The following is a 72,089-nucleotide window of genomic DNA, read 5'->3' on the forward strand; positions in this document are numbered from 1 at the left end:
CTTCCAACATCTGATTGCCTAGAGGTCATTTTCACTCACCACAGGTGAGCAGTGAAGTGGTGGCTTACAAAGGAGTCTAATTAGGACCTTCCGCAGTACTATAATGTCTGTGCCACTAAGGTCCCTTTAGCTGGCATTTAGACTTCCTTGAAAGCTATTAACATCCCACTAGCATTCGCTTTCTCTCCTCAACCTTAAATGGAAGGGCTGGAATATAAAAGCTTCACACGCGCACCCTGTAGTTTCCTTAAAAATGTTATTTGGTGTACTTCCTTCCCTGAAAATTCAGGGCAGCTGTTAAAGACTAATAGTGCAAATCGAACCACTAGATCGGCTGGCTGGAAGGGGCTGGGATGCTGCAGAGCAATCCCTTCCCCGTTGCTGGAGAGGAGATTGGGTGGCACCTATGGGTCCATCCACCCCAAGCCCTCAGTTATGTGCATAGACAGCTCTGGGAGCCTAGGATGGAAACAGGTCCAGTTTGGGATCTGCTAGATTGAACCCCGCTCTGTTCCTCAGTGGGACACCAGCAAATTGTACCTTCCCCACTTCCACACTAATGAGTATCGGAAATCTTTCATCTTTTTATCTTTTTGTCAAATATAATTGATGAATCACTGGGGATAAAAGCACAGTAAAAAATTATTTTACATGCTGTCGGCAGCAAGAATAATCTTTGCAAGACTACAGAAATCGGAAATAATAACCTCAATGGAAAATTGGCTAGTCGAGTTACTAGATGTAATCAAAATGGATAAAGTGACGAGACGTTTATAAAATCAACACATTAATAAATTTGCAGAGGATTGGGACAAAGTATTGTAATATTTCAAACAGGACTGGGGCAATATAATAGTAACAGACTTAAATATTTAACCTTAAAAACCAATTCATTTGCTTACAAGTTAACTCAAAGGCTAGAATTGTTTGCAAATACTTCACAATATAGTATATTAATAGAAAAAACATAGAAGAACAGTGTATGGAGCTTATCGCTTGGCTATTAAACCAGATAAAGGTAAGCCAGTTTTAATAGCCAAGCAATAAGTGCCTATGGTTTCTAAAGAGATAGGAAGAAAATGCAAAAAACCTGAGACAACATCCAAAAGACGGCAGATGAGGAAGCAAGGAATGATGTTTTGGGTGTTAGGATTAATTTATTTAAGTTTTAATGGTTTTTGTGGATTTAATGTATATCTAGGATTCTGAATGTAATGCAACGCTAATGTACATATTCTGTATGATGGGCATGTTCATTATGATGATGTTGAATGCATGTATCTTTTTTATATGACACAGTTTGAGATTGACCAGGAAAATACAAGGCCAAATCAAGCCTCCTCCCCCCGACCCATCTTCTCGTTGGTAAGACTGGACTCAAACCCCAATTTAGGGAAGGGTGAGCAGATGTCATAACCACAAAGGAGGACAAGGCACCACAAAATGTAGGACATTCCAGAAAAATGTCGGGCATTATCAAAGAAAAGCTACGAGAGAAGTGTAAATCCATGCTTCGTAACCATGCTCAAAATGGAAGACATTTTGAAAATCCTCCTGGGCGGACGGTTGAAATGTAGAACACGTCTTGGAAAAGGAGATGACATTCTTGAACCAGGTATATATTCGTGAAATTGCTCTCTCACTTGAAATAACATCAGTTCTCATGGGACCAGAGCAAACTTGTGATATATCTTGTCAAATTAAGCACCATTGCTCTAGCATTTAATGAAGAACAAGGTTGGTTTATTGCCCTGCATATACCTTGGCTACAGATATTATTTCTTAAATAAGCAACGCTGGAGTGGGAAACAACATCCACATGGATCAAATCTAAACATCATACAGGAGGACTAAAAAATGATATTGATTTTTCTCCCCATAAGGGCCTCTTAGAGGAAAGCCAATGCACTCTCTGTACAAAGTTAGGTTAAGATCGCTTTGGTGAAAAGTGTGTAAGATTTTTTCAAGCTGTGAAGAACTTATCCCTTTGAGGGCTCTATTAATTTCGGCCAGAGGTTTTAAAAGAATGAGAAAAAGTAGAAAAAGAAAGATAAGGAAAGAAATAGAAGATGGCTGTGAAGCCTTTATATTGTCCGCTCAAGCTTGCTTAGTGAGAATATCCAGAAAGTAACCTTTAGCTTTTTTGTGACCCATTATCACCTAGAAAAAATAAATTAATGAAAAACAAGCTTTCCGTGTTAAATACTCCATCTGGTGCAAAATGGAAGAGAATCTCCTATACTTTTCGTACAAGATCCCATTCTGCCGTTCTATAGGTTTGGTGATGTTCTTTATTTCTGTTGGAAATGTTCACCTGGCATGTAGGGCTCTGTTGTTGTTGTGTGTCTTCGTTTCCAACTTATGGTGAACCTTTCATGGGTTTGCTTGGCAAGATTTGTTCAGAGGATGTTTGCCCTTGCCTTCCCCTGCGGAGGTTGGCAGCATGTGACTTGCCCAAAGCGGGTTTCCTGGCCCAACAAAGAATCGAACCCAGGTCTCCAGTGTTATGGGAGATGATCACACCAAGGACAATTCAGCAATAATTGTGGGAAAGTGAATGCAGCAGCGGCCCTATAGCGCTCAATATTTTCACATGGTCATGCAATCGGGCGATTATTGAACATTACCATATAATATCGCGATCGTGTTTTTCATACATCCATGAATGAATCATTAAAACATTGGAATTGATTGTTTTGTGCATGCTCCGTTTTGGCACCACGACGCATGTCTTGAAATCATGTTTCCGTCCTGCACAGAATAAAAGACAACAAAATAAAATAAAAATACAATTTATTACGTCACCACATTGTTTTAATCCAGTGTAAACAGTGTAAATGCAGTACCTCAGAAGAAGACAGAACTCCGCTGCAAAACCGATCCTGGCAAGGAGAATGGATTGCCTCCATGGCAATGCATTCTGGGTATTCTGTGTTGCTTCCACAAGAGCGCAAATGAAGCGTGGTTAACTTTCACACTTTTGCAATCATGCTTCATTCACACTATTGAGAAGCCATTCACTCCCAGGATTTTCCTGTGAATGATTTGTTGCTGGAGCATTCCTGGCTCTTCCCAGGATAACTCCTGGATGAGCGCTATCTCACCTGAAAACCTTCCACGCAATTGCGCAATTTAGCTGGAATTAGGCCCTTGTCCTTCCCGCTTTCCCCCTTGTTTCCCCCCATTTTGTCTTGGTACCCCCCCCCCCGAAAATGGAAAAAAACCTGAGAAAATGGGGGGGAAACCAGGAAAAAAAGCAAGAATTTTTTTAAAAGGAAGAAAATCAATGATAGACTATTTTATTTTAGCAAGATTCAGTAGCAGCAGGGACCGTTTCCCGAGGGCCTTCTTCCCATCTCCAGCCAGGAGGGCGAACCCCTCCCAAGAAGCCTCCCAAGAAAACCCATGTTGCCAGAAGTCTGACACGACTCTGAGGCACAAAAGAACAGCAACAAGGAGCCGTTATGACAGGCCCAAAGCCCCGGCAGAAATAATCCCGTTTGAGAGCGCTTCAGCTGCCCTGAGGAGGAGCCAATGCCAGGGCATTCTGGGGGCTGTAGTCCACAATCAGACTACAATTCCCAGGATTCCCTAGCGCTGAGCCAGGGCAGTTTAAAGTGCTCTCAAAATGGGTGATTTCCGCAGTGTGTTTTGAAGCCAAACAAAAAAGAGTGTGATTTGGAAGGAAGAGGAAGGAAGGGCCTGCCGCTGCTAGCGAGGCCGGCTGGGAGGGAGCAGGAGCCGGAGGAGGAGCCGGGGCCTGGAAGTAGCGCGAGAGGCCCGGCCTCCTCCTCTTCCGTTCTTCCTCCGCCTTCGCTTCTCTGGCTCGAGGCCTAGCGCGGCCTTCTGGCTCCGACGCCTCCTCAGCCCCTGCCGTCATGGCCGCCACGGCCGCGTCTTCCTCGGCCTCCTCCTCGGCCTCCTCCTCCTCCTCCTCAGGGGCCGCCAACGCTCCCTCTGGAGGCGGCGGCGGGGGCGCTGGAGGGTCCGGGTCCGGGTCCGGCTCAGGCCTGACCGCCTCCCTGACGGGAACCATGAACAGGAAAAAGAAGCCCTTCCTGGGCATGCCGGCCCCGCTGGGCTACGTGCCGGGACTGGGACGAGGGTGAGCCAGGGAGGCAGCCCCGGGCAGGAGAGGCTTCGGGGGCTTTAACCGCCACGGCAGCCCCGCTGTGGGATTCTGGGAATGGTGGTTGGCTCTGAAGGAGGGCCTCTGGAGCCTCGGGATTTGTAGGCTCTTAGTGGACTGGGCTTCTAGTGTAGTCTATTCTTCCCATACATTATCTTATTCTAATAAACTCATTGCTAGGGAATCCTGGGAGCTGCAGTTTATTGGGGCTCCTGCCAGAGAAGGCTAAATGTCTCACAGAACTACGCTTCCCAGAATTCCCCAGCATTGAGCCAGGGCAGTTAAAGTGGTCTCAAACTGGATTGCTTCTGCACTGCGTTTTGGATCTTCGACACCGCTTTCACTGCCCTGGCTCCATCCTTTGCAGTCCTGGGATTTGTAGTTTCACAAGGTCTTATTTTACTGTACATTATGTTATTTATTCAATGTGTTTATGGTCTCAAGCATCTCTGTCTTAAGTTCCAGCCCACACTGCAGAAATAACCTGGTTTGGCAGTGCCTTAACTGTCATGGCTCGATGCTGTGGATTCTGGGAATGGTAGTTAAGGACATTTAAAGCCGTCTCAAACTGGATTGTTTTGGCAGTGTGTTTCGGACCTTGGCCCACTTTCCAAGATGCATGGCAGAGGAGGAAGTATGCCAAATCGATGAAAGCTTATGCTACAACTTCTTTCACACAGTTAGTCTCAGAGATGATACAAGGTCCCTTTACATACCAGTAAAAAAGCATTAGAGGTGCCTCTTCACAGGCTTCGCAAAAGGTGATTTGGTTCGGCAGGAATCTCTTCCGTCAATATCTAGAGTAGAGAGAGAGAGCCTCGCGCTCTCTGTAGATTTTGGACTTGTGTTGTTGTGTGCCTTCCAGTCATTTCTGTCTTATGACAACCCTAAGGCAAACCTGTTGCGAGGTTTTCTTGGCAGATTTTGTTCAGAGGGGCTTTGCCATTGCTTTTGCTGAGGCTGAGAGAGTCACCCAGCGGGCTTCCATGGCTGAGGTAGCCTGGCACTCTCCACCATGTTTTAAGACTGCTACTGACATGAGCTCCAGCCAGGATGGATGATGGCCAGGGATTGCTGGGAGTTGTAGTGAGAGACAGCATGGTTTAGTGGTTTGATAGAGGGAGGAGGTCTCTTGACTAGTCTGACCTTTTCTTCTTCTTCTTCCTCTTCTTCTTCACAGAAAATACTCAGGCAGAGAAAAGTTTAAAACTCAGATATGCTATCACAAATAACAGGCATATAAGGATGTTTCAGTACAGTTTTGTACCAATTCCCAGCATCTCTTAAGCAGCTGTTAATACTTAAGGGCCCTTTCACAATCATAGTGTCATGATTCCACTTTAATAGCCATGACAGCATCCTATAGAATCCTGGGCTTTGTAGTTCAGGCAACAGTATTTAGAGCTTTCAGCCAGAGTGCATTACCGCCTTACCAAACTATAAACTCCAGGCTTCGATCAGATATAGCCATGGCAGTTAAAGTGTGATCATGGCATCATGTTGTGTGGGAAAGCCCTAATTCTCCATATAAATTGAGTATCTCTATTTCCTCACTGTTTCCCAGGGAGTTGTTACTTGAAAGAAAAAACTTATAGCAAGGAAGTAGTCCTGAGATAAGTAGACAAGAAACACATGTATTAGAGCCCCTCAAATATTCTGAGGCCATTCCTTCTAGTTTTACCTTAAAAATCATATAGTGACAAACTCTAGATTCTGAGGATGTGTGCAAAATAATAACAAGTTGTGTTCAGTATTGACAGAGCATAACATTTTTGTTTGTGGTTGGAAGGCTTAGACAAGTACAAAGGGGTTTGAATCCTTGCTAATCATTGAGTTGGTATAGGAGAGAATGAATGATGCGGAAAAAATAACTCCTTGAGCATCTCATAAAACTTCCTCTGCTCTTAAAACTCCTTAATTTATTAACACATTTTAAAAATCTGCTTATTAAATAAACTGTTCAGGGCAACTTTAGTAGAGCTACAATGTGATCTTCACTGTGAAGAAGTTCTTCCTCATCTTTAGGTGGAAACTCTTTTCTTGTAATTGGAATCCATTAGTTTGTGTTCCAGTCTCTGGTGCAGCAGAAGACAATCTCTTTCCATCTTCTACATGGCATCTCTTCAGATATTTAAAGATGGCTCTCTCAGAACGTATGTGGCTGAACTCTGTATGTCTGAATAAGGCAGCCTTGGAAACAAGTCCACAAAAGTCATTATCCTGCACACATAGATATTAGCCTGCTTGCCTAGGCATCTCTGTCACACATATGTGTCCTACTGGGAAAGAAAGGATCCATGTGCTTAAATTTACAAGTGTGTACTGTATGTAGTTATTGGCGGCTCTGGATATAGGATGGACTTGGACCTGTAACTAGCCATATATCAGAATTTTCTCGTACTAAGTTGGGTCCCCCTCCCCCTTACTCTCTAGTGCCACAGGTTTTACTACCCGCTCAGATATTGGTCCTGCTCGAGATGCAAATGACCCCGTGGATGATCGTCATGCTCCTCCAGGGAAGAGAACTGTTGGGGATCAGATGAAGAAAAACCAGGCAGCAGATGATGATGATGAAGATCTCAATGATACCAATTATGATGAGGTGATATCTGTGTGATCTTGTTGCATGGATTTGTGTTATGGACTGAATGTATGAACCTGCATTGTGCTTGGAATATAGACCCATTTAGCTTAGAACTGTTGACCCAATTAGTCAGGTTTTTCTCATGGTTGTTTGTTGATAGAAATCTTTCCTAGCCCTGTTACCTGATCTCCCTTTGTTAACTGGAGATGCAAGGGACTGAATCCTGGGCCTTTTGCTTATTAGTACATCCTGTACACAGAGATCTTTTTAAAAAGTGACTGTTGTTAAGTAATAATTGCATTTTTCCCTGCCCTGGAATTCATGACAACCTACGACAAACCAGATAGAGATTAAAAGTTCACATAATTAAGAACATACAAAAATTGAAATGTTACAAAATTATCAATAAAATTAAAACAAATTTAAAAGCAAAGGGTTTGATCATTCTTGACTTTGGGGAGGAGGTATGCTTAGTGAATAAGGGGTTCTTTCAGTTAATGCTACGATTTTATCATTCTCAGTTCAATGGATATGCTGGAAGTCTGTTTTCAAGTGGGCCTTATGAAAAAGATGATGAGGAAGCTGATGCGATTTATGCTGCTTTGGATAAAAGAATGGATGAAAGGAGAAAAGAGAGAAGGTAGGGGTTGTTTTTTAATCTCTTAAGAGACAGTATAAAATGGTTAGTTGCATATGAGGAATGTGATTTATTCATATACTTTATTTTAGAATGCACATCCCACCCTTCTGGTGTTTACATATCTCTCAGTGAAGTATTCACAATTTAACTGCTGATTCTCTGGCTTAGATGCTTGGTCTGATCTTGGGTGCTTACAGTAATAAAATTGCTGTTTTTTCCTTTTTCTAGAATATAGGTCTAGATCATAAAATGGCTAATGCCTGAACCTTCTGTTTTCTAGAGAACAACGTGAGAAGGAGGAGATAGAAAAGTACAGAATGGAACGACCAAAAATTCAGCAGCAGTTCTCAGATTTGAAAGTAAGAAGTGAATAATCCCTCTTCTCCAGGGGTGAAATCAGAAAATTATTATGGGTGGGGGCAGAAATTTTGGGGGGAATCTTAAACTTGTGTGAACCAGTGAATAGTGTGGCACTTCATCTTGAGAGACCTTGGTGCAAATACTGCCTCTGATATGGGCTCTGTAGGAAGGTTTTGGAAAGCCACTTGGAATATTTCTTCCCTTTTGGCTAGTGGCTATGGCTGAAAGTGAGTGCATTGCCATTGTTACACTGCAGCTTTTTAATGCTAGTAATGCTTTATTTGGCTGCAATTAAGAGTATAAAGAACTCATATCTCTAGGTTAATGTACATTTCATGTTTTTGCATTTGGCACCATGATTATTGCCCTGCTGTTGGCTGAGCTGATGTGATGGGCAATGTCTGTGAACTTGCTGAAATAGAGAAAGGTTCATCTCTGTTTTGTCAGGTGACAGAAATTACATGCATTGAAAAGCAGGCACTGGAGGATTCAGAGGTGTGAGGAAACAAAGAATCGGAAGGTCATGGAACTGGAGAGGAGGAGGTGTTGTAGAAAACCTCATTTGTATTAAAAAGATAGGAGGTCCTTGCACTGTTAACAGGAAGCAAACAGGCAGTCAAAAGAGGTTCTGTTGGCAAGGTTGTGGTTGTGCAGAGAACCAAAATGCAAAGAGACCAAAGGTAGTGAAAGATTATATGACTGAGCTGAATACTATTGTAATGTCTGTTCTTCACAGAGAAAATTGGCCGAAGTTACTGAGGAGGAGTGGCTAAGTATACCTGAAGTTGGTGATGCTAGGAACAAACGTCAAAGGAATCCACGTTATGAGAAACTGACTCCTGTTCCAGACAGCTTCTTTGCAAAGCACTTGCAGTCAGGGGAGAACCACACATCGGTGGATCCTCGGCAAACAGTGAGTCAAGAAGTGTACCAGGAGATTGATCAAAGTGGGTTCAGTTGAGAGAGTAGCTTGTCGAGTTAGCTGAAATAAATATTCTTCTGTCCAAAAGGGAAGTGGTTACCACAAGCCACAGACTTGCTGGTGCTTCCCTGTATGGTGGGAGAACAACATACCAATTTGGGCACAGTATGACGCTTGAGTGACCTGTGTGGGTAGGTGGGATCATTCCATCAAGTTTTTAGAGTGATCACAAGGCTTGTGTGGAGATTTTGTTGGACTGTTTCAGATTTCAGGAAGGGAATTGCATTTCTGAATTCTCCTCTGAATGAAAAATTCCTCACACATGCCCTGTAGAATGACTAATATGTTGTATTTGTTCAACTTAATAAAAGTCACATTGAATGACTGTGGAGTGATTGGACCAAAAGTTTGAGATCAAGCTGTCCAGAACTGTTATCTGCATCTTCTTATGAGGCAACTAACAAGCACCACCTAGGTCTTGTAAGACTATTGGTGCTGGCTTCTGGTTGCCACCATCTAGCATATGTGGGAGCTTGCTCTGATTTGGAAGGGATGCAAGAATTCTTTACTAACCTTGCAGCTCTCTTCCTTCCTTCTATCTTACACATTCAACTTAGGGCTGGAACAGACAGCTTTTTAAAACTGCTGTCCGGGTGTCTTGAGAGCGTGGCGTTTATACACTGCATGTTCCCAAGCCTCCCTGAAGCCACAAGGAAGTTTGCATGCCACCACAGTGTCTTTAGGCTGCAGCGGGGCAGAGAAAGGCACCACTTTCCCACCCCAAAAAGGAGCAGATCTTTTTTTCTCCTTTTTGGGCTGGGTTCAAGATTGGGGCCATGGCATGTGTTTGTCACAGCCCCAATCCATTTTTGGTGGTGGTGGAGGGGGGGGCTTCAAGCTGCCCCTTCTTGCTGATCTGTTCCGGCCCTTAGTCAAGCAGATAAATCAGAAGCTGAAGTGAGTTAAAAGATTTGTCTTCATAGATGGATCTGGAAGACATTCTTAACTTTTTGTAGTAGCACAGTCTATGGAAACAGTCCAGTGGCATTGATCTTAGTGGTTAAGTGAGTTTCTCATAATGTGATTTCCCTGTCTGATAGGGCATTTTATAAGATCAGAAAGGTCACTGTGTAATCAATCAAATTGTCTTTAACATTTCATTATGTGGCTGGTTTCTTTTGGTTGCTACTGCACTATTCATCTGCAGTGCAGCAAACTCATTTCTGTAAAAGCCATTTCCCAGCATTCTGTTACTCTTTAGCATGACCAAGAAACTGAATTCAAGATGGGACTGTAAGTACAAAGCAGTGAGACTAGGTAGATGGTAATGGAAGCATGGGTGGCATGAAGCAAAATTATCAGTAATCCCAGTCATGTTCCTAGGTGTATGCATGTTATTCACTACGGCAGAGAAAAGGACATTATAGAGGGAGAAAAACTTCCCGTTCAGGTCACAACCAGCAGTCTTACATTGGAGTTCTTGCAGTGTGCAAATTTTTCTGTGTCCTACCTTTTATGGTAATGGATTTATAAAAGTAACTGGTGAAATGTGGCTGAGCACTAGATAGCTGGTCTATATCACAATGGAACATGAATTATTCCCTCTCCTGCCTTTCTTCTCCCACAGCAATTTGGAGGTTTGAATACACCCTATCCTGGGGGCTTAAACACTCCCTATCCAGGTGGAATGACCCCTGGGCTGATGACACCTGGAACAGGTGAACTGGACATGAGGAAGATTGGACAGGCTAGGAATACCTTGATGGACATGCGACTTAGCCAGGTAAGGGAAAAACACATATAGAAATTGCTGATTTTTCCTTCTTCTCCTAGCAAGCATTATTATGTTATGAAGTCTTGTCTTAGAACTTACACATTGGACATCCAGAAAACTCAGGTGTTCATTGGCAGAATACTTGTGATAAATTTTCTTAATCCCCCACCTGGAGACAGGATATCTGACTGAAGAACATGATGTATTTTAAGGAGTGAGAGATCAGTTTCATGCTACCATTGTGCCCCCCCCCCCTTAGATCCCTTGTGGGAAAAATATTAGTGGTGATCAGCTTTTTAAATCTGTTTCCTTTTCGCATATGTTTGTGAGGCTTCAGTGTGGCAAGTTAATGAATGTAATCAATGTTGGGTCAACTCCCCAGGTGTCTGACTCTGTGAGTGGCCAAACAGTGGTGGATCCCAAGGGCTACCTCACCGACTTGAATTCAATGATTCCTACACATGGTGGAGATATCAAGTAAGGTTGTGGGTGCAGCGTGTTGGCACTGATTTGTTTATTAAATTTTGTCCTTATAGAGTCTTCAATTAGGTCCTTTATGGAACAGGACATGGTGCAGGAACCATGCTTGGCTTGCGAAGTAGAAAGTAGAAGTTATTGCAATGAAAGGGCCTGAGAAGGCTATCAAGCCTTTTTCTCCTTTCCAGGTTTAGAAATCCACTCATGCTATCTTTGTCAATGAGCTCTGCAAGTTCTGTTTGGGGAAGAATGTAATGTGGCAGTATAATCAAAGGTGGGATATACAAGTTTCAGAAAGCCAGTGCCAGCACTTAGGCTGACTATAGAGTGTGCCATTAAGTTGCTACTGTCCAGTTTATTTGCCTAAACGATCATTGCCAAAGCTATAATGTGTATCTACAAATATGAACAGATGCCAGCTTCCATGCTCATTCTGCTTCTTCACTAATCCATTCTTTACCTTTTATACATTATTTCTCTCTCATTGTTTTCACCCCACCACTCTAGAACATTAACTCCTTTCTTTCTTTCTTTCTTTCTTTCTTTCTTTCTTTCTTTCTTCCCTCCCTCTGTTTCTGTCCTGGTTGCCTTACTTTCAGGCACCTGTTGTGGTCTAAAATTTATTTTGACCTTGACCATACAGAAAGATTACTGTAATTTCCCAGTAGAAGTCTATGGTGTTAGATATATCCCTGTAAGATAGTAAATGAGTGTGATAGTAGGAGATAATAAGTTATCATCTGTACATTTTATGCTTTGCTAGTGACATAAAAAAAGCACGTTTACTTCTGAAGTCTGTGCGAGAGACTAATCCTCACCATCCACCAGCTTGGATTGCTTCTGCACGCTTGGAGGAGGTGACTGGCAAGCTGCAGGTGGCTCGAAATCTCATCATGAAAGGGACAGAGATGTGCCCCAAGGTAAGAGTTATTTGCTCTGTTTCCATCTTAGGGAGGGGTGAGGAACCTTTGCCCTGCCAGATGCTGAACTGCTATTCCCATCATGCTTCACCATTGGATATACTGGCTAGGCCTAATGGAAACTGGCATTTAGTAACTTCTGAAGTGCTAGATGTCCCCAGCTCTGCTCTTATACAGTTGGCCCTTTGTATCTACTAATTCAATCATCCACAGCTTGAAAATATTTGAGGAAAAAAATCCAAAAAGCAAACCTTTATTTAGCCCTTTTACATGGGGGTACCATTTTACTAAACTGCTGTATATAATGGGACTTGACCATCTGTGGATTTTGGGATCCACCCAGGGAATGAGGTCCTGGAACCAAAAATTAGTGGATATCAAGGGCCCACTGTATCTGCATTAATTTTCTGTCTAATTCTCTTGAGCCTTAGAGGGACCTTTCTCTTTTTCTTTTACCCTTAGCCCTCTTTCTTTGGGAAGAATTTGTTTCTGCTCCTGAATTCTTAAGGGAAAAAATAGCTAGAAAATAACCACTGTGAAACTTTCTATTATCACTCTTTTCCCTTCTCTGCAGAAATTTCATAGGTGATGGGATAAGCAATTTAATAGGCTGTGATCTGAGGACCTCCTTCAGCTTTCTAGGCAACTCTTGTCATCTCTTAGTCATTTTCTTTTCTGTTTAGTGCAAACTTGTTTCCTCCTTGTTTGATTTCATCTGTACTGTCTATTACCTATGATGATTTTTCCAACAAAGAAATACTAAAAGGTTGTGATGCGTCTTTTACTCAGATATAGAAAAGATGTGGAGAAACATCAGAAATTTTTTTAAATATTGCAAGATGTGGAAAAAGTAAAATGCAGTTCCTTTAAAAAATAAAACCAGAACTTGAGGGCATTCAGTCAAATTCGTCAATAGTACATTCAGGGCAGACAGGTGGAAATACATTGTTGCATAATGTGTGACTTAATTTTTAATATTCTCAGCCACAGGATTAAAAGGTTATTATACCCCAAAGGATCTTGCCTGACCTTATAAACTAAGCAAGGTCAGCCCTAGTTAGTACTTGGATAGGAGATGGCCATTGAATACCAGCTGCTGTAGGCTAAATTTCAGAAGAAACTGACAAAACTACCTCTGAGAATTCTTTGCCTGTGGAATTTGTGGGGAAAATCCTATGAAATTTATGATACTCATCATAAGTTGACAGGTGATTTGAAGGCATACACACACTCACATACAGGCCATTTTATGGAGGAGAACAATTCTGTTATATGTACTTTGATAACACAGGCCAAAAGTGGTGTGGTGCCGCCAATACTAGGATTCATGAGCGTGCAGCAACTGCATGCTCCCAAACCCTAGTACATATGGGCGGCACCATTTTGATGCAGCACTGTCCATACAGCGCATGCATCCATGACATGTCTTGTGCGACGCATCCAAATGGCACAGCGCACGAGACATGTCACTGCAACGCCCCAGGATGCGAATGGTGTCTTGGTGGCATTGCAGGAAAGGAGCTCCATTTCGGAGCTCCTTCTTCCAGCAGATCATTGTGTTGGCAACGATCCAGAGGAGAAAGGGACGGCCTCTGACCGCCCCTTTCTTCTAATCCACTGGTTCTCAACCTTCCTAATGCCGCGACCCTTTATTATAGTTCCTCATGTTGTGGTGATCCCCACCCATAAAATTATTTTCATTGCTATATGCAATGTTTTCTGATGGTCTTAGGCGACCCCTATGAAAGGGTTGTTCGACCCCCAAAGGGGTCCCGACCCACAGGTTGGGAACCACTGTTCTAATCTGTACTGGACCTATATCTAGTTTACAGATTCAGATGTAGTGTGCTTCTGTTGTTACTGGATGGCAAGATATAGGGGAAGCTGCTGCCTTGGTGCTCTGCTTTTTGGAAGCAGCTACCATGAGCACTTTTGGAAAATGGATGCTAGACTAGATGAATCTTTTGATCCAGATGACATTTTCTTAACTAGGTCCTTAAGATGTCCTTTGGGCTTTCTGCTGAAGCAACCTTCCTATACTATCCTACTTCAAAACCTTTCCCTTTCCCCTCCAGTGTCTTTTGATCTCTACTTCTGCTTTACTATCCTCAGCATTCCTTTATGTGATCCTTATTCTTTTGCTTATACCTATTCTGTGCAGCAGACACTGACACTTCTGGTGTCACTCTTGAGTTCTCCCAAGTGCACTCGTCATATTAAGAGGAAACTATTGATTTCTGCTGATCCTTGTTTCCCCAGAGTGAAGACGTGTGGCTTGAAGCTGCCCGCTTACAACCTGGGGATACTGCTAAGGCTGTGGTGGCCCAGGCTGTTCGTCACCTTCCACAGTCAGTGCGGATTTATATCAGAGCAGCAGAATTGGAGACAGATATTCGAGCGAAGAAGCGTGTCCTTCGAAAAGGTTAGAAAGTTCCTCTGGAAAGTTCCTCCTTTAACAACAGTGTAGAAACTTTGATTAATTCAGAATACAGCTGCCAGGCTGTTAACTGGAACCAGAATATCTCATTGTGGTGGAATGGTGCTCCAAGTCCAAGATTGCTATAGTTAAGTCAGCTAAGTGTTAGCCAGATAAGCTGATGTTTGTTACTTACTTCCTGACCAATAATCATGATTCAGTGGGGAACTTCAGTCACTTTAACAGTTTGCAACACCAGTGTCAGTATCAAGTTTGACCTTGTTCAGTATGAAAGGGCCACTCCTAAAACTCACTGGCAATCTTTTGCTTCTGCAGCATTGGCTCTTTGTCCCAGAGGGAGGGAGTACTTGATCTCATAGCCTGCTTTTAACCTTTTTACCATGGCCTTAAGAGGTTGTCTGAGGCCCTTTAGGAACTCTTTCTTTTCTTTAGATTTTTGATAGTTATCATTTTGAGTCCCTATTTGGTGGAGAGGCAAATGCCAAACAGTGCTGTGAGATGACATTTGCTCTGGTGATTGTATTTTTTGTTTTGTTTTTTTGTACATGGCCCAAAAAAGTACCACAGCATGTGAGGGATTCATCATGGCATTTGGAAATTGAAAGCTCTCATTGTAAGGATGTTCTGATTCCAGCTGAGCAACATTTCAAACATTTTAAACCATCAGGGCGTGCCATTATGCATTTAGGAAGCACTTGGAGCCCCCCCCCCCCCCAGCTGTAAATATGATGGAGATGGTTAGCATTCAACTAGTCTGAATGTTGTCACAGTAAATTCTCAAAGAATATCGTCTGCTGCCTCAAAGCCTGAGGATAATACAACCATTATCTTTCATGGGCTGTTGTGGGGTATAATTAAAGACACAGCACCAACGACATTTTAAGAACAGAGTTGAAAGCTATTGCAGACATTTTACTTGCAGCATTAAGGCATCAGTTTCTAGCAGCTATTGTGTCATTCTTTCCCCCCTTTCCTTTGCAAATTATTTACTCTTTATTGCTACTTCTATGGATAGGAAAAACACACAACAAGTTTTTTCTTAAAAGACAAACACAGGGTTGATGGAGCTTTCCTTTAGATTTAGCAGCTAGAGTTTAGCTTTGAAACCTGTCCCTATGATTAGTCATCTTCTCCTCTCCCCCACCCCATCTTCCTTGAGTATCTGCAACTGCTTAACTCAGTTTGGCAGGCTGTGGAATAGAGAGGTGGAAGAAGGCTGTGATTTTATGAAGTTAAAATTTATCTCAAAATATGTGCTTCCACTGCAAGGCATCTGCCGTGCATGGAAAGTTTTCCAGACTTTGGAAAAAGATCTAGAAACCATGCCATATGAGGAGAGACTTAGGGAGCTGGGTAAATTTAGCCTGGAGAAGAGAAAGGTAAGAGGTGATATGATAGCCATGTTTAAATATTTGAAAGGATGTCATTTTGAAAAAGGAGCAAGCTTTCTGTTCCCCCAGAGGCTAGGGAACGGAGCAATGGATCCAAACTACAGGGAAAAAAATTCTACATAAACATTAGGAAGAACTTCCTGATGGTAAGAGCTGTCCAGCAGTGGAATATGCTCCCTCAGAGAGTGGTGGAGTCTTCTTCTTTGGAGGTTTTTAAACAGAGGCTGAATGGCTGGGAATGCTTTGATTATGTATTCCTGCATGGCAGAATGGGGTTGAACTGGATGACCCTTGAGGTCTCTTCCAACTCTATGATTCTACATACTTTGCTTAATGTGGTGCTGTTGGCCTGGCTGGTGCTGCTGGTGAATGAGGCTGGTGAAGAAAGGTTCTGGTGTATTCTGATCATTTTTTGTCTGCTGATTTGTCAGACAAGAAGGGATAAGTGGGATGGTATTAAAGGTTTGAACCTACAGCAGTACTTGAACTGCTGACTTGAATAATCCTCAATTCTGATGAAAACTGATCAGATGAGCAGGCATGCTTAATCTGCAAGTTAAAATACAGTACCTGCTCTTTCTGAATTATTCTCCCCTGCAATCTAATAGAATCAAAAACTGCCAAGTTAATCCAGGGTTCTCTTACTCTGTCTTTCTTTTCCTTTTCTTTGTTTGCATTGACAAATTGTAATGGGAGTTGAGCAAAGGCACTTTAGAATCTGAGGAAACGTATCTTAGATTTAAAGCTCTAGCATCTAATTTGTTAAAGGGAGTAGTGCAGGGAGGCTTGGAACAAAGAGATGTGGATCCAAATCACTTCTCACCATTAAGGTTATTATTGGTGTGTGGCTTTGGCTTAGTTGCAGCCTCTTAGCCTAACATACTTCACAGTTGTGACACCTTGCATGTGCCACCTGGAGCTATTGTAAGGAAGGGTAAGATATAAATAAATTAGTAGGCAGTCATTCCATCACCCCACCATTGGTACAATTAACCATTTACTGTATCTCTGTTTTTATGCAATGTTTCATTTTATGTCTCTTGAGGTTGTAGCTATTTGTTTTGACAACTGCAGTAGACAGCAGCACCAGACCTTTGTTAAAAATATTTTGTTGTTGTTGTTAACTGCCCTCAAGTCGGCAACCCTGTGGATGAGACATTTCCAAGATGCCATGTCCTTCACTGCTCTGCTTATGGTAGTTCCGGTAGTTGCTATACATTCTTAATAGAGTCTATCCATCGTCCTTCCTCTCTTTCTACTTCCCTCCACCTTTCCTAGCATTATTGTCTTTTCCATTGAGTCGTGCCTTCTCATGATGTGTCCAAAGTACGACAGCTTAATTGTTGTCATCTTGGCTTCCAAGGAGATTTCCGGCTTGATCTGCTGTAGGACCCATTTGTTTGTCTTTTTGGCCATCCACGGGATCCTCAGCAGTCTTCCCCAGTACCACATCTCAAATGAATTGATTTTCTTTCTATCTTGTTTCTTAACTGTCCAGCTCTCACATCCATACATGATAATAGGGAAAACAATGGCTTGTATGGTTCTAACTTTTGGTGTGTGTGTGTGTGGGTGGGGAGATATTCTAGAAATATTTAGTAACTGAAAAGGCGTGATATGGTGTGATCTTGTTCAGGTGTCCCCCACATCCACTTCATGTGTCTTCTGCTTTTTTAAGGTGGGAAAACTGCAAGATGCTGTCATCACGGCATTCATTTAGTATCCCTCAGAGTTATTGGGAGAATAACGCACATCATTTGCGGTGTTGTTGTGAAATGAATCTTATAAGTTAACTAAAGTGTGGAACCTAAAGAATAACTAGATTTCCGGAGGTTAAAAATTTGGGTCAGAGGGGCCCACCATTTTTGTCCTGTTTTGATAACCAAATAAAAAATGGATTGATTTACATGCCCAGTTCAGAATCCTTGGGCACCTTGACTGTAGTGCATCCAGAATAATCTTCTGCCACCCATGTGGCAGGGTAGCAGAGAGCATACTTGTTTCATGAGTAGCCCTGGGCACCTTGGAAATGTGACAGCCATCCACACCCAACCTTTTTCATAGCTTTGCTACAGGGATGTGCATGTGTGCATGAATGAGAGAAAGAGAAAATGAATGAGAATGTGGGCACTATCATTCAGCTATTACTGATTTTAGTGGCATAACTGCTCAGACAATCCCTACTGCTGCAGGAAGGCTGGTTATGCCCTCTGTAAAGGGACAGGGTGAATAAAACCAAGTGTGCAATATTTATTTAAAAAAAACCCAAGTGTGCAAGTCTGATCAGAGATGTACCTTGTCCATAGAAGGAGTAAGGGTTCTGAAGGTTATTCAAAGACAACAAGGGGGATCTTTTGCTACTGTGTTGGATGAAAGTTCCGGTAGGTGTGCTGAGAATGTAGTTTTTCTGTTTGGGCACTCAAAATTTCCTTTATTAGATGGATACTGAGTTAGTTCTTTGTGGTTTTTTTGGGCTATGTGGCCGTGTTCTGAAAGAAATTATTCCTGACATTTCACCTGCATCTGTGGCTGACATCTTTAGAGAGATGATACTGAGTTATTTGAAGAAGAAAATACTTGAGCTGAGCAGATTTTGTCTGTTACAGCCATGTCCACAGCATTTTAAGAAACCTTTGTCACAAGCTACTTCTTTTGGGGGTACTGTATGGGTTGTGTCTTGGAGAAGTCTTTTAAAGCCTGAGGGCAGGGAATTGTCTAATTAAAAAGATTGTATGTACAGCACTGTGTACATTTACAGCGCTTTATAAATAAAGGTTAGTAATAATAATAATAATAATAATAATAATCTGCCCTCAAATATTTTCAAAAGCAAAGGTTGTATGTGTTGGTTTCATAGAGCAATGTCCCAAACAGGAATGGGAAAATAATACCTTTATGAGAGCCAGCCAGGGTTTATAATACTATATTTTCTTGAGCTTTTTGAATTCTGCAGAATTTTTCCTCAGACAGGATATTAAAAAGAATCAAAAATGAAGGAAAGATGTTATCTGTCTGCAGTTCTGAATCTTCAGACAAAAGTGGCAGAAGCTTCTGCAGATTAATTGGATTAAAATTTCAGTTTTTGCAACAACAAAAAATCCCCTTAGACTACTTAGAGTATAGATGAGAAATATATGAGCAATATATTGACACTTTTGAAAATGCCAGGATCAGTTGCTGTTCAAATTAAGCCCTTGCACCAATGGACCATTTTTGAGGCAGCATAAGTATAGTAAGAGAGTTGGAAAGTGCACAAAAGTGCTGGATTGAAAGTAGCAAAAACACACATAATGTTACTTGGTGATTGGAGCTGCCTCTCCCATCAAATGCCATTTCTTTAGACTGTAGAAAGGTGGCAGGTTCTTGACTGTGCTCTTCTCCCACTTCTCAAATCTAATGTACTTTGAACAGTTCTGTCCTAATCATTTGTAGGTCATCTGTAGCCTTCAAAGTTTTGTTGCTTTCCAGAATATTTACCATATGTAGTAATTAGAGCCAGGACATTGTTCTGTTTTATGTGCAGTGCCATCTGCCATAACTATGTATTTTTCTTTTCCTCTTTTCTAGCACTAGAGCATGTTCCAAACTCTGTTCGGTTGTGGAAAGCAGCTGTGGAGTTGGAAGAGCCTGAGGATGCCAGGATAATGCTCAGCCGAGCTGTGGAATGCTGTCCCACTAGTGTAGAAGTAAGTTGGAAAATCCATTTTCTGTTACAGGTTGCACATGGATTACTCTAAAAAAGGTGTGAGGTTGAACTGAAGTTGTTATTAAAACTTTGATCTTGCAATTGGGAACCAAAGTTATAAGGAGACCGGACACACACCCTTACACAGAGCAAAACTGTTTTGTTTGCTGCTGCTAATATCAGTGGCAGCATCCCAGTGTTCTCCTTCCAGTTTTTCCTCAGAATCTATTTGATGGTGACTCTCTTCAGTGTCTCAGTGCTAAAGCCCTCCTTATTTTGCTACCCACCATTATGGGGATACATTTGGGATGTTTGGCTTTGCCCCAAAAGGTTTTGCATGCTAGTAGTTGTCAGCCTCTCGTATTGTACATTTTACCAGTCTCACCCCGTTGGAGAATGCACATTCTGCTGTGATAAAAACAGCCTACATTTTATTGCTAAAGAATCTATATGTTTACAAGTATTCTATAACTACAGTGCGCCCGCGCCATACCCGGGCGCACCATACGCGGACTTGAGCGTATGTGCTCAAGCCGCAGGGCGGAAGGGGCGGCGCGTCCCATTCAATTGAATGGGCGCGCGTGCCCGTTGCGCCCTGCGCCGCCGTGCCACCGCGCACGAGCCCCATTGTTTCCAATGGGGCTCGAGCATAGGCGGAATTCGCCTTACGCGGAGGGATCCGGAACGGATCCCCCGCGTAAGGCGAGGATGCACTGTATATAGAAATATATTGTTTCCACCCACAGCTCAGAGCTTGTTCTGTTCTCTCCCTCTCCCCAGCTCTTTTCCTTTTATGCTAGTCTTTTTGTTCAATCTGATGTTCATTCAAGCTTTCCATCTTCTAACTCCCACCCCCACCCTTAGCAACGAAAATGAATGTTTGTTTTTTTTCTTTCTGGGTTGCCCAATTCTGTTTCCTCATATCCAGCCAGTCACATTTTGATATTATGCAATTCATTCACTTATTATTCAGCTCATACCCTAGGTCATGATAGGATTGACCAGCACATAATCACATAATCAATGCTGATTTCCGTCTCAGAAGAAAAAAATTAAATTTTTTAAAATTTTCTTTATAAATGAAGAAAATAGATTTCTTATTTGGAAAACAGAGCACAGTGAAGTCCTCTACATGTCTACTGAGAAGTAAATGCAGTGCATTCATAGGGCAGTTTCATTTTCTATCTCCCCTCTCTCTACACACAATGCAAGCAGAATACAAAAAGCTGCCATCTGACTGAGGAAGAAAGACAAGAAGCACATACCAACAAGCAGAATTTTTAATTATCCTATGAATGTCTATCTCTCACACACATACTACAGATACACACAAATGCAGAAATACAGTCTAGGAGTCAGGAGTAGGCAAGACTCATTGGCTATAATGCTAGCTGTGGTACGATGAGAAATAAGGTTTTTTTGTAGTTTGGTCCTCCATATCTTCATCCAAAATTAGCTGCCAGCATTTGAACCAAACATCAAGGTTTTCTGTTTCTACCACCTTCCTCCTGAGAAGATTTTATTACTTCCCAGGCAATCTCTCATTCCTGAGGAGACTCGTGTCTGCCATCTGCTGGCTCAATTCAGTACTAGATGTTATAAAAAGGTTTTTAATTAATTTCAACCAATTAATATGTTTTAAAAGCCATAATCAAGTTTCAGTTGTCTAGGTTCCATGATCTCAAAGCTATGGCAGAGACCCACACAAATATGCACTCTCCTCTCTCTTGTGTGCCTCTGAATCATTTTTGATTTATACCTAAGGTGGTGAATGTACCATGGGGTTTTTTGGGCAGGTTTTTTCAGAGGGTATTTTTCATTGCCATCTACTGAGGCTGAGAGGGTGTAACTCATCCACAGTCACCCAACAGGTTTCTGTAGCTGAGCTGGGATTCAAACGTTGATCTTCAGTGTTGTAGTCCAGTGCTCAAACAACTACACTGCACTGGCTCTCATGAGAATAGATTTATAGTAAGTTAAAAGAAATAAAAATTGTACAGTCGCCCCTCCAAGTCCACGGACTTGAGACCTGCAGACCACCATTAATGTCAATGGGCCACGCACCCACAGCGTTCCCCCCCCCTTCATGCATGCACCCCATGCAAGCCTATGGGGCTTGAATATGCACAATATTTGGAACTTACGGGGGGGGGGGGAGGGGGAGGTCTGGAACAGATGCCCCACAAGTTCCAAGGGCCAACTGTAGTAGTATTAGTGAAAGCAAACACAAATTAAAAAAATCAACTATTAGTTGAAAATTGTATTAACACAGCTGAATATAAGATACAAACACAAAGATAAAGAGATGTCATACAGTGCGCCCTTGCTTTACGTGGGGGATCCATTCTGGACTCCCCCGCGTAAAACAAATTCCGTGCATGCTCGAGCCCCATTTAAATGAATGGGGCTCATGCATGTGGCGGCGCGGCAGCATACACGTGCTATGGACACGCGCCCCATTACTTCCAATGGGATGTGCCACCCCTTCTTCCCCACGTGGCTTTCAGCATATGCTGAAAGCCGTGTAAAGCGTGCCCACGTATGACACGGGCGCACTGTACTTGCAGGAAAATAGAGGGATTGAGAGAGAGCAAATTCTTAATAATGAAAATTGTCCCTCTTAAACATACTGTTTTGTCATTGATACACGAAGCCCTTCTTGAGGACCATTGTGATTATGGCATACTAAAAATGCAGACTTTGAACTCAGTAACCTTAATACCATATTGGTAATGAATAATCTTCATGAATTTTGTTTTGAGATGTAAAAAGCTCTAGTTCGGGTGGGGACAGCAGGTTTTCCAGAATATACTCAAATCATGGTATTATGGAAAACACTTACATGCATGATAAACTGTAAATATGAGCTGCTGAAAGAGCTTAATTGCAAATGCTCATTGGGCTAAGATAGATGTAATACTGCAGGAGGAGCAGAGCAGGCTGTTGGGGTTTACTGCTCATTTGCTCCCAGTGTTTTTCATTTTTGGTGTGGTATGGATGCAATTTCTCCACTTTGTTTTATGTTCCAGCCTCAGTATCACGGTAACCCATAATGGGCTCCAACCAAAGCATTAAAACTGGTTAGCAAGCCTTAGTTGAGTGAGAATGTAGCATACATCAAATGATTTGAATGTGTCCTCATCACTGAGTTTTAATGGATTTTGTATCTCTCCTTTTTGAGAGACTGAGGGCCGAAACAGACAGCCCCAAAACGCCAGGTTGGGGGCGCTGTGGAGCTGCATGCCGCAGTGCTGCAGCAACACCACACCATGCCCCCAACCCAACATTTTCCTGGTGCAAAAAGAAGTGACAGAAAGCCACTCCTTTTTGTGCTGGGAAAAAGGCACCATTGCCTCTGTGGTGGCATTTTTTCGGAGCTCCAGTGGTGTGTGGCATCTAAACACTGCACCACCGGAGCACTAAAAAACTGCTGCCATGTGGGCAGCGGAGTAACTTCATGGCATATTCATGGCAACTTGAGGGGGGGTGTCGTGCCTACACCATGCCCCCAAGCCACTGGGAAGATGCCGCATTTTGCCGGTCTGTTTTCCCCTGAGTTCTCCAGGGTGATTCTGTGTGTTGGGTGGATGGGTGGGGGGAATGGCTGTTGATTAGCTGAAGTACACATTGCTTTTGGTCTTTGGGTAGGAACCATTGGGTCCTCCCCCTTTGCTTTGGGCTGTTCAGTTCTATGATTTTTGTTTTAAGATAGCAATTTAGAGAATTCATCCAAGGAACTCTTTGCATGGTTTTAAGGTCTGTTGCCTGAATGACAAACTTTTCTGCTCTTTGCAGCTGTGGCTTGCCTTGGCAAGGTTGGAAACCTATGAAAATGCCCGTAAAGTCTTAAACAAGGCCCGGGAGAACATCCCAACTGACAGGCACATCTGGATCACAGCTGCCAAACTTGAGGAGGCCAATGGGAACACACAGATGGTGGAGAAGATCATAGACCGAGCCATCACTTCGTTAAGGGCAAATGGAGTGGAAATAAACCGGGAGCAGTGGATCCAGGTGCTTGTTTGGAATTTCTGTTTGGGAACCCTACTTAAGAAGTAACCTTGTTTTTGACCGCAGTGTGTGCTTAAGGTGACTGTGACACTATGGTCTGAAGTAGTATGCATGGATACAGAAAGCACTGGACAAAATGGGTCCCAGTGTGGGTCCCAGTTCCAGACACAATTGCCTACAAAAGCTCAGGTTACAATTAATGTGTTAGCTTTTCCTGCACACTAAAACAGCTACTCTTCTGAAATCTGCTACAGATGGCTAGAGTAGGAGAGGGCAGGAGATATGCCAGATATTTACAGTGAATAACACGGATGGGATTAAGGGAGAACAGTGCAAGAGGGAGAGGTAAACTTTAGTGATATGTAACACTTTTTAAAAGGGTGCAGTCCTTTAAAACTGCACATTAAGTCTCACTATGACACATTTATCTCAGTAATCATTATAGGATTAAACTGCTTATCTTATTTCACCGAGATATTAATGAGTGTGGAATTTTGTTGCTACCAGAGATGATGATGGTTTAGATGGCTGCAAAATGGGATTAGACAAAGTCTTTAACAAGTCTGCTACTGAACACGATTGCTGGGAGCCAAAACAAAGTGGGAGGGCTGTTCCCTGAATACGCTGGTAACTATAAAAGTTGCCTTGTTACATTGTTGTGTGTTCATTTTCATTCTGTTTTTCTCATGGTGGTGCACATGGTTCTTCTTCCCCTCCATTTTATCCTTATGACAACTTTGTGAGGTAGGTTAGTCAGAGAATATATGACTGACTAGAGGTTACCTAGTGAATCATGACTGATTGGGGATTTGAACCAGACTGTCCCCAGTTCTATTTCCAGCATTAATCACTATACAACCCTCGCTTTAAAATATATGAAAAATGTCTGTAAATATTAATCTTATATTTTATCATATATTTGACATTTTTGAATGTATTATGTGAGTTTTAGGAAATAGAGTAAAAATGTGTTATGATTATTGTTGTTAACTAGAAATGTCAGTTAGCCTGCGCTCCTCAGCAAGTGCTCTTCAAAAAGGTTTAGGTTCCAGTGTGAAGCTATATGTTACAGCTTCTCTCAACCTTGTTTGACAGTCCAGTCCTGAAGGACTGCTAGTCCCCACATGAATTGTTGTGATATTTCTTCTAGGATGCTGAAGAGTGTGATAAAGCTGGCAGTGTGGCAACATGCCAAGCTATCATGAGAGCTGTGATTGGAATTGGGATTGAGGAAGAGGACCGCAAGCACACTTGGATGGAAGATGCAGATAGTGTAAGTTCACATACTGAGTATGACACTCAAAGAAGGGGTCACAGGTGAGACTCAGCTGCCAAATGAATGGTATTGGTAGGCAAGTGTGACAAATTTACAGGTGGGTGGTATGATATCTCTGGGATCAGTAGCTAGTGCCATTTTTATATGCATTTCCCAGTCTTCTTTATTTCTGAGTCTGCTTTAAGGTTGTGTTTCTACCTTCAAGAGCTGATTCACTTGGTGGAAAAGTTCTGAGGAATTCAAATGCTTAATTCGATGCAAATGTGTCTTGTGGCAAATATATTCCAGCTCTCAACCCCCAGAAGGGACTGTAAAAAGACATGTTGGGTGCAGCTTCATCACTTTCTGGGTTTCAAAAACAGCTTTTGATAACTTATAGGCTACACTGTGAAATCCTGAAGGAGGAGGTTTTCTATATTTCCACTTCTCTATGAATAAGGCGACTCTTGAAATGTAATTTTAGGGCACATAACAGAATAATACTGCTTACTTGATAAAACTTGGAATAATGATCAACCCCTGGTTCCACACTGAATTGTTAGACCAAGATTAGAATTGTGACTTGACATGTGGAGAATCACTACCATGGTGGAAGTGGCCCTTATACCACTCCAGAATTCTGGTTGTGTATTTAAAGCAGGGATAGGAATTGTGGGGCCCAGTGTTCCAGTGAACATCCCTGCCCCCCCAGGCCTTTTTGTGACACACAGGTGTTTTCCAGTTTTCACAAACCCCTAGATTCCTTGTGGTGGTAGTGGTGATGGTGTATCATCGTGAAAATTGTTGTGTACCTTCAAGTCATTTCTGACTTATGGCAGCCCTAAGGTGAACTTTAGTCAAAATTTTAATTAATACTTCTAAAATCAGAAGTGGTTATTAATTATAGAGCACTGCCTTGAATTTTAGGGGGTCAATGGAATGTTTCTGACTCTGAACAGTTGTGGAGAAAATCTGTCCATTTCTCTTCTTTATGCATGAAGTAAAGACTGGCCTAAATACCTTAAAGGCACCATATCCCTTCTGAGCTTGGAAGCTAAGCAGGGTCTACCATGGTCAATACTTGGTTGGGAGACTACCAACAAATACCGAGTAATGTAGCCTATATTTCAGAGGAGGAAACTGGCAAAGCCACCTCTGAGTATTACTTCCCAGAAAATCCAATGAAATTCATGAGATCACCATAAATTGAGAGGTGATGTGAAGGTGCCACACACATGCAACACACAAACACGCACAAGGAGGAGAGTGTGTCTTGTCCGAGGTCATCCAGTGGGTTTCCATGGCTGAGCAAGAATTTCAACCCTGGAGTCTTGGTTCAGCACTCAGACTATTGTACCACTCAGACTTTAAGAATTTAATCTGTAGAAATTGTTCTTGAAAGCCACAAAATGACAGAGGAACAAACATTGCCCTCTTTCATTCAACGCCCCAATAATGTTATGTTTTTGTATTCTTTTAACTCTCCCACAGTGTGTTGCTCACAATGCTCTGGAATGTGCCCGTGCAATCTATGCTTATGCTTTACAAGTTTTCCCTAGCAAGAAAAGCGTCTGGTTGCGAGCAGCCTATTTTGAGAAGAATCACGGAACCAGGTACAACATACTGTGTAGCATTTTCCCAGCGATTCTGCTTGAATTGCTGATTGTTACCAGGGTTGGGGCGAGTGTGTTTTATTTCACCTGTAGTAGCTTCAGGAGAACATTCTCCAGCAGATTTGAATTGCTTTTCAGTATTTTGATTTGGTTATGTGGAGAGGCTTGCCTTTTGGATTATCCCCCGTGACATGCTACCTGAAGTGGTAGCAGTAGTGAGATTTGTGGTGTGGGGTCAGTTGCATTAAATTTAAGGCATTTGTGCAGGTTTTAGTAATCCCTTACAATTCCATTTCTAAAAGTGTAGTTACTGCCTGTTAAATGAAGAATGAGAATAATCTTCAAAATATTCTCCTGTCATTCTTGTTGTAGGATTTATAAGTTCTTTAACAGTGTGATTCATTGTCAAGAAACTAGAAATGAGGGACTTAAAATATTTAAGTAAAAATGTAAAAGTTGCTAATTGGCACATCAATAATAATAATAGCCTATATGAACAATATCATCCAGAACATCTAGATAAATGTTTGCTTCTGCACTATTCATCCATCCATCCATAATCTGCCATATATGCACAGATCTTAGGGTAGGATACATTTTAAACTATTATCACAAACTTATATGAACCAATTTGGTTCAGAATCTGATTTGGAAGTCTGAGAAATAAGAGGGAGAATAGGTCATGACAGTAAACTAACCGTATATCCTTGATCAAATAAATGTGATCAAAGGTTATATCTCTGAAAGCTATGACAATAATAAATGACAATATTATCCCAAGGTGTCCAGAAGCTCAGCAGTCACAAGTAATTGGTAACTTTGTTCTGTATTTACAGAGAATCGTTGGAGGCTCTCTTGCAGAGGGCTGTAGCTCACTGCCCCAAAGCCGAAGTCCTCTGGCTTATGGGGGCCAAATCGAAATGGCTTGCTGGAGATGTACCTGCTGCTCGGAGTATCCTGGCTTTGGCTTTCCAGGTAAGCTTCTCTTTCTTTGTACAATTTTCACTGAATCCATTATCATTCAGACTACAGACCACAAAAAGAAACTTGAGAGAAATAGTGTGACATCACTCAGACTTACTGTACTTATCATCATCCACAGTGTGCCATTTGTATATAAATTATCATGACTCTTATTTTTTCAGTCTATCTCTTGGTTTTTCACCAAGCTTCCTAGAAAACCCTTAAAAAGTAAGTAAGTAAGCATATTGTCTGCATAAAGAAGCATAGGAAAGGCTTCCAACAAATGTTTTAGCACTGAACATACTTTCACAGTGTTCATTGTGCAACAAGCCTTAAAAGTATTTTAATTAAAATACTCTATTTTAAACTATTTATAGACCAACCTTTAAGTGGGTCTTTAAACAAAGGGAAAAAGGCATCCCATCTATAGTGCCATGTTGAATGTAGCCAGTGTGCTGGTCCCTGCCCTTATAACAAAATCTAACACTCAGTCTTGCCTTAAAGAGAAGTATAGTGAGCTGGCTTTCAAAAACTTGTCTCAATCTATGCATAGTTTTTATTTTGTTTCCTCTCTTGTATTCTGTAATTATTATAATGAATGTTGGTGTTGTGTTTTGTCTAAATCTTTGGAACTTCCTGACAGTAAGGGCTGTTCGACAGTGGAACAAACTCCCTCGGAGTGTAGTGGAGTTTCCTTCCTTGGAGGTCTTCAAACTGAGGCTGGATGGCCATCCTTTGGGGATGCTTTGATTGGGAATTCCTGCATGGCAGGGGGTTGGACTGGATGGCCCTTGTGGTCTCTTCCAACTCTATGATTCTATGATTCTCTTGTGTTCATTAGATGAAGGAAGGTATAGAAATACTTTTAATATTAAAAAAATAGGCTGTTAAAATGTAAATTCTGAGAAGTCAGAATGGACAGATTAATATTTCAGATTTGTTACTACAGTACTTTAAAAAAACAGCTCAGGTCCTCAAGGAAGTGCTTACTTCCATTAAGAGTGCTGGTACATTAGTAACTTGCGTGAAGATTCCCAAGCAAGGCACTTGAAGGAAATGTGTATATGTGTCTATCTTGTCGCTAGCACTGTCCACTAAAAGAAATGGATGCAGTACAGAGTTTGCAGAGTTGTTTGAATTCCTCCTGTTGGGACATAGCAATTTGGCATTGCTCTCTTGGAACAAATGAGCTAAATCAACTAAATTGTATACTGTTTCCGCACAACTTCTGCTTAACAGTGCCTCCTTATTTCTTGCAAAATATTACTTGAGAGTATGGATGCCCTTTTAATGTTAGCAGAATATTAGACCCCATCCCCCAGTGCCTCCTGGTCATGATTGGTATTGGCTTGGGTATGCCCTTGGTTGTCCTATCGGCACAGCAGCTAATCCATCATCAGGTTTCCATTCTCAACCTCCAATGCCTAAATTAAAAGTTAATTACTAATTCCTAGCTTGGCAAAAGTACTGTGGAGCAAGGCTTTTCATGGGGAATGTGTAGCAAACATGAAATTCCAGCTGGAGAAGAGAAAGTTCAGGATCTCCATGCTACACCTTGCTGGAAGATTGATGAAGCAGTTAAAAATGAACCAGGACTTAAAGCTGATGCCATATTTATCTGTCCTTCAGGCCAACCCCAACAGTGAAGAGATTTGGCTGGCTGCTGTGAAGTTGGAATCTGAAAACAATGAATATGAAAGAGCAAGGAGGTTGCTGGCAAAAGCTCGTAGCAGTGCCCCAACGGCTAGGGTAAGCTGTGGGTCACTTTGAGGATGTTTTCTCATTGGAAATGGTGCCACCCAAGTAACAGTAAACATCTGAAGCTGCTCCTACTGGATCAGACCCATTTGTTTGTGTAGCTTGGTACCAATAACTCATGATGATCTCAGGCAAAAAGTTTTCTGTTAAAATACCTAATAGAGCAGATGCTGAAGACCACACATGGGATCTTCTTCATGGGAATCATCTAGATTGAGTGCATGTGATCAGAGTCTTATCCCTCCCCACCCAACCCCAGATTGCTGGAAAGGAGAAAATAGATTCTGTAAAGAGACTGATGCCAAAGGGTGAGATAATGACTCATAATGATGTACGTTGTGCTCTGGGTCAGCTACAGGCATGGGGTTGGAGTAAAAAGACACAGGTCTTCCGTTGCAGTGACTGGTATGAGAGAGAGAGAGTAAGCAGAAGCAATCATTGGCTTTGGCACAGCACTTTTGTTGAATTTTATTTTATTGCATCTGAATTTCAAGGCATTTATGACTTGCTTACAACTTGTATTTTAAACATTTGTGCCCTGCCTTTCTCCAGTTCCCCTTCTTGGTGGAATTTTTGAAAGCTGAGGATGTGGCAGAATTCAAATTTGACCACATTTTACCTTGTCTTGCCAGTAGCTGAAAATGCCTTGTAGCATACTTGAAGCAAACTATTTTGTCATTAAAACAAATGTAATCATGCAAAACGTACTACAAGTTCAATTGCATCTATTGTAGTCAGCACTCCATAGCACTCCATAGAGGAGTTCTACAGCAAACAGGAGTTGGGGATTAGATGGCACATTTAAACATTCTTCCTTTGCACATCATCTCAGGTCTTCATGAAGTCTGTCAAACTTGAGTGGGTGCTTGGGAACATTGCTGCAGCTCAGGAGCTATGTGAGGAAGCGTTGAATCACTATGAAGATTTTCCCAAGCTCTGGATGATGAAAGGTCAGATTGAAGAGCAGGAGGAACTAGTTGAAAATGCCAGAGAGGCATATAACCAAGGGGTAAGGGCAAAATCTTTTTCACCTCTCCTACTCACCCAGTTTCTTGAAAAGAAGCTCTGTCTAAATACTTCTGAAGGAGCGCATTAGACTCTCTGAAGATCAGCTTTCCCTGCATGAAACAAAAACTGAGCCATGAAGGTCAGGCTCTAGGCTCTGACCATTCTCATTTACTCCATCAAGCTTTTGGATAAGGACCAGACGTTTACCAGATATATCACAATTTTTTACTAATATTGCACGCTTGCTGTTGTGGTCCAAATTTAGCTGTTCTCTTACAAGGATTAATGACTTGTTCTGGGAAAGTCACTAACTTGCACAGCTATTTTTAAGTACTTGATTGATTAAACCAAAATTTGTGAAGATGTGCCCAAACTTGTAGACTAGTGGGGAAATCTATCAAAGGGCAAGTGTGTTTTTCTGTGATTTTTTCTGCCAAAGTTGTGAAGAGACAATTACCCTACCAGTGGAAGAGTATTTGCCTATATGTGCACCTGTTCTCTTTCTCATAAGATTTTCTCTTTTCCTCCAACAGCTGAAGAAATGCCCCGGATCCATACCCCTTTGGCTCTTGTTATCCAGGCTGGAAGAGAAGGTGGGTCAGCTCACCCGTGCCAGAGCCATCTTGGAGAAGTCTCGTTTAAAAAATCCGAAGAACCAAGATTTGTGGTAAGAAATCACAAGGGGATTCTGAATCTTTCAGTGTCCTTTCTGGGGGATCTCTAGCATCCTTTAGAGCTATGTCAGTTATCACTGTAAAGAGATCTTGTAGCACCTTAGAGACTAAGGGGCTCAACAGACCGCCCCAAAGTGGCAGCGTGACACTGCCCCTTTCCTAGTCATATTGGGGCTGCAGCCCGGATCTGTCCTTTCCAGGGCGCAAAAAGGAACTGCAAAAAGTGGCTCCTTTTTGTGCTCTGGAAAGAGAGCCATAGCCGCACTGCCGTGACTTGTCAGCACTCTTTCAGCGCTGGATCATATGAACGCAGCACCGGAGTAGTTATGGCACCCTGGGGACGGAGTCAGGGCATGTGTCATCTGGATGCAGTGCCCCGACTCCACCCCCAGGCCGGTCTGAAGAGGGCCTCACTGAAAGAAAGAAGTTGGCAACATCAGCTTTCATAGACTTAAGAAGCATTCTGTCTACATACTGATTCTACAGACTAACATGGCTATGTCTTTGAATTCTATCTCTATGAATGTAAAACATATCCAGAAATTATCAGAAATGTGTTTTTTAGCAATAGCAATAGCAAGTACATTTCTATACTGCTTATCAGTGCACTTAAGCACTCCCTAAGCAGTTTATAACTGTAAGCTAATTGTCCCCAACAATCTGAGTACTCATTTTAGCAACCTTGGAAGGATGCAAACCTGAATCGACCTTGAGCCCTATTGCTAGTATTGAACTCGCAACCTTTTTTAACTTTATTTTTATGAAAATATAATTCTTCTTCGTGGTCTCTGCGAATCATACAAATGGGTTTCACTGCGCCTGCGCAGTGCTGTTCGGAATCTTCTGGAATCACTGGGCAAAGTTTACTTTGCAACATATAGAAACTTTTTGGCGGTAACTCCGCCCACCCGTTATAAGGCCCCTGCCTTCCCGCTCTTTTCCCCAGTTCCTTTTTCCCGCTGCGCTAGCTGCTGTTGGAACTTCGCTCGTCGCTCGTTTGCTTTGAATCACTGGCTACTTGACTTCGGACCGTTTTTTGACCATTCTCTTTGCTGACCTCCCTATTGTACTTCGACCTCGGACTGTTTGACTTCGCTTTCGTATTCTCCTTCGGCTTCGTCGACCTGGAAAGATGTCCCCTCCCTTCAAAAAGTGTGATGTGTGCGGGGGCAAACTCCCTGTTCAAGACCCGCATTCATCATGTTTACTCTGCTTGGGCAAGGACCATGACATGAAGGCTTGCCAGTTGTGTAGGTCCATAACGTCCCAAGCGAGGAAGAATCGGGAGTCCCGCTTGACCTCAGCCATCGCGCAGGGTAAGGTCCACGCCTTACCCCGTCTCCGGCAACCTTACCCTTGGCCCCCAAGCCCTGGGAGAGCCCGGCGAGTGCCGTGTCTGCACCTCCGGCACCCACTACACCTTCTCTTGTGGCCCGTGGCCCAGACAGGCCCAGCGCCACCTCCAAGGCTCCTCAAGTGGCCAGCGGCCCAGACAGGTCCAGTGCCACCGACAAGCCCTCAAAGCGCCCCCATAAAACTTCGGGGACCGAGGGCTCGACGGCTGCAGCAACTCCCTCCGGTTCCGCCTCTGGCGTCGGTACCGACCGGGACCCCTCCGTCTCCACGCATGAGTCCAAGTTGGCCAAAAAGAAGGACAAGAAGGCCAAGGGTAAAGACGACCGACCCTCAACCACGGGCACATCAAAACCCAGCTCTCCTTCAAAGCACAAGTCCTCCAAGTCCGGGACTTTTGTGATTGTGGACCTGGAAGACAATCCGTTCTTCCCTCCGGAGACTCCAAGGGCCCCGAAGAGGAAATCGAAATCCACAGACTCTACATCTTCGGCCCCAAAACAAAAGAGGCCACGTGACGATTCTTCTAAGGGAGCCTCTACATCCAATGTCGCCTCCAAACATACCGACCATCGCTCTGGCTCCAGGCTCCACTCTTCGGACCGTCCAATCCCGACGGCGCAACCTGCGGTTCGGCCCCGTGTGGAGGTCCATGGACGACCCTCATCAGGAAGACTTGAGATTAGCCCAACACAGAGCCCTCCAAGGTTTACTACTGCTCCACTTGGAGACTCTGGAGCCTAGAGGACGGCGCTCTCCGACTCCGGTCCCATCTCTACCTACCCTACAGCCCTCGGGTGTCGAGCCAGAAGATCCTGAGGTCTTTTATGACTCCGAGGCCGACCGGTACTACATGGAGCTCCCTCGAGACATGGCGCTGCACAGCTTCCAGGACAAACAGCAGTGCCACATCCCGAAGGGCAAGGTTTCGGTACCGACTCCCAAGCCGGTGGACCAAACAGCATCTAAAGCTGCCGTGACCCGTCCGGAGCCGAGGCCCCGTCCTTCGACATCCGTTTACGATCAACCCAGGGTGGAGGATTTCACTATCCAGTCAGATACTGAATCCGACCTGGTACAGGTGCTGTCCCCAGCTTCCCAGTCTGATGATGAGCTCTCACTCCAGGACTCTCCACAGGACATGCACCATCCGGAGCCAGCCTCCCCCACGGATGACCTGAGGACCTTCAGTGAACACATCATAAAGATGTCCAGGGCCCTGGACATCGAGTTAGCTTACCCTGAGGAGTCTGCGTGGGACCCGGTAGAGCGCCGCGTACATGGTCGGATCCCAACTCCACCGTCCATCCCTCTCCTACCGTCGCTGGAGACTATCATCAAGAGGTCTTGGGAGACCCCTGCTTCGCTGGTCGGGACCTCATGCAAGATAGAGTCACTCTACCGTGTTCCCCCTGCGAGCTGTGCCTGGCAGTCGACGCACCCTAAACAAAACTCTGCTATTGTGGAGGGTGCTCAAATCGCCTCTACCCACAAGCAGGCGACGTCCCCAGTGGACCGGGAGGCCCGTAAAATTGATGGACTAGCCAAAAAGGCATATTCTGCGGCTTCTCTGGCGGTCAAAGCCATCAACTATACGGCCTGTATGGGGGCTTATGTCCAGGCCCTTATGGAAGGTGTCTCTCCCTTGGTCCCGGACATCCCGGATGATACGCAGAGGAAGCTCGTCGAGATTCGGGACGAGACACACTCTATCGGCGGCTGGCTTATCACCGCGTCCCGAAACATGGCCGACTGTGTAGGAAGGGCCATGTCGGCATCGATGGCGCTCCGTCGACATGCCTGGCTGCGCGGCACGGATCTCACCCCGGGAGTCAAGGCGGCCATTGAAGAGATGCCCTTGGACGACTCTGGCCTCTTCAATACGGACACTGATGACTGTCTAAACTGCAAATTCAAAATGAAGGCTGCAGCCAGAAAACACGGCATGTCTTCCTCCGTGTCGACACCGTTCCGGAAGAAGCAACCCCCTTGGCAGTCTCAAGGTCAGTCCTTCCGTCCTTATGGCCAGGAACGCCAATATCAACAACAGGGCTCCGAGCAGTCCAAGAAAAGATCTTGAAATGCCCCTGCGCGCTTCGTCACAAACCCTTTCTTCCTGAACATCCTCCAGCCCTTCTCTAACATCTGGGCTTCTATTACGACGGACTCGTGGGCGCTTGACATCGTCCGTAGGGGTTATGCCCTCGAGTTTCAAGAGCTCCCTCCAACTGGAGCCTTCTTATCCACCCACCCCTCGGACACCCTTCTCGATGAAGTGCGCACCTTACTAGGCAAGGGGGCGATCTCCCCCTTACCTCCTGACCAATATTCCAAGGCTTTTTTCTCCAGGTACTTCACGGTACCGAAGGCCGACGGGGGCATCAGACCTATCTTAGACTTGAGGGATCTGAGGCTTCCATTCTGCCGCTTCTCCACCAGGGCTTGTGGTTCGCGACCGTCAACCTGAAGGACGCATACTTCCACGTCGGAATTCGGGAGTCCCAACGGAGATTCCTCGCCTTCGCCGTCGGCTCCGTCGCCTACCACTACAATGTTCTTCCCTTTGGCCTTGCCACGGCTCCGAGGGTCTTTACAAAGTGTGTGGCACCAGTGGTAGCATACCTTCATCAGAAGGGCTACAGAGTCTTCCCTTATCTGGACGACTGGTTGTTTGTCACCGACTCACAACAGGAGCTCCAAGAGGCAGTCTCATTCGCCTTAGACCTGTTGCACTCTCTCGGACTGGTCGTCAACGAGGAGAAGTCCCACTTCATCCCGACCAGACAGGCCAAGTTCATCAGGGCCATCCTAGACTCCGAAAGTTGCTCTGCCTTTCTCCCTGTCAGGAGAGCGCTGGCGTTTTACCTGGACAGAACTTCCGCCTCCAGTCGGTCCGAGAGACTTTTCCAATGCTACTCGGAACCGAAGAAGGGGTTGCCCGTGTCTGCGCAGAGGTTCTCCAAATGGGTGGCTGGTACCATCCACCTCTGCTATGAACTGTTGGCCAAACCCCTTCCTGGTAGAGTTCGGTCCCACTCCACAAGAGCAGTTTCGGCATCCTCTGCATTCCTGTCGGGGATTCCCTTGGAAGATGTCTGCAAGGCTGCAGTCTGGTCCCAACCTCTGACTTTTATTAAGCGTTATAGGTTGGACACTAGAGCCATCCGAGACGCAGCTTTCGGGAGGGCTGTGTTGGTTTCAGGGTTGCATTGATTGCATTACTGATGGTTTGTGTTGCAGCATTTATCTACATAATGCCACTGTTTTACATTCTGTTGAATGTTGGTTTGCACATTTCTATGGGACTGGTCTTGCATGATCCCTTGTTCCCTTCTCAGGTTTAGCAATGTTATTGCTATGTTTGGTTTGTACATGAACAAAAGAACTGACTCTTTTATGGTTCAAGGTGTTTATTGTTTCAATAAATATACCTTTGGTTTACCATAGCTTTGGTTTCAGGACACTCCCTCCGCCGCATACCTAAGCTTGTCAGTCTAAACCCATTTGTATGATTCGCAGAGACCACGAAGAAGAAGGACAGGTTGCTTACCTGTAACAGTATTTCTTCAAGTGGTCATCTGCGAATACATACAAATCCCACCTGTCCATCCCCTCAGTGTCCTGCTCTGATTGGCTCTTTCCATCGCCTACTTGGCGGAAAAAATTGCGGAACTGGGGAAAAGAGCGGGAAGGCAGGGGCCTTATAACGGGTGGGCGGAGTTACCGCCAAAAAGTTTCTATATGTTGCAAAGTAAACTTTGCCCAGTGATTCCAGAAGATTCCGAACAGCACTGCGCAGGCGCAGTGAAACCCATTTGTATGTATTCGCAGATGATCACTCGAAGAAATACTGTTACAGGTAAGCAACCTGTCCTTGTGGCATATAATAAAAACAATGTTGGTTTCTCTTACAATATCTTGTACATCTTCGAACTTCATTTATTCATTGATTACTGAAGACTATACAACAATTTTTTTGTTTGTAGTTGTTTTCTTATTAAAGCAGTTTATATACAAACGAATGATACAAAAGCTGTATCATTTTACACTGCCAATAAACCTATCGTTTACATTTCTGATACATTTCTGTTACAGTGTGCCCTTGCTTTACGCGGAGATCGTTCTGCCCCCCCCCGCCCCCGTCTAAGGCAAATAGTGTGTATGCTTGAGCCCCATTGGATATAATGGGACTTGTGTATGACGTGCGGCTTGGTGCGCGCGTGCATGGGCACGCACTTTATTCATTCTCCCACCGCACAGCTTTCAGTGTAAGCTGAAAGCCGTGTAAAAGGTGCCCGCGTATGATTACTTTAATTAACCATTCTTCTACTATAGTGGGGGTAACTTTTGTTTTCAGTTTCTAAGTGATGAATGGTCTGCCTGTCAAGACCATGTAGATTTTTTTCCCAATTCCTTTTTCTTGCTTGTGGTGGTAGTTTGTTGGTCATATTTACATAAGTGTATTTTGGGTTCCATCTGATAATTTGTTTTTAATATTTCACAAATGGTTGAGTAACAGTCCAAACATTTTTTTATTGGAGGGTAGTTCCACAATATAAAGTACCAGGGACTTTTTTGCATTTCTAGCACTTGTTCTGGTTGTTTTTATATATATTGGCTAATTTTGCTAGGGTTAAGTGCCACTTGAATGCAATTTTAGATAATTTTCCCTGGTATTTTGGCATTTTGTGAACTGAAATGGGTTTTTGGATTTTGGGTTTTTTTTTTGCATAGTTCCAACTTTTCAGTGTCTTGTTTCTCTTCCTATATCTACTGCCCATTTTAGCATTGTTTCCTTGATGGGTGTCTTGTTCTAATTTCTTTTCTAATAAGATTTTGTATAATTTTGATGTTTGTTTCTTATTACTCCCCTCTAATATCTTTTCTAGTTTCTTTCTTCATGTTTTGGTGTATGCTAAATCTTTCTTTTATTTGTTTGTATAGTAGCCATTTCTTCTAAGGCTTTCATTGCCCATTGGTTTTGAGTATTCTTTTTCAGAATATCTTTGTATCTCAGCCATATCAGAGATACAAAAAAATGATCAAAAACATGTTTTTTGAGGACCTGAGGCACATAATCCTGGGCTGATGAGAATCTTGGTAGTTTGGGACTTCGTGCAAACTTTGCATCTGGTTCTTTTACGCAGGAAACTGCACAGGAAACTTTTTTTTTCTGAGCTGGAAATATTTTCTGCACAGAAAAGACTATTTCTATCCAGAAAATGCTGCAGTTCAGGACAGTCCATGCAAAATTTGCATGTGGTTGTCCAGAGAGTAGCTTTTTTTTCTGCACAGGAAAAATAATTCAAATATTACTTCATTTGTAGAAAATGGTATTTTCTGCTAATAAAAATTAGCTTTTTTGTGTGTGCAAAACAACCATGTGCAAATTGTGCACAGAATAAGTCTCAAATTGCTAATTGGCTTTGAAAACTTTATAGTTTTCATAGCCTTTCTCATAGCATGAGGAAAATTAAATAAATTACTCACTGCTTCATTTGAGAAGAAAATTAGTGACAAATTATATCTGTAAATCTTGACATAATTTGCTCTTTTCCCCTGTAGGTTGGAATCTGTGCGATTAGAATACAGAGCTGGGCTCAAAAACATTGCTAATACGCTGATGGCAAAGGCACTGCAAGAGTGTCCCAACTCTGGTAATATAGGGGTTATTTTTTCTTTTTCATATTGACTGTTGCTTAAGTTGTCATTTAATTTATTTCTGAACAGAAGCTCTTAATAAACATTGTGGCAGATCATTAAGAGAGATGGCTTTGTCTCTTAGTCCTTCTGTATGAGTTTCCATCAGATTATATTTACGTGAAACTTGTGCATCGATAACATTTCTTTCTACTGGGAATAGTGAAGTAGAAACATGGTAGTAAAAGGATCCTTGGTTAATCAGAACAGATCTTTGGATGTCCAAAAATGCAAACCTTAGTATTCAGTTGTAAAATAAATATTGAGATTACTATGCAGTGGTTTGCCATCAAAACTATCTGCTGCTCACAGACTCTATGGATGATACAATAGTTAGATGTTAGGAACTTGGTTTTGAAGCTAGATCTAATTATAGTCACACTCAGAATTTCCTGGAACAGTGAAAGAAGGCAGTAAGTTTGACACTTCCAAAAGGTAGGGAGAACTCTACTTCTTCTTCGTGGTCTCTGCGAATCATACAAATGGGTTTCACTGCACCTGCGCAGTGCTGCTCGGAACCTACTGGAATCACTGGGCAAAGTTAACTTTGCAACATAGAGAAACTTTTTGGCGGTAACTCCGCCCACCCGTTACAAGGCCCCTGCCTTCCCACTCTTTTCCCCAGTTCCTTTTTCCCGCTGCGCTAGCTGCTTGAAGGAACTTCGCTCGCTCTACTAGCTCATTGGAATCACTCTCACTTGAACCTCGGACCGTCTTTGACCATTCTTTGTCTCCCGCCCCTGGTAACTTCGGACTTTTGGACTGTTGACCTCGTTTTTGGATTTTCCTCTGGCTTTGACGACTTCGGAATCATGCCCGCACCCTTCAAGAAGTGCGACGTTTGCGGGGGCAAGGTGCCCGTCCAGGACCCACACTCCTCCTGCCTCCTGTGCTTGGGCAAGGACCACGATGCCAAGGCTTGCCTGCTCTGCAAGTCCCTCTCATCTCAAGCCCGGAAAAATCGTGAGTCCCGGCTGACCTCAGTGATTGCCCTGGGCAAGGTACAGGAGGGAGGTTCCCGCCCAGCATCAGTCCCGCCGACCGCTCCGACCGCTTCATCTTCCAGGGCCAGCGTGTCCAGTGTGACATCTGTCAGGGCCAGCGTGTCCAGCGTGGTGTCTGTCCCAGCCGGGACAGTGGCTCCCACCACCTCTGATGTGGCCCATGGCTCGAAACCGCCCAGCGCCACCGACGAGCCCTCCAAGCGCCCCCAGAAAACCTTGGGGACTGAGGGTTCCGAGCCCAAGGCGAAATCCGGGAGGAAACCGTCCCCGGAGGGCTCGCACGCGAGGGAATGGACGGAGGCGGAGGTCCGGCTCGCTTCGCCTTCATCCTCCAAGGCGTCCAAGGCATCTCGACACGCCTCCAAGCCGAGGGAGCCGGCTTCGCCTTCAGGAGCGGCAAGAGCTCAGCCCCTTCAGAGGGCTAGGTCTCCAAGGCCTTCCTCATCGGGAGCCGCCGTCCTCCTGGATCTCCCGGAGAATCCCTTCTTCCCTCCCGAGGACCCAGCCGAGACCCCGAGATCGGGAAAGAAGCGGCACCGGAAGGAGGCCGAACGGGACCCAGCACCTAAGAAGTCTAAGCGGCCAAAGGACCACGCCGGGACGGACTTGCCTTCCAAGGCAAAGGACAAGAAGCGCTCCCCTTCCAAGAAGGCCCGCGCTCCTGCAGCTCCCTCCATCCTGGAACCCACTCCTGAGGTACAGCCGGTCCCGGTTCTGGACATGCCGGTTCAGCCCACCGTGGACTTCGTTCGCGATGTGGAGGACACCGCCACCGGCTCCCCTTGTGTGGAGTTGCCTCCGCCCTTCCTCCACTCCGATGATGAGGACGATGGCGAGGATGGCCGTGGAGAAGAAGCCCCAGACTTGTTTTTCGACTCGGAGATGGGTCGATATTTCATGTCCGTTCCGAGGGATGTGGCCATCAGAGAGTTCACCAGACTCAATCCTCGTCCTACGGACTCTCGGGAGGGCACATCTGCCCGGTCGGTTCCGAGTGCCTCTATCTTGGACAGGCCTCCCCTTTCGCCTGTGATGGCTTCTTCAGCAGCGCCTCGTCGTCGGTCAGAGACCTCGACAGCCTGCATCCCGGTTCGCCCGAGGTCTCAGGTCAGAGTCCCGGACATACCTCTCACCTCTGACACGGACTCCGAAGAGGAGCCCCTGCCTCCATCGGACATCCCCTACGAGGACGACGATCTCTCGGCGTCAGCTTCCCCTCAGAGGATGCACCACCCTGAGCCATCGTCTCCATCGGACGACGTGCGCACCTTCAGCGAGCACGTCGTGAAGATGGCCAGGGCCCTGGACATCGAGCTCCTTTCCCGAGGAGGAGGCCCGTGACCCAGTGGAGCGTCGGGTGCATGGACGTGTGCCCACACCGCCTTCCATCCCCCTGCTGCCGTCCCTGGAGACCATAGTCCGGAGGTCCTGGGACGCCCCGGCCTCCCTGACCGGCTCGTCCCGCAAGGTCGAGTCGCTCTACAGGGTCGCTCCAGCAAGCTGCGCTTGGTTGGCCGACCACCCCAAGCCGAACTCGGCCATTGTGGAAGGGGCCCAGCACAGCTTTGTCCCGAAGCAGGCGACCTCCCCCGTCGACTGGGAGGCGAAGAAAATTGATGGCCTGGCCAAGAAGGCCTAGTACCATCCACCTCTGCTATGAACTGTTGGGCAAACCTCTCCCTGGCAGGGTTCGGTCCCATTCCACAAGGGCAATGTCGGCATCCTCTGCATTCCTGTCAGGGATTCCCTTGGAGGATGTCTGTAAGGCTGCTGTCTGGTCCCAGCCTCTGACCTTTATTAAGCATTATAGGTTGGACACCAGAGCCATCCGAGACGCAGCTTTCGGGAGGGCTGTGTTGGTCTCAGGGTTGCATTGATTGCACTACTGATGATCTGTTGTGTCACCATTTGTGTACATATGCCACTGTTTTACGTTCTTTTGAATGTTGATTTGCACAATTCCAAGGGGTCTGGTCTTGCATGACCTTTTATTTCCCTTCTCAGGTTTGCAAGGTTATTGCTGTGTTGACTTTGTGCATGAACAAAAAGACTGACTCTTTTTATGGTTCAAGGTGTTTATTGTTGCAATAAATACACACTTGGTTTACCATAGCTTTGGTCTCAGGACACTCCCTCCGCCGCTTTCCTAAGCTTGTCAGTCTAAACCCATTTGTATGATTCGCAGAGACCACGAAGAAGAAGGACAGGTTGCTTACCTGTAACAGTATTTCTTTGAGTGGTCATCTGCGAATACATACAAATCCCACCCGTCCATCCCCTCAGTGTCCTGCTATTATTGGCTCTTTCCATCGCCTGCTTGGCGGAAAAATTGCGAAACTGGGGAAAAGAGTGGGAAGGCAGGGGCCTTATAACGGGTGGGCGGAGTTACCACCAAAAAGTTTCTATATGTTGCAAAGTTAACTTTGCCCAGTGATTCCAGTAGGTTCCGAGCAGCACTGCGCAGGCGCAGTGAAACCCATTTGTATGTATTCGCAGATGACCACTCGAAGAAATACTGTTACAAGTAAGCAACCTGTCCTTATTAAAGGAAGTGTTATTTCTGTTGTTCTGCTAGGTTTTTTTTTAGCTCTGTGATATATCCCTGCCCTTCCATCACCATCTCAGGGAAAGAGGTTAACCGTAGAGGGACAAAAGTGGAATAATTTTGTATTGCCCTGGGTTGTTGTCTCTCTTTTTGGTTTGCTGAGCTTCAGTCTATGACAAGCCTCTGCATAGGCACCCTTTTTTAATTGAAACTCATCATAAGTTTCCCAGATGGTGCATGTTTCACTTTCCTGAGTGATCTCTGTCCAGAACATTGTTTTTGGTTCCATTTGCTTATCTCTGAAGAGATGAGAGCCAAGAATTGGAGAGATGCTATGTGTGTATATGCTGCAATTAAAAGGCTACTCCTCATGGCTTTCTTGTTGGCTCAGTGTGCGATCTGTATTGATTATTGGCTTGTTTTCAGCCAAGTACCAATAGTAATCTCAATATCTGTCTTTTATGCCAAACAGTCTCCTGTGATGAGATCCAGCTTTTTATTTAATAAATAACGAGATTCAGGTTTGCCCTTGAACGTTGAGAAATGAATTGGGTGGTTGAAAAGGCTCTTTTTGTAACGATAGGCATGATGCTTAAAGTAGTTCTGCCTTAGATACCTGAAAATTAGATGAAAGGAAATGATTTAGAGGATTTATTGACTGGTTTTGCGGTTGCAGGCCCAGGATAAAACTTGCCTTTACAAACGTGCTGCTTGCCTTAGCCCAATCAGAGCTTAGTTGAGGGTTTTAAAATACCTATTTGCTTATTTCTAATCCTGAAACTGTTCCAGCACAAACTGCCTCCCCAGTCCATGCAGCAGTCCATAAGCATCTAATGTGCATTGCTTCCTACACATGTTTTAAGGTGTGAAGTGTGCTTTTCATAAAGTATTCCTTGCATAGCACTCAGTTGAAAGTGCAGAATGCAGTCACCAGGTCAAGCCTTGGAATTCAGCTTTCTTGGGTTGTTTGCCAAACTGGATGTTGGCCGTTTCATGCCCTCTGCCTGTCCATACTTGTTGAAACCCAAATGGATTTTGCTGTGTGGTGTTAGGATAAAAAATTAAAAATCCATCAAACATACAACCCCAGCTGATAAGAATAAAACCATTTTCATTTAAGACTAGGAAAATAGCAGGAAACCTAAATTATATTCTGTAGGAAAGCTTAATAAATGTCAGTTCAAAGTGATATCGAAACAAGGCATTACGATTGACAAAAGGTTGACAAGAGAGGGCATGAGTGACTTGTGAGACACAAAGTTCTACATCATGAATGGTGCAAAGAAGAGTCCCTTTTCCATGGCCCCACTAGCTGCATGCTTCAAAGAATTGTAGTATAAAAAAGGATCAAGCCTTTTAAAGTATATGACCAAGATCATATGGAAAAAGATGAGCCTTTGGGGGAATCTCAGCAGTTGAGCCTTGTTTTACCAGAAAGCACTAAGTGACTGCAGGGGTTTTAGGATTAAGAGGTTGAGCTGATGTGTGCAGGAATAATAAGCCTTTGCCAAAAGCATGATAGCACTTCAATTTATGGCTATGGTCCTCATAATACAGCAACTGTGCTTTATATATGCAATAATAAAGTCAGTTGAAACTATTTCTTGACACTCTGGTAGAAGAGACTAGCATGATATACTTGGGTGAGATTTATTCCTGTAGAACATTGCTTTAAAGCATTTTTGGCAAGAAATTTATTCGGACATTATTAAAATTAAAAGGGAATATTCTTTTTGTGGGAACTTTCTAATTTGGTTTGAAGGCGATAACTCCATGTACTTATAAGCATTGATAACATAATTGTTGATCAGCCCTCATGTCTTTTCACTTTTAGGAATCCTGTGGTCAGAAGCAATTTTCTTAGAAGCCAGGCCCCAAAGGAAGACCAAGAGTGTGGATGCTCTGAAGAAATGTGAGCATGACCCACATGTCCTTCTGGCTGTGGCCAAGTGAGTAACGATACCTGTTTGTTATCTAATAAATCCCACGCAGCAGATAGTCAGACCATTCAGACTTCAATCTGAGAAAGTTCAAACATAGTTTTTTGTGGGTTTTTCGGGCTATGTGGCCATGTTTTAGAAGAGTTTATTCCGGATGTTTCGCCAGCATCTGTAGCTGGCATCTTCAGCGAATTTCTCTGAAGATGCCAGCCACAGATGCTGGTGAAATGTCAGAAATAAACTCTTCTAGAACATGGCTACATAGCCCGAAAAAACCACAAAATCTATGGATGCCAGCTATGAAAGCCTTTGACTTCACAAAGTTCAAATATCTTTCTCTCATTCCACATGAGAAAAAAAGAGGAGAAAAATAAATCTATTTGGTTTACCCTCTAGATATTGGTTAAGATAATTAAAACAACATCAGTAACAAAAAGCTTGGATTGTAAAGGGCAGCTGTTTCAGGGAAGGAAGGAAAATGATGGAGTAGATTTCTTATGCAGAGGGAAAGATTGCTATGATTATGATTACTTGCTTATTCTATTTCTTGGATGTCTTTTTTCTAATATGTAAAAGTTGAAAAAAAATTAAAATTATATATAATGTAAAGAAGCAATTCTCCCAAGAACAAATACAGTGAAATCAATTAGCCTAGGACCAACATCTAAACATTTGGCCAGTCTCATCCTGTCAGATACTTGGGAAGAGAGAAATCTCTTGTCACTGATAATGTACTGCTGATGAGACCAAGCAGGCCTTCTTAGGAAGGGCATTCCAGGGTTGGGGGGTTGGGGGGGGGGATAGCAGAACTCCAAAGGCTCTTGTCACCATTTGTAGAAAAACATTAATTGATTAATTAATCCCCTGCTGTTCATCCACAAAAGGCTCTCAGTGCAGCTTACAAATTGTTTTGTAATTTGACAGTTTCCTTCCTTCAGGTTTACAGTTGACAAAGACATGACACAAAAGGAGAAGGGAATGGCAGTAGGGAAAAGGTGCAAGTCCAGCAGTTAAGATGAAGGGGAGGGCCTTTAATCTTCCTCTGGGTCTAGGCATAGTGGAGCTGTGACTGTCTCTTCTTCATCTAATTCCATATTAGATGATGATCTCAGGGTATGAACAGTATTTGATGGAAGATGTGTTCTTTCAGGGGTTTCCAAAGTATATGAGATATTTTAGTTTAAAACCAATACTTTGCCTTGGGCCTGAAACATTTTGGCAGCCATTGCAGTTGGGCCATAGTAGGTGTATGGTGATTAGACCTTTTTATTTCCATAATCAGTCTGCCTACTGCATTCTGCCCTAGCTGCATTTTCCAAGCAGTCTTTAAGAGCAACCACACATATAGTACTTTGCAGTAATCTAACTTAGAGGCAACTAGACCAAAGCTCTGATAAAATTTCTCCATACAGAGGGTCACCATACTGCTAGAATGAAAACTGACTGGATTCTCTTACTGGTCATCCAAACTGTACCTCATTGGCCAGTTGGCTGACTTGGCACTCTTTTATCAACCACAACTTTTTAAATGGTCTCAGTTCCTCTTCTTTAACAGCCATAGTTCACAGCTTTAAAAACAATGATGTTCACCAGCCATTAAAACGTACACATTGGCACAACTGCACCTGTCAAACAACCATTCTGTTGAATCAGAAAAGAAAATTGCTGGGTTATGGCTGAACAGATCTTTTGCTAGGCAGAAATTGGCCGACATAAGGCAGCGATACAGCTGTGCCATTGAAGGATGAGTTTTTAAAAAGCGTGAATGAATGTTAGAACTTCTCAAGAGAAGCACAAGCTTGAAAGCTTAGAATTAGGCACGTGGGTTTTGGATGAAGCCCTTCAGTTTCCCACCACAGCTGTGCTAGGAGTCTTTGGGTGGCTGCTTTTCAAGTGGATTTCCATATTTGACAGCTGTGCCCACATACTCTGGGGTCTCATTTGGTTGTAAAAGTTCAACAATGTTCTTCATGTGCCAAACATTCATTTTGGGCTTGCAGCTCTGTGTCCCTGGTTAGTTTGATAAGTGAACAAAACAATCCTGCATTTCCTAATCATTGTATCTGTTAGGCTTAGGTTGTAGTTACTGCTGAGCTGTGTATTTATGAAGTTTCTGTTCCAAGGTTTGGATTGGGTATGTAGGCACTGAACAGATAGACCAAGAAGAGCATGTCTTGCTTGAAAAAAATTGCTTCTTTCCCTGGAGCAGCTTATCTGTGGAAAAGGTCAAAGATCTTTTAGCTTCCGCAGAGGGCAAGATAAGCTGCTGAGGAGCATCCTTCACATTGTTCCCTTTCTCACTCTTTTCTGCTCAGGTTGTTCTGGAGTGAACGTAAAATAACCAAGGCTCGTGAGTGGTTCCATCGGACTGTGAAGATAGACTCTGACCTGGGGGATGCCTGGGCTTTCTTCTACAAGTTTGAACTTCAGCACGGCACAGAGGTAACGGGAAGGGTGAGAGATGGTGACTTTAATGGGGCCCACTAAGGATGCTTTACTTGAAGCTTTGAGGAACATGCTTTCCATTTTAGGTTGCTTTCCACTTCCAAATATACAAAAGCTGAGACTTAAGTTGTTTTCTTGGTGGTTGGGGTAGTAGATATGGAGCTTGGATGAACTTCTTGAAGAAGCTGGCCATGATCTCATTATGCCATCTTTACCTGCTTCATTCTCCAATTCCTCCCTAGAGCCCATTTGATACTACCACATGAATCTTGGAAGGTCCGAGGATTGACCCTGTAACTATTACTGTGGGTTCTCCCCATGTTCTTTGGTAGACATGTGTAATTGCTGAAGAGCAATATGGAATTTCCCCATTGGCCCTAATACAACAAATCTGTTCAGCAATTGGATGAAGAGAATCATCAGCTTATTAAGAAAGTTGTGGATTGGCTTTTTGCCTTCTGCCCCATTAAAGATGCACCAACAAAGGGGGCAAAGGGAAGAAGTTGATGAAAAGCTTGTGCTTCCTTTAGTTTGCTCTTCCTACGTAGCCATCCCTTAGAACAGAATAGGATTAATCAATGAATAAATGTGCATTGCCTGAAATTTTGTTGGTTAGTTTCTGTAGACTCACTAACTCAGTTGTTAATTGGGAGTCAACAAACAGGTCAGTTGCTTTAGAGGCTTTGTTCTAGTTGGGATTAACAATAGGTTTTAGGCCATTGTGTTGTATTGTGCATCTTTTTTTTTTTCCTGAGCAAAAGTGTGAAGGTAATGACTCCTGTGCTATATTGTCTTCTCTCTCTAGGAGCAGCAAGAAGAGGTGAGGAAGCGTTGTGAAAATGCAGAGCCCCGGCATGGAGAACTGTGGTGTGAGGTCTCCAAGGACATCAGCAACTGGCAGAGGAAGATTGGTGAAATCCTGGTGCTGGTGGCAGCAAAGATAAAGAATGCCTTCTAGGCTAGAGGCTTATGGACCTGTTTCTCAGACAGTGTGATGTGACTCAGCTTTTTTCTTCAACACACATGTGTTGGGGCTCTGTCTCTTCATGGAAGGAATTTGGAGAAGGAGAGAGAGGGAATGGGATGATGTTTCCTGGTTGAACTTCATAGGAGAGCCAAGCCTTTCCCCTGACACTTCCGTATATTGAGCCGGTAACAGTAGTGAGGAAATCAACATTTTCTCATTGAAGTGCTTTGTATACCACCATGCTTCAGGATTGCTAAGGACAGGAGAAACTTCAGAGTGTTGATTGGGCAGGCATTTTCATTCAGATCAGTGAATGGTCCTGATGTTCTTTGTATCCTAAATCTCCAAAAAACATCTGGCATATGAGCTGTCCCTTTAGGCTTTTCTGCTTTCTAAAGTTCACCTTTGTCTAGTTGATGTACTCAACAAAGTCATTTAGTGTCTGGTGACCTATACAGGATAAACAGTCTATTTTTGTACAGTAAAATATAAAGAGACTGATAACCATTTTCTGGTGGAACTCAATAGCAGTTGCTAAGAACTTGAAATTTTGTAAGGGTATGTGTTATGTGGACGAAAAGGCTGAGGAGCAGACATGTCGCAAGGCTACCTGTTTCAGACTTGGTAGGGACTTTGTTTTGTTTACCATATAAACCTGACCATATGGAGTCTGAACAACAACAGCTTCTCAGAGGCTTACATCTGAAAGGAGAAAGGCAGACATATAGCAGACATAATAAATTCAGGGACTTGCCTGTTCATTGAGTTAGCTCAGGGGCTTTGTCAGATTGCCTTTGTGAGGCATAGCTGCCTTAGTTTTCCATGAAGTAGAAAATAAGATACTTTTGTGACAGGTGATTTTAAAAGTGAATGTGTCCTACTTGCAGGAGAGAAATGTGACATCACATAATACTAGAGTAAAATAGGGTTTGAATAAACTTTGGGGAGAGCTCATTTAACTGTAAATAATTTGTGGTGTAAGATTCAAATAGCAACCAAGCAAACAGTTCCCTCATCGTCAGAACAGTCTTATGATTGGAATAATGTAGACAAAATCAGTTTCCTGTACAGTCTAACAAGAACATCTCTATGGAATGAAAGCATGCGACACAACATCCGTTGTGTGTCCTCGGTAAAAATGCAGTAAAGTCTCTTGGGATAGATTGATTTTTAAAAAACAACAATACAGCAATAGGCATTCCTAGTTTGACTATTTGCTCATCTCCCCCTACCTCCAATGCACCTTTCTAGGTTTTGGATAGAACAACCCATTCCCATCCCAATACCATAAAGATATCTTGATGTATTAGGACATATCCAGTGTTTCTGCATGGCATTTTGAATTTTTATTTTTAAAAAAGATTGCTTAGCCAGTCACCCTTGTACATAGTATGAAGCTGTAAAATAAAATCCTCTTTTGTTCTTTGTGATAACTTTTCTTTCTTTCTTTTTGACTCAGTTCTCAGAAGATTACTATAGTATTTTAGCTTCAACCCAAAAATGTTGGTGGGAATGGGCATGTGTATGTGTTTGTGCCTTCAAATTGCTTGTTAACTTACAGTATTCCCATAAATTTCATGGGGTTTTCTTAAAACAAGTAAAATTGAGAGGTGGTTTGCCATTGCTTTCCTCTGCACCATAGCCTGATATTCCTTGGCAGTCTCCCATTTAAGCACTAACCACGGCTGATGCTGCTTAGATCTGGGTCTGGTGCCTCAGGATATTTAGACTCTTACTTCTAGGTATCATTTACTACAAGATGCATGTTAAGTTGGAAGGAAAGATGATGGGCTTTGACACATGTTTATGATGCTCTGACCTAACACCATTCACCTGGGCTGTGTTCACTGTGTCTCTGGTCACTAATTTGCTTTTTCACACTTGGTGTGACAAGCACTGCTGGAACATTAGTACCTGTGAGTTTTGTGCTTTCAAGTCAGTTCTGACTTATGATGACCCTAAGGAGAATCTATCATGGTGTTTTCTTGGCAAGATCAGATGGGAGTCTGGTACCTATTGCCTTCATCTGAGACTGAGAGTGTGTGACTTGTCCAACATCACTCAATAGGTTTTCATGGCCAAGCAGGGATTCACATCCTGATCTCCAGAGTTCTAGTCCAGTACTCAACCCTCTATAGCACACTCTAAATTCAGGGATGTAGGGCTGCCTTCCCCCAAGCTGGTGCTAGTTCAGTCATCCCTAGTAAGTACAATAATCAGCATAATGGAAGTTCAAATTTAACACGTCTGGTGAGCACTAGAGTGGAGAAGGTAATCAAAGATGTGGGGCAATATGGGCAATGCCTGCCCTTCCAAACATAATTTTCCTTCATGTTCCTAGGCACATGGTCATAGTCTTTGGAACGTTCTACTGCTAGAAACATGGGATTTTGAATCATCTACCAAGGTGTACTGTACTTACCCAAAGGAAAAGACCCTTCTCAGTCCTTGTGTGAGCACCATGGCAGTCAAGAAAAAGACTCTTGAGTTTTCTCCTTGTAAGTTAAATTCATTCTTGTCTCATCATTTGCTTATTAACATTCCTAAGGGTTATTCAGACGGTGAAAAAAATCCAGGATGAATGTGGGATGAATCCCTGTTGATCACATGAATTTTCAATGCATCCGATAAAGGTGGTTATTTTGGGGGGGGGGGGGGTGAGCTGCCCCAAAAAAGCCCACTTAACCCGGGATACTCCATCTAGGTGTTTTTCTAAGTTTTTAAAAAAGATTTGCATTGTCACCAATGTGAATAACCAATGTGAATAGACCTGGGATAAAATTCTGTATGCCTTCAACATGTTTTGAATAGATCCACATCACCAATTCCTGTCTTTATTCGCAGTGGTGACGTGTGAGCAACAGAACTCACAGTGATGCGGTTCTGATAAAAAATAGCCACACTTAAAAAAAAAAGACATCTGAATGGCCTTTTGGTGTTTTAAGAAAAGTGGTGTATTTCAAGAAAATTTATTTCAAGCTAAATAGCCTAACCAAACTAAATTCCAAGCCTGAGCTGATAACTCATTAAAACGATTTCTGGAGTAGTCTGTCACAAGGAGTATGTGCAGAATGAGGAACATGAGTGCCACGCATAGTTCTTTCTTACTCTACTGCCCTTGAATTCTAACTTCTTGGATGCCGCTCAAAAGAATTTTGGGGTCAAATCTTGAATATTATAGGGCTACTTGTATATATCAAATCCTCTCTTTTTACAGAGTTTTCTTTTGCAAACATACTTCATTTCTGATTGTTGAAGTTTTATTTACCTCCAGCCTCTGCTGGTCAAAATGAGAAAGTACACCTACCTCCATCTCAAAAGCTGCTGCTTTTTAATGAAACCCTTTGATCAGCCTGCATGGGTACTAGCTTGGGAAACGCTCTGCCCTGGGAAGAAAGGATAGGAAGGTGCCTTCCTCCAAAGTAGACTATATCCAGCAGTATCTAATGACAGGGATTTAGGCTAAATAGAACTTGGGGAGGGTAACATTTTGGATTACAATCCACAATTTCCTAGCTAATAGTGGCTGCAGGGAAAGCCAGAATGATGGTGTGATTTGAGTGTTGGACTATAACTCTGGAGACCAGGATTCGATTCCCCGTTTGGTCATGAAAACCCACAGGGTGACCTTGGGCAAGTCACACACTCTCAGCCTCAGAGGATGGCAATGGCAAAAGAAGACGCATGCCGAGAAACCCCATGATAGGTTCTCCATAAACTGAAAACAACTTGGAGGTACACGAAAACAACAACAAGATTCTGGGAGCAAGTTCTGAATCTGGGCAAATAGATGTTCCAATGCTGTACTGATAACCACTTGCAGCAAGAGGAAATTATTGTTGCACTTGTAATTTTTTTTTTACCACACTGCTACTCAAGAAAAACATCACAGCAACAGGAAGACCACTCTGACCCCATCCATCCATCCATCCATCCATCCATCCATCCATCCATCCATCCATCCATCCTTCTCCCCTGAAAAAGAGAGCCACAGAGAGTTTGCTTTTCCAACTCCTCTCAGAAAATTCTTGGCTCCAGTTGCTTGTTCCCCTTGGATTCCAGAATTTAATAGAAGCCCAGTCTGGTCCTATCTTAGCAAACTATAGTGGGGGAAGGGGGGGAGATGAGGAGTGGGGCGGTTGTGTTATTACCTGTTGCTTGTAAATTGCCTTGAGAGTAATTTGACTGAAAGATGGAGCCTGTCTTCAAAATAAATAAACCTTTAATTCAAAACAACCCTAGAGCTCAGGTGCTATCAAAGTTTGATGGCCTGGAAGACAGGCGCTTGCTGTAAATTCGCAGCTGGGTTCATTTAAAGGGTTGTCCCAGTTCATATGCATTATCAAGAGCTTAATGGTTGATCTGTTCTGTATTATGCCACTTCTAGAGTACCAAGTTTTATTAATCCAGCAGATTTGATGAAGCCGGATGTTGCCTCTTGCGTCTCGGACGAAAGGGGTCAGCAGTGAGCTATCCAGTGCCTTTCCAAGGCATCCCTTTCCCCCAAAATCTGTACATACACACATCTGCGCTCCATTTTGAATTGTTCATATAAAAGTGCTATGGAAAAACAACCCTCAAAACCTCAGCTAGTTAAGAAAATGGACCACTGTATTCTCATGACTAACAAAATGAACTTCAGGGAGAAATGTCAGGTACTACATTTAGGGAGAAAAAAATGAAATGTACAGATACAGGATCAGTGACACCTGGCCAATCTGGCCCAGTGCTATTCAACAGCTTTATCGATGACTTGAATGAAGGAATAGAGTAGCTAATACCCTGGAGAAGAGGAACATAATTCAAAATGACTTTAACAGATTAGAAAGCTAGGCCAAAACTAATAAAATGAATTTCAACAGGGAGAAATGTAAGGTACTACACTTATGGAAATGAAATGAAATAAAATAAAATAAAAATGAAAGGCTCAGGTCTAAGATGGATGACACCTGACCTGAGAACAGTACATGTGAAAGGGTCCCAGGCCACGATACATACCGCCATAAAGAGGCGTACCAGCACAGATTCTAGGGTTAGGAACCGAGCGGCAACCACATGGTCCCTAACCTTAGAACGTACGGATGGCGTAACAATAGCGGTGCCCTGTGTACACAGGCTCCAGCATTGTTACATGCCGCGCAGTAGCTGCATGTCACCGTGCAGCGCTTATGGAATGAGTGTGCCAGTGGTGCACGTGTTACGCTGCCCCTGTGGCTTAAAAGGAACCTGCTTTTCAAAGAGCTGGAGTGTATCCAAAGGAGGGCAAACAAAATGGTGAAGGATTTGGAAACCATGCCCTACACAAAGAGACTTAGGGAGCTGGGTATGTTTAGCCTGGAGAAGAGAAGGTTAAGAAGTGATATGATAGCCAAGTTTAAATATTTGAAGGGATATCATATTGAGGCTGGGGGAAGCTTGTTTTCTGTTGCAGCAGAAATTAGAGCATGGAGCAACGGATTCAAACTACAGGAAAAGTATTTCAACTCAACATTAGGAAGACTTTACTGACAGTAAGAGCTGATCGACAGTGGAACACACTCCCTCAGATGGTGGTGGAGTCTCCTTCTTTGGAGGTCTTTAAACAGAGGCTGGATGGCCTTCTGTGGGGAGGGGGGTGCTTTGATTGTGATTTATTGCATGTCAGGGGATTAGCCATGATGGCCCTTGAGGTCTCTTCTAATTCTATGATTCTATGGCCACTGGTCTAATAGTTTTGAAAATCCCTAGAGCCATATCAAACCAGGATCTGTGCCTTACCATATTGAAGCAAATATACTGAATTCCAATTTCCCCCTTGAAGTGATTGGTGCTCTTAAATGTGGCTAGTTAGCCACTGCCAGAGGCATCACTGAGGCTGGTGTCACCTGGTGCAGTGTGTGTGTGACATTGGCCACAGAATTGCACTGGAGGAGCTACAAACGACTAGTGGAGTGTTCTCTCTAGGAATCTCTGGGTCCTCCAGTGTGACTTTTGGTTCAAGTTGACCATAGAGTTCCACTGGAGAACCTAGAGTTTCTTAGAAAGAACATATTAATAAAATCTGTGAATAATTAAATCTGCAAAAGTCAAAGCCACAAATGTGGAAGGACTAGTGTATACTACTACAGCACTCCTGAAAGACACCCTTCCAGCCTCTATTAAAAGATCTCAAAAAGGGGTCCAGTTTTTTTTTTTTAATGAATGCAGGCCCATGCTAGAAAAGTTAGCTAAAAATAAATCTGTTTAGGGGTATATATTTAAGCAGTTTTATCTCGCCATCCCCTACTCCAAAAATATGTCTACAGTATAAAATATCTCCTCTAAAAATAGATTAAAAACCTAAATGAGTCACATTTAAACATATGCTTGAAAGAAATCTGTGTAGGGACCACTCCAAGGCACTCTGTTCCAATGATCAGTTCTTATAGTAAAGAAAATCTTCCTCATGTTTCGGGGCACTCTTATCTTCCTTTTATTTGAATTCACCAGATACAGAAATTGTCAAGTTTGAAAAACAGATGAATGTTATTATAATTATAGTGAGCCAGTATGATGTAGTGGTTTGAGCACTGGACTATGACTATGGAGACCAGGGTTCAAATCCTCACTTGGCCCTAGAAGACCACTTAGGCAAGTCACATTCTCTCTGCCTCAGAGGAAGGCAAAGGCAAAAGAAATCTTTCAAAGAAATCCCCATAAGTTAAAAGCAAAGACACACAACAATTGTTATAATTAATACTTATTCAAACACTGAACTGCATACCTCTCAACAGTCCTGATTTGGTAGGGACAGTCCTGATTCATTCTCTGTTGTCCCACTTTTTCAGCAGCTTTAAAAAGGTCCCGATTTCTCTCTCTCTCCCATTTCCTCCCTTTGTCTTCTGCTTACTTCCGTTGCTGCAAACTGCGCTCAAAGTGCAAAAGTGAAGAAAGCAGTAGAGAGGAGAGGAGCATATGAAATCTTGCACTTTCCTGTGAGCTCAGGTAAAAGCAAGCCACTGCAGCAGCTTGTCTGTTCTTCTCCGTGAATAATACTTTGTCACATTGCACACACTTTAACGATGCTTGGTCACACATGTCCCAGTTTTCATATGAAAATTTGGAGTGTATGGATCAAGCACAAGCAGTCCTTCCAATATTCATTGGAAGAAAAGTGTACTGAAAAATATATGCAAATGCCAAATCCTAGCATGGAGATTCAGCTGTGGGGAGAAATGTCTCCCCCTGACTTGTTTTGCTGTTGTTTGCAAGGTGTTAAAGGCACAGGAGCCCAGATGAGGAAAGATGTCGACAACTACACAAAAAGGTTTAGTCCCACAACTGGGTAAAAATTCAATGTATGATCCTCTGATCGTTGAGAGATCTTGTAGCACCTTTGAGACTATATGCATCTAAGGAAGTAGACTGAAATCTATGAAATCTCATGCTGCCAATTTCTTTCTTTCAGTTAGAGTCAGAGGTGCTACAAGGTCTCTCTACATATTGATTCTAGAGACTAACACAGCTATATCTTTGAATTCTACCGCAGATGGTTGCTACTTTAAAATAAATAAATAAATTCGTAGTCCTCCTCTTTATGCTCATAAGAGCAGCCCAGCACAGACATTTTAGCAGAGGAAGTTTTTTCTGGCATGGGGAATAAGTCTTGGCCCAAGTTTCCCTTGCTAATGTTTTAAAGCTGGCTGGAACTCCGCTACATTTTTGCCTGTTTAGCTGCTGTTGAAAAGACAGTTGGCATGAGCCAACTGAAACAAAAATCAATATATCTGAAGATCAGCAGGAGAGAATACTATGGTGGACTAGAATTCCAAGGATGCACATGGTGCTGGGGATGCTGGGATATGTAGTTAACTTCCCCACACTCTCCATAATCTAAGGAAAGATCTTGGAAGTGCATACATAGAAGTGCCTTCATGCCTCTTTGACTGCATGACGGGAAGTGTCACAGCTTTTCTGAAAAGGAAATACAGCAAAGCAAGAAAATGACCTTGTTTTGCATGCAGAGGATGTGTGGCAGCCTTTTGGAAAGCAAATCCCAGAGCTGGCATTATGGGTATGGTGGACCCAATCGATGGGGTTCCTATTGGGGGGGGGCGCAATTGTATAGCGCAACTCCTCCAATTCCTCCAAAGGCTACACCACCCACAACAGCTCTGTTTTACTTTCCAGTCCCTCTCAAAATGATGGCAGGTAGCCATTTTGAGAGGAACAGTGGAGAAAATCAAGTATTTGGGGTAGTACGGGGTTCTGGGGTGAGTGTTCTGGGATCACATTTTGGGAGAAAGGCAGGATGGAAGAGCAATAAATAAATAAATATAGTGGTGTGGTATTTTCACATAATGGAACTGAAATAATGGAAAAATTAGAATGGAAGTTGTAGAGCACACTGCTTGAAAGGAGTGTGCACTTGGATATGGAAGTGAAGCTAGGATGCAACATTTTATTGCAGGCAGCATATATAGAAAATAATGATTTGACTACAAATGATTTCAATTCATTGCTGGAATTGATGGAGTTGCTTCTTGACTCTGCGACCTTTGCCAAGGTGGGAGACATGAGGTCCTCCTGATGTTGTTAGACTGCAATTCTGATCAGTCTTCCCCATGGCTAGGGCTGCTGGGACTTGTAGTACAACAACATATGGAGGGTGGCTTGATTCCCGTCCCTCCTTTATGACTACAAGTAACCAGAACTAGTCCAGTCCTGAGGACCAATGTATATAATAGGTAGAAGATGAACAGTCTTGTGTTCTTTTTGTAAAATTGGAATACCAGTGTCTGCACTTAATCAAAGCTGAGTAACAACTGAATTGATAAAAATATCAAATTTGTGAAAGATCTGTGTCTAATATGACATTTTTATTGTTCAGCATCCAAAAATACATTAAAAACAGCTGCAATATTGAAAAGGGTGTTTTTCTTTTCATCACAGGCCTGTGCTATTAGTCCTCCAAATTTCTGTTGCTATTATAGTACTTATTGTCTAAAATCAATTTTCTTCTATGCTGCCCTGAGATTGTCTGACACAAGGCAGGATACAAATGTTTTACTAAATAAATCAATAAAATACGAAATAGATTTTTGGGCATGAGAGGGTTGCCCTTCACCGTGGGAGAATGAAGGGTGATGACATGGAAAACGGGAGAAGAAGGAAGGAAAGAGTGGAGGGAAAAGCGAGGGATGGCGGGAAGCTGCAGAGGAAATTGGAGCAAAACAACCGGAAGAAGGAAACCGAATGGGAGAGTCACACCAAAATAGTGACAGAGGCTGCAGCAAAGAAGATGCTTCCTCCCTGGCCAGCCATTTGGGGGCTAGCGGTGGCTAGCTCAAAAAAGCCCCGAAGGTATATCCATGTAAAACTGTGCATCAGGGGCTTTGAACTGTCCTAGTTTGGCAGGGACAGTCCCAATTAATCCTCTACCATCCCGACTTTTCAGCTGTGTTTAAAATGTCCCAGTTTCTTTCCACCAACTTCCATTTTCCACGTTTGTCCTCAGCTTACTTCCATTGCTGCAAACTGAGTCCAAAGTTGGACTATGACTGGAGATCAGGGTTCGTATCCTTGCTCAGCCATGGAAACCCACTGGGAGACCTAGGACGGGTTGCACTCTTTCAGACTCAGAGGGACGCAAAGGCAAAACCCTTCTGAACAAATCTTGCGAAGAAAACCAAGTGATGACTTTGCTCTAGGTTCGCCATAAGTTTGTAATGACTTCAAGGCACACAACAACAACAGCAAAGTTTGAAGGGGACAAAAGGCAAGGGTTGTATGGATGGGTGGAAATGACAACACTGTATAGAGCTGTGAAACTGGGAAGAAGAGGGCTGATTCTTCATCTGTCAGGTACATATCCTTCAGAAGATATCTTTTATTACCTGTGTCTTCTAAGTAATATAAAGAAGAAAACTGTACATATGAAAGGGCTAAGAATGGGAGAGCGGCTATGAAAGAACTAGAAAAGCTAGAAAGTTAGAATCATACAGGCAATTGTTTTCCCCATTATCATGCATGGATGCGAGCGCTGGACAGCGAAGCAAATGGACAAAAAGAGAATAAATTCATTTGAGATGTTGTGCGGGAGAAGAGTGCTGAGGATAAAGCAAAAAGAACAAATAAGTGGGTCCTAGGACAAATCAAGCCTGAAATTTCCCTGGAGGCAAAGATGACTAAACTGAGGCTGTCATGCTTTGGCCACATCATGAGAAGGCATGAATCAAAAATGAGAATAATATTAGGAAAGGTGGAGGGAAGCAGAAAGAGAGGAAGACTATATGTTTCATGGATGGACTCAGTTAAGGAGGTCACAGGTAGAATCCGCAAGAACTTAGAAGAATAGGGAGTCTTGGAGATGTCACATCCATTACAGGAATGTAAATTTTTGACTATTTAATTCTGATATGCAAGAATGAATTTTTCTGGTTGTTTACTACCCAATGCAAGAGAAAATGAATATCCCTGTGTGGTATTCTCCCCATGTTCAGACATCACAAAGTGTAACATAGGCATTATTTTGTGGAGGAAAAAAATACTTAGGAGTTTTTGTGCAACCCTTTCTCCTTGTTTTCTGCACAGAAAACAAGTTTCTTTTGCAGGAAATAGCACTTTCTGCACAGGAAACCATTTTCTGTGGAGAAAAATGTTTTTCTATGCAGAATAGTTCTTCCAAAACACTTTGGGATGTTCAAATACTAGGTTAATATGGCACTAACTTCTTGCTGGTCTATTATTCTTCCAGACGGTTGCAAATCCTGTGGGGATGAATAATACACCAGCAAGAAGCTTGTGCAATATTCTCCTAGCATTTGAACAGTTGGGAACCCCTCCTTGGAAAAATAAAAGACTAACAAGAATTTTGTGCAATATTCTCATGGTATCTGAATAGTCAGGAAACACCATTGGGAAGAATAATAGACCAGCAAGAATTTTGTGCGATAGTGTCCAAGGAGAAAAGTTCTCCTACTATTTGGATGCTCTTGAAGCCCTGTTGGCAAACCTGTTTTTCAATCTGGGAACAAATAAATATGGATCTTCTTTTCATCTCCCTTCTAGGTCCTTGTCAATCAAGATGGACAAAAACTGGAGATAATCCAATAGACTTCACAGGAAAAACCAGAGACATGACTGAAAACACTCAATAGATGACTGCTTTATTGTTGAGAAAGTTCAACACTTTTTGCCCTATTTGTATTTTTATGGCCTTCTTCGGGGGGGGGGGGGGTACAGAAAAACATAAACAAATATGAATGTGAATTAAAAAGAACAACATGTAATTATATGTTAAAACATGCATAATACATAATAACAAATATCATTTTAACCTTTATACACTGCTTAGAGCCTGTACATACAAATTTGAAATCTGACTGAAGAAATTTCTGATGCTGGGAATCTCATTCAATTTGTTAGGGGAAAAGAAACATGAATGATGCTCAAAGCTTTTTCTTCTTCCTCCTACGGTTAGCAGATGGTCAGGAAGAAAGAGAAAGAAAAGGGTGGAAAAGGGTGAGATAGCCTTCAAGGACATATCGGTATAATTTGGCTGAAATAAACTCTAAATGAATTCATAGTAGGGGAAGGTGATCAAGATCATCCTTTAATCTTCTGGAAGCCAAATCTTAATTTTAAAATCCACTCTGCCTCTTTCTTTAATTCAATTTTCTGCTCAATTCTATTGACATTTTCTATAGCCCCAGAATACAAAAAGGTCCTTCTTCTGAGAACCAAGATGCCTCCATCCTCGTACCTCTTTGTATTACTAATGGAATTCAAATTTTATCTCCTGGAATACATTGGGAATACATTGTTCCCAGTGCCACATGGCCAGAAGGAAGAGGGACCCACTTGCTTAGATATCCTTCCACAGAATAACAAAACAACCAGCCCTTGAGGAAAATGCAGGCCTGTGACTAACACCGTCATTTAATACATTTTTTCTCTGGCATAATTTTTGCCTGATGAACAAGCTGGTGGCACTTCAAAAGACTGGATGAGGGCAAACAAATTGAAGCTTAATCCAGAAAAGACAGAGGTGCTCCTGGTCAGTCGTAAGGCAGATCAGGGAATTGGGGCTATGCCTGAGCTGGATGGGGTTACACTCCCCTTGAAATCTCAGGCTCACGGCTTGGGTGTGCTCCTGGACTCCAGTCTGAATCTGGATGCCCAGGTCTCAGCAGTGGCCAGAAGTGCATTTGCACAATTAAAACTTGTGCGCCATCTGCGCCCATTCCTTGAGACATCAGATCTGGCTACAGTGACACATGCTTTGGTTACATCCCATTTGGACTACTGTAATGCACTCTACGTGGGGCTGCCTTTGGAAACTGTTCGGAAACTTCAGCAAGTCCAAAATGCTGTGGCTAGAATGCTGACTGGAGCCAGTTACAGGGAGCATATAACTCCTGTATTGAAACAGCTTCACTGGCTACCGGTTCGTTTCCGAGCACAATTCAAAGTGCTGGTTATGACCTATAAAGCCCTACACGGCTTAGGTCCAGACTATTTGAAAGACCGTATCTCCCCATGTGAACCACCTAGAGCCCTAAGATCTTCAGGAGAAGGCTTTCTCTTGGTCCCACCACCATCCCAGGCTCGCCTGATGAGGACCCGAGAGAGAGCCTTCTCAGTGGCTGCTCCTTCCCTGTGGAACTCCCTTCCTTCCACGGGAGACTAGGCTGGCCCCCTCACTGCTGGCCTTTCGTAGGCAGCAGGCAAAGACATTTTTGTTTAAACAGGCCTTTTGAGATCTGGCAGGCTTGGTTTATTGGGAGATGAGAGGGTTGGACTTGGACTTTTTAATTTTAACTCTGTATGTTTTAAAAATTTTATATTTCTAATTTTTATATTATGATTTTAAGTGTACGCCTTGGGTCCCACTTTGGGAGAAAGGTGGGATATAAATAAATAAATAAATAAATAAATAAATAAATAAATAAGCTTGTATCATGTATTTTGTGCATTTTAGCTGGTTGAATAAAGGTATTGTTGTTTTATGGATTTTGAATGTTATTGCACTTAAACTCTCCATCTTTGAAAAATTCTGTGTTTGTTTTGCTCTACTCTTTGTACTCTTTGAAAATAATTTTCCTCAACTCAGTCCCTATCAGCTTGGCTTATCTTCTCCAATGGACAACATGCACACAAAGACCAACCTACAAAAGCCAGCTAAACTACATGCCTCTGAAAGGTGCCAGCACAGCAAATAGCTCCAGATCACCACAGTCTTAGGAGATGCCCATACACTGGTTCCAAATGTGCAGAATAATTGTGGCGCCAGACACATTTTTGGCACCAAGGAAATATATACCTTTTCAATTTCCCAGGCCTCTTAAAACTCTGGCTGAACTGATTTGATTCTGCTGCAATGACTTTTATGTTATTTTATTGTTCTACTGTTGTTTATACTTTACTCTGATTTTCTGATTGGAGGGATTAATATCCCATTGTACAGTAATGGTTCAGATCAACTGTTTTTGTTTTTGTTTTAATTTTCGGCAAGTCTTAAGCCACTCCAGTAGTTGTTTGAGAAACACAAATCCCATCATCTACATGTGTATGTCTAAATCAACATAAAAGCACCTTTGAAGTGAGATGTTATATTGGTTGGCTGATCCTGCCCCCACCCGACTGTCGTGTGACTTTATAATTCTGCAAACACATGGCCAAGGGGTTGTGAAGTTGCAGCTCAGTCTCCATGGCTCAGCCGACAGACGGAAACTGCTGTTTTTGATGCTGGTCGAAAAAGTCCATCTGGCTCCAGACAGACAAGAGGAATTCCGTTCCGGATGGGCCAGGATGCCATGGGGCCGAGAGAGGGCAGGGAGGCAGGTGTGTGAACAACAGAACAGAGGAAAGGCAGAGAGAATCCCTCGAGTAATGGCTGAGAAAGGGGAAAAGAGACAGATAGGATTAGGGATAACTGTCTATAGACCCAAAGGAACCCCATTCATTGCCCATTCTGTGCCGCATTCTTCAAATGGGCCTCAGAGAAAACCTCATGAGGGGCTGTATTAAGAACCTCTGCCCTGGAGTTGCATAAAAACTAAATTCACCATACATGTATGGCATTTGAACGCCATTTGTTGTTGTTAACTGCCCTCAGGTCGACCTTGACTCATGCCAGCCCAGTAGATGAGACATCTCCAAACTCTCTGTTGTCCACCACTCTGCTTAAGTCTTGCAGATTCATGCATTAATCAGATTTTAATGGACTATGCAGTCTGATAATAACTATGATGATGGTGATAATGATGACGACGACGACAATGATAATAATAATAATAATAATAATAATAGGATTTATTTATATGCCGCCCAATCACTGGAATCCAGGCGGCTTACAGCAGAGGGGATAATAGACGGTTCCTTGCCCTCAGGCTTACAATCTAAAAAGACACAACACAAAAGGAGAAGGGAATGGTGAGGGAGGGAGGGGATCAGGTCCAGTGGTTCTTCTCTCCCTCTGAGGCCTGGACCAAGGCAGATGGACCGGAGGGAGGGCTCTTCTTCTTCAGGCTAGCCCTGATGGAGCTGGGCCAGCCTATTCTCTCCCTCACAGGCCAAAGGATGGCAGTTATGATAATGATGATGATGATTTATCATGCCCTTTTCATCAAAGGGTGGTACATCTGAATGTATGCACTCAGAAACAAACAATAAAACACAACACTATACAATGCTAAATTGCTAAAATAATATGCTAAAAACAAAATCCTCATCTGTTGCTACCCATCTCATCCACCATCGGGGATGCTTTGATTTGGATTTCCTGCATGGCAGGGGGTTGGACTGGATGGCCCTTGTGGTCTCTTCCAACTCTATTATTCTATGATTCTATGAATCAAGGAGGAAAATTTTCAACCCTTTGTTAAAATGGTTAAGACCCTCCTCCACCCAGAGATGCAAAGGAAGTCCCACTCTGGGTTTTAATTTGAACTTTATTGGAGCTATCCAAGGTGCTGAACTAGATCCCCAAACTGCTGCTGCATTTTAAAGAGCTCCTGTAGTGTTCAAGCTAAAACCCAAAGTAGATCCACTACTCCCATGGAAGGGCCATGGTTGCATTGCCCATTGAGCCCTGACTATTGAATGGAAATGCCATACAGATGTGATTAACTTGGCTAGTTTATCACAATGGTCCTATGAAGCTCCACGGAAAAGCTCTTGATACTGACCTGGGGCAAGTTTCCTCCTAGCCAGAGGGAGGAGAATGTCTGTAAGAAACAGGATACTATTAACTTATTGTGCCTGCATGCATTGCAACATGATATAACACGGAACAGTGCGGACATTTCCACCTCCATGTTTCTTACCTTGAACTCTTATGACCCATGTGGTGGAAACAAATGCAAATATGTGCCATACAAATGTGTGTGTGTGTGATTTTCTCCACCTTCCCTAGATGGACATCAGCCAGATATGAAAATAGTTCTGGTGGCACAGTGGTTAAATGCTGATAGTGCGGCCACAACATTGTGAATTTGATCCTGCAGGGCTCCTGCAGGGCTCCAAGGCTGGCTTAGCCTTCCATCTTTTTGTAGGTCAGTAAAATGAGTACCCAGCTTGTTGGGGGCAATTAGCTTACAGACAGTAAATCACTTAGGTGCTTTATACCACTGTGAAGTGGTATAGAAATGCTCTTACACTTTATCAATCCAGCTCTGACCCCTTACTATCTTTCCAGCAGATTTGGATGAATTGTGCTCTTTTTAATCAAAATGTGGGGGCTGTGGGTTAGTCTACATGTAAGTGTATTAAGCGAGTTGCTGCAGATTTTCTCACATTCGCATCAATGTTTAATTGTCTTCACTTTCTTCATTTCACTGTCCTGTGCATATTTGTATTTATTCAAATGTGCATATTTGTAAATATTTGCAGATGGTTTGAAGATCCCTGCTTGGAACTATGGTTGTAAAAAAAATTGTTTCATGGAGTGTGAGAAATTTTATAAGGTATTGAAAGACCAAATTTTGCTGTATGTATAAGTTTACTTCTTCAGAGAAATATTCGACTGTGGTGAAATACAGTCCCCCTCTACGGGTACCTAACATTTTACATGAGTCCTGAATAGAATAATTGTTAGCTCAACATGTTCAGGTAATAAATCTTATGTTATCATCTTACTTTTTCATGAATATGGAATATTACATAATCCTGTCCCATTTTTGCCATCCCAGTATCCTGTTTTGTCTCAAAGAAATATGGTCAGCCTACAATAGTGCCTTGATTATGAATATGGAGCGGGTTCATATTCCTGTTCCTGCCAAACTGGAAAAGTTTCAGGTTATACAATCTCCTCATTTCAGACCCTCCAACATTTCGCAGACGAAAACTGTGACAGGTGGAGCCAAGGTGGCAAACATTATCAATGAAGATGACACAAGTGAAGAAAGGCTACAGCAGTTTGCTTCTTCTTGAGCTTACTGGGAAGGGCAAGATGCCACCTTCTCCGCCTCTCTCCCCAGCTGAGTTAATTGTGTGCAAAGTTACTTTTGCATCTTGAGCTCAGTTTGCAGTAACAGAAGTAAGATGAGGACAAAGGAAGAAGTAAGAAGAGAGAGAAACCAGGACTTTTTAAAAGGTGGTGAACAAGTGGGATGGCAGAGGATTAATCTGGACTGTCCTTGCAAAATCAGGACAGATGGAGGTTATGCAATCCCCTACTTTTGCCCCCAGCCCAGCTACACCCTTGGGTCAGTGGGATTTGTTTTTCAAGCAGAGGATTTTCTCCTTCTTATTCAAGCAGAGGAGCTAGCCTCCGTCTTCCTTTGTCTGACCCTGAGCAATATTTTATCCTGACAATTAACAAAACAAACACAAGGCCCTGCTAGGGTCTGTTTGCAATTATGTGCTTTTACAGTCTTCTCTCCCCCAACGCCTTGCTCAGTGGCTCTCATCCAGTTTCCCTCATGCCGAATGGAAGGGACAGAACTGTTCAAGACGCTTTCCAGAAGCTTCTTTCACTGGTAGCTTCTGGCTCCATATGGGGAACCTGGAAGCAGAACTTTTGAGAATCTCCCGCTGGGCTGCCAGGGCGCCAATGTGTCATTGGATCCATCCCTGGAGTGCCTCCCAAGCATGGAACGCTTCCATCCCCACCCGCAGCGTTGTCGCCACTGTAAGGGAACGGTCACAACGTTGAAAGAAGGTTGACCAAAGAGCTTTGGTCTCACCCGATCTTCAGTAGCCACCCCATGCTGTTTTCATCTGTCTTCACCACCCTCGGGGTGCCCTAGAGAATTGCTCCCCAACTAATATGCTTCCTACCCCCCAATTTTTTTAACATATTTAATTTTATTTGACATAATTAGAAAATACACTTAACCATTTAAACATTTACAACAGCAGAACAAACAATAATGACACAACATGAAAAGAAAAAAGCTCAAAGTTCCTTTCTCTTCAGTGTTAGTCTTTATTTTTTATTTTGCTTGATAGCTTATCCTTCAGAACCAGGATTGCTGTATACCTTTACTGCTATTTTAAATGTGTGTATGTGTATATGTGTGTGTGTGTGTGTGTGCATGTACATATATATATATATATATATACATACACACACTAAAATAAAATTAATTGTTTTGTTATCTTCTCAAATTCTTTTTGATGCAAGAGATCTTGCAAGGGACATCCGTTATATTCAAAGTTATCTCACTAATAAAATTTAAGTGAATGGTTATTTTCTAAGGAAGTAAAACGAAAAGAGAATGTAAAAAAAAATGAAAACATTCAACTCAAACGTCACTTCTATATCCATTTTTAAAGTTTTTAACCTATATGATAACCCCACCCCAAAAGTTTTAGGTGTGGTAAATACTTACTGCACTTAGTGCTGCACTGTGAATAATGTTTATCTTCTAAGAAATAGGATACGGAGAGTTTCTGCCTATCCTAAATCCAAATGTTAGTCCCTGTTAAATCAATGGAACTTACATAAGTTTTGACTTACCAAATTTGTTTTTGATTCAGTGGGTTTACATTAGCTGGGTTTACTTGGGTTTAGGTCCTGTTGTTGTTGTTGTTGTATGCTTTTAGGTCATTTGATTTGATTCACACAGTACAAAGAATGGGCCAAGATCTGTCCTAGATCCAAAGGGCTGTGTCCATTTCTCTCAGTTAAAGTCAAATATTGTTGTTATTATTGCTGTTGCTGCTGTGTGCCTTCAAGTTGTTTCCAACTTGTGGCAATCCTAAGCCAAACCTCTCCTGGGGTTTTCTTGGCAAAATTTGTTCTGAGGAGGTTTGGCATTGTCTTCCCCTGAGGCTGAGAGAGTGTGACTTGCCCAAGGTCTCCAAATGGGTTTCATGGCCAAGCAGGAAATCAAACCTGGTTTCCAGAGTTTTAATCCAACACTCAAAACCCTATGCCATGCTGGCTCTGCTGCAAAGCAAAGAAATGAAAGTGCAACAATTCCAATGAATGTAATTACAAACACAAACCAGACAATCCAAAAGGAGGGCATGAAGGGACATTTATGTGGGGGCCTCCATGATTGTGCTTTGCTAAGGTATTACTTAGCAAACTGGTGCTCTGATGCCCTGTACACAGGGACGTAGCCAAGGGGGGGGGGGTTCTTGGGGTCCGGACCCCTCCCCCTTCCATTAGAAAAATGAATGGTGTGTGCTGCTGCGCCACCACACCCAAGCCCCATTATAATGGTGGCACTTAGTCTGGACCCCCCCTTCCTAAAATCCTAGCTACGTCCCTGCTGTACAGGAAAAGCATCCCATGTGTGTCTGTGTAGCTGTTCAAAGGGGCAGCCATGTAATTGGATGGCATCTGGACAAACATGGGAGGTACTTGGGGGGGGGGTCACAAGTAGTGTGTTTGTGCAACGGCGTGCATGTATGATGCAACAAAAAAATTTTACCCAGTTGCATGGCTTAATGCCACGCCAAGCGGTAGGGCTGTGCACATTCAGCCCACCTTGGGCCATGTGGACCGTGGGGTTTCAACCCACTTTGGGAAAAAGCAAGATCAAACCACTTTTTCCTGCCTTTCTGCTCCAGGTCTTTATAGCTGATGTATAATACTGGCCATTATTTTCTGTGCAGAAAATATTGTTCCCTGCACAGAAAAAAACCTTTTTTCCTGTTCAGGACAATCACACATGAATTGCCTTTGATAGTGAAAGGGTTTCAAAAATGGTGGGTTTTTTTTTTTTAAAAAAATACTTTTTTGCAGTGGGAAGAAAATTTCTGAAATTACTTGTTGTTTCCTTTGAGAAGAAAATTAGTCACGAATGGCATATCTATTGAGGTTTGGGAAACTGGTAGGTGGTTTTAGGAGCTACAAAAGTAGGGTCCAAGGCCATGTCCAGTCTTCGGGCCATGGTTCCCCCACCTCTGCATGGAAAGTATTTACAATGTACACTAAACATAGTAAGAGTTACCTGTAGCTGTACAGTTAACACCAATAACAAGTAAAACTCTTGGCTTGGAAAACAGGTTTTCTCTGGGAAATGACCTCCTCTACAGAGGACAGGATAGAACTCAGAAAATTTACTTTTTTTGGTTTGCTGTTTATCCAAAAAGAAAATGCAAAATTTCCCAAACTGTGGGCATAACCATACATTGTACTCTTAGTACCTGCTGGGTTTGGTTCCAAAGCCTCCTATGGATACCAAAATCCATAGATGTTCAAGTCTCTTTAAATACAATGGCATCGTAAAATGCTGTGTCTTACAAAAATTGTAAAATCAAGGTTTGCTTTTTGGAATTTATATTTTCTTTGAATATTTTCAAGCTGTGGATGTTGAATCCATGGATAAAGAATCCATGGATATGGAGGGTTGACTGTACTTTAAATCTTGCCATCCTGACACTTGGATTGCTGGAACAAAATGTTTGATTTTACTGTTTCGTTTTTGGTTTGCAATTACCAGGAGATTAAATATGAGGTTTTAGTAGCAAATGGAAGTCCCCACCAGCCTGATCACAGTTAAAGGTCTCTATCGGCTCTTGGATCTGAAAATAAAGGGCATCATCGAAGCAGAGTTGGTCAGGCGGCTGGGCTAAAAAGGGCAATTTCAAAACCAGTCCAGTGAGGTAACCTCCTAGAAGGGACATGAGGAAAGAGACCCCGAGGCCTACAGCCTGGTAGAGAGCTTGCTGGGAGGCATTCCTGCCCAGCTTCTCCCCAATTGAGGTTGCCTCCATGGTGATGTTCCCTGGTGGTGGAGCACGTGGAGGGAAGACCTGGTAAAGCTGGTGTCCATAGGCTTTGTCAGGTACTAACAAAATGGCTGCAATTCCACCCATGGCACCAATGAGTCCTGGTAAGCCATGAAGGTTGTGAATGCCACACTGGTCCTGTATATGAACTTTGGTGGCCAAGAATGGGGTCATGTATTTCAAGCCAAGGATGCAGGCCAAAGAGGAAACGATACCCAGGATGAATGCCCCAGATGGAGTAATGGCCATGTCAGCCACTGCCCCGATGGCCACTCCTCCAGCCAAGGTGGCATTCTGCAAGTGGGCCAGATTCAGCTTGCCCTTCTTCTCCAGTAGGCTAGACGTTGCAAAAGAAGTCAAGGCGCTGGCACTGAGAGCAATCCACGTGTGTATCACAGCCCTATGCTGGGCGTCCCCTGGCTGGGCAAGGACAGAAACAAAACCAGGCCAAAATGCCCAAAGAAACATTGTTCCTACCAGGGACAGAAGATCTGAGATGTAAGAAGGAGTCTCTTTTGGATGCCCCAATTCCAATCCTGGACGGTAGAGTGCAATGGAGGCACCCAACCCAAAATAGCAAGCAAAGATATGGACCGTGATGGTTCCTCCTAAATCCACAGCCTGAAAGTAGCTCACCGTCACCCAGTCACAGGCCACATACAGGGGAATTTCACAAAGGCTCATGAGAAGAAGCTGGATGGGGCTTGTTCGGCCCAGGATGGCCCCAGCAGAGATAAGGACACTCACAGCTGCAAATTCGGCAGTGAGGATATTATAGAGGCCAAGGTGAATCTTCCCATTGTGGCAATGATATATGAATCCTTGTACAATCAGGGACCACTGAGTGGAGAAGTTGGTCAAGAGGAAGTTGTAGGCCACAGCACTTAATCCGTAGCCCTTCATGAAAGCTAGCAGCAAGCCCAGCCCAACCAAGAGCATCAATTGGATATCCTGGAAAAGGGAGAAGATGGCATAGAGCTGATTGGCAGCAGGATCAACATCAGAAGACTGGGCAGCAGCATTTGTGTGCTCATCATAGGTCACAAACAGGATGAAGACCAGGAGCAGAGCAACTTGGAAGAGGAAAAGTAAGAAGGGCAACCGGCAGCGAAGATTGGCAGAGAACACTCTGGACATTTTCCACCAAGATCCACGAAAGAGAGCCTGCATAAGGAAGCCAAGGATAAGAAAATCAACAAAGTTAGTGGGCTCACAAAACCTCTGAACTCAAGGGCAATTCAAAAAATTCCTTCCAGCTTCAGTTGGACATAGTACCTTGCCTGGTAATCATAAAATCATAGCAATGGAAGAGACAAGGGCTGTCCAGTCCATCCTAGAATACTCAGTCAAAGGACTCCTGACAGATGGTCATCCAACCTCCATTTAAAAGTGTCCAAAGAATGAGACTCCACTGCACTTCGAGGGAGCATACTGGGTTGTTAAAACCTGTCTTGGTCCAGAACAGGTTGTAGTTCCAGGCCTCTGCAAGAGGTCTTTTGGTGCTGAACATTGATACACATTACTGCTATATGAGAAGCATTACTCATGGTACATTTAGGGTTGCCATAATTGTCCACTTTTACCAGGGACAAAATGTGGAACAAATTCAAGACCAAACTGTAGGACAACTGCAGGACAAAACTCAGCCCAAAATGTAGGACATTGAAGAAAAATGGTGGACCTTAAATGTCCTACATTTTGAGCTGAGTTTTGTCCTGCAGTTGCCCTACAGTTTGGTCTTGAATTTGTCCTACATTTTGTCCCTGGTAAAAGTGGACAATTATGGCAGCCCTAGGTACATTACTGATGTTGCAGCAAATAGGATCCAACACCATGCACAGCCAATGAGAGAACTGGGCCCCCAAACAATTTCTACCTTGGCCGGTTATCAAATTCCCCATCACTAGAATGTGTGGGAAGCCCTTTGCCTCCAAAGGGTTATTCAGCACAGAGGCAAACAAAGAAAATCAAAGTGCGTAAGCTGTTTTTTATTTTTGTATGAGTTTTTGTGGCTGCAAACCCACTTCTTTTGATTTATAGCCACAAAAGCTCGTGCAAAATTAAAAGTCAGTTAGTCTTAAAGGTGCTGCTACATTCCTTTGCCCTGGTTCCCTCCTTTCATATTTTTTATACTGCAAGAGAATAACATGAGAATTGTACAAGCAAGTAACCTTGGGCAAGTCACATGCTCTCAGCCTCAGGTGAAGGCAATGGCAAACCTCCTCTGAACAATTCTTGCTAAGATAACCCCATGAGAGTTTCACCTTAGGGTAGCCATAAGTCAGAAACAACTAGAAGCCACACAACTACAGCAACAACAACATTTAGGGATTTGTTTAGTGAGGCATTCCATAGTACTGGTTGTTAATCTGTTGTGATGCTTATATGTTCATTGAATACTTGTATTATTTTAGAGATTTTTTAATTGTATGTTGATGTTTTAGACTGTATGCTATGTGGTAGGATTTTCATTATCTATTGTTACTTTATTGTATTTTGATTCCTACTATGTGAAGTGCTGTGCAAATTTCACAGCGCTCTATAAATAAATGGTTAACAACAACAACAACAATGCTGGGGGAGACCAATCTTATCTTCAGCCCTGCCTGCTGCTGGTCTTGGGATTATTCTCAGTGGTTAGGGTGCTTATCCATTCTGCCACCAACCAGCTGCCACAGTCTTTTGGTTCCTCCCATGTGTGCATAGGAAATGTCTCTCTGGAATTCAGGGACTCATAGTTTTTAAGAATACAGCACATGCAAAGGCACATTACTCTCTGTTTCATGAAGAATATATCTTATTTCCTGAGCAAGTGTTCACTGCTTCTTTCCCCCATGCTGTGCACAGATATGGCTTGGTGGCTCACACTTCAGATACCTTGCTTCTGGTGACTTTCTAATCAGAGTTCATAGATCCCAAGTTTTTGGATCACAGCCCCCAACATTCTCCAGCCAATGTGGTTAATTGCCATGTTGGCTTGGGAGTTCTGGGAGCTTTGTTCCAAAAAAGTAACCTTTCCCAAATGCTGGTTGTATTTGACTAATAATACCTCTGATAAGCTCTAGCAAACCTTGCAAACTCTGGATATCCCACCAAATCAGAGAGATGAGATTCCATAAGCATCCTATTCTTATCTATAATCTAAAGTTAATTCTCATATCCACACACACACCCTAGTTGCATAGCTATGGGGGGAAGGGACAAAATCAATGCATTGCCCTCTTCCTAAATAAGAATTCTGCCTTCCACTGAAATTTTCCTTCAGTCTCCAAATTTCTAGCACTGCAGTAACTCCAACTAAGCATTTAGAAATGCAGTTTAGGCACTCAAGGAAAAGGGGAAAGCAGAGGGGCCAAGAGTAGTGAGTTTATCACACAAAGGAGATCAGGAGTTTATCCTGTGAATATCCCAGAAAAATCACGTAATTATGCACAACGATTTCACATGACATTGCACAAAACCCACCATTAAAGTGGTCACAAAGAAACATTAACGTGCATCTTTTTACTTTCGGGATTTCTGTGACAATGCATTTCTGATAAGGCTTTATTTGCATGTGATAATCATTTGCACAATTACTCGCCATTTTCGCTTTATTTGCAGGATGCTTTAAATGCTCTTTAATCTCTCTTTACTGTTGAAATCAGCCCCAGTGTAATAAACTCCGATGAAAACTTAGCAAATGGAAGAGTTCTAGATGTGTAAATTATATTCAGTGTCTCACTGTTATCTACAACAGTAAAACTTCTGCCACGCACTGAAAGTTTCCTTCAGTTTGGTAACAAAAGGAAAATTCTGCTTCTTATGAACCAAAGGGAAAAGGTGAGAGGAGGAAAGAGAAACCGGGACATTTTTAATGTAGCTGAAAAAGTGGGATGACAGAGGGTTAACCAGGACTGTTGCTTCCAAATGAAGACAACTGGAGGGTATGCTAATCCCAAGACAGATCAATAAATAGTCCAGAGATATGTACTAACAACAGTTTTTATTACCTCTTACCTTCTTCCAGCAAGGAGAATGAGGATTGGATTTAGAGTGTCAATTGAGCCAGCATCACCTTGAAAGTCTGCTGCTGCTCACTTAGGGCCTTTTATAAAGGTCCTATCAGGTATAACAGGTTTCTTCTGGCTCAATGCCAATCCTTAGCGAACACTCCAGAGCCAGATTGTCTCTGGAATGTACTTAAGGGATGTTAGCCCCACTTAAACGTCAGGATTTGGAAGGAATGAATGCTTTTATAGGCTTTAATTGAGATGGAGGGCTCTACAATATAGACGGATATTATTTCCCAGGCTAAAGCTCTGGTACTTCAAGGAGCCAGTTCAATACACCATCATTCCCACTTAACAACTGGGAAAACAAACACAAGATTTTAGTGTATATGGCTAGAAAAGGCCGCTGAGTCATTGCGTACCTCATTCCAGGTAAAGAAGACATTTCTTTGCTAAGGAAATTTCTGGTATTTTGCTTCCTTGTTTGGTTAGCTAGTTAAATAAGCTCATACCCTCCAATTGTCCTGATTAGGCAAGAACTGTCTCAGTTAATATTCCCCTGTCCCACTTTTTCAGCTGCTTTTAAAATGTCTCAGTTTCTCTTGTGTGCAGGGACAAGGAGAACTAATATAATAATCAATGCAGAGAAATAGAAGGTGATACAAAAAGGAAGAAGAAGAGACCTCTTCTTCAAGATCTGAGAAATCAATGGGAAATTTAAACCAAGAGTAGGGATGCTCTACTACTAGCAGGAGAACACATTACATGCCCAAGCAGAAATAAAAAGATAATGGAAACAATACATGGAAGAACTATATAAAAGAGATGAAAGGGTGACAGATTCATTCAAGAAAGAACCATATGAAGACGAACCTCCAATTTTAGAAAGTGAAGTGAAAGCTGCACTCAGGGCACTTGGGAGAAATAAATCACCAGGAACCGATGTCATACCAATAGAGCTGTTTCAATCTATGGAGACAGAATTTACTCTAGTTCTAACTAAATCTACAAACAAATATGGAAAATAAAACAATGGTGAACAGATTGGAAACACTCAATATACATTCTAATCCCCAAGAGAGGAGATACCAAAGATTGCAGTAACCATTCAACAATTGCATTTATTTTCCATGCAAGCAAAGTGGTGCTCAAAATTCTACAAGAAAGACTTTCGTCATATATGGAGAAAGAAAAGGCAGATCTCCAAGCTGGGTTCAGGAAAGGAAGAGGCACTAGGTCTCTCATTCACAACGTTGTCATAAGTCGAAGTAGATTTGATTGTAGTTAATAACAGCAACAAAGTTTCTCTCTCCTCCTCCTACTTTCCTCCTCTTCTTCAGCTTCAGTTACTCAAACTGAGTTCAAAGTGTGAAAGTAGTTTGCCCTCAGAGTGG

General features: G+C 43.0%; 1 protein-coding gene and 1 pseudogene across 2 annotated transcripts; one reads left to right on the forward strand and one right to left on the reverse strand.

Annotated features, from left to right (window-relative positions):
• The first annotated feature begins 3,798 nt into the window (after positions 1-3,798).
• PRPF6 (pre-mRNA processing factor 6) lies at positions 3,799-47,988 on the forward strand. Its single transcript, XM_089513576.1, has 21 exons — positions 3,799-4,105; positions 6,563-6,731; positions 7,235-7,353; positions 7,634-7,712; positions 8,450-8,626; positions 10,263-10,418; positions 10,792-10,886; positions 11,650-11,806; positions 14,066-14,228; positions 19,202-19,320; positions 23,115-23,333; positions 24,481-24,603; positions 26,077-26,198; positions 27,035-27,173; positions 28,791-28,910; positions 29,752-29,928; positions 30,461-30,594; positions 37,520-37,611; positions 43,038-43,152; positions 45,459-45,585; positions 46,394-47,988. Exons 1-21 carry the CDS (start codon positions 3,879-3,881, stop codon positions 46,544-46,546), a joined length of 2,982 nt encoding a protein of 993 aa, XP_089369702.1. The 5' UTR covers positions 3,799-3,878; the 3' UTR covers positions 46,547-47,988.
• A 17,667-nt stretch (positions 47,989-65,655) lies between these two features.
• LOC149315520 (ammonium transporter Rh type B pseudogene) lies at positions 65,656-70,752 on the reverse strand (annotated as a pseudogene). Its single transcript, XR_016280376.1, has 2 exons — positions 70,703-70,752; positions 65,656-67,867 (listed from the first exon to the last, which is right to left on the reverse strand). The product of XR_016280376.1 is annotated as an ammonium transporter Rh type B pseudogene (transcript).
• Positions 70,753-72,089: the final 1,337 nt, after the last annotated feature.

The sequence above is a fragment of the Sceloporus occidentalis genome, unplaced genomic scaffold (genome assembly GCF_023333645.1).
Source record: "Sceloporus occidentalis isolate IW3139 unplaced genomic scaffold, rSceOcc1.0.p SCAF_3, whole genome shotgun sequence".
In the NCBI taxonomy this organism is placed as follows: domain Eukaryota; kingdom Metazoa; phylum Chordata; class Lepidosauria; order Squamata; family Phrynosomatidae; genus Sceloporus; species Sceloporus occidentalis.

Bases quoted from the DNA above. Each gene is read 5' to 3' on its own strand.
- PRPF6 (XM_089513576.1), top strand. From the start codon at position 3,879: ATGGCCGCCACGGCCGCGTCTTCCTCGGCCTCCTCCTCGGCCTCCTCC. The intron at 7,713-8,449 runs GTAAGAAGTGAA...TGTTCTTCACAG, and splicing joins AGCAGTTCTCAGATTTGAAA to AGAAAATTGGCCGAAGTTAC. The intron at 19,321-23,114 runs GTAAGTTGGAAA...TGCTCTTTGCAG, and splicing joins GCTGTCCCACTAGTGTAGAA to CTGTGGCTTGCCTTGGCAAG.